General features: G+C 41.3%; 1 protein-coding gene across 7 annotated transcripts; it reads left to right on the top strand.

The window, feature by feature from the left end:
- The first annotated feature begins 24,207 nt into the window (after positions 1 to 24,207).
- Positions 24,208 to 68,919, top strand: zmiz2.L (zinc finger MIZ-type containing 2 L homeolog). 7 transcript variants are annotated; one of them, XM_041585167.1, is made up of 21 exons: positions 24,214 to 24,576; positions 45,039 to 45,167; positions 46,571 to 46,646; positions 46,879 to 46,993; positions 47,255 to 47,457; positions 47,615 to 47,801; positions 47,947 to 48,210; positions 51,424 to 51,597; positions 55,137 to 55,211; positions 55,367 to 55,538; positions 56,397 to 56,538; positions 56,727 to 56,937; positions 57,943 to 58,048; positions 58,181 to 58,338; positions 58,661 to 58,728; positions 59,706 to 59,774; positions 59,994 to 60,235; positions 60,408 to 60,586; positions 60,873 to 61,070; positions 62,500 to 62,564; positions 67,276 to 67,412. In XM_041585167.1, the coding sequence occupies exons 2-20, from the start codon at positions 45,098 to 45,100 to the stop codon at positions 62,551 to 62,553; spliced, it is 2,763 nt and encodes a 920-aa protein (XP_041441101.1). In that variant the 5' UTR covers positions 24,214 to 24,576; positions 45,039 to 45,097; the 3' UTR covers positions 62,554 to 62,564; positions 67,276 to 67,412.
- The last annotated feature ends 3,170 nt before the right edge of the window (positions 68,920 to 72,089 follow it).

Here is a 72,089-nt window from a genome sequence, read left to right as displayed (position 1 = left end):
CCATACTCTGCCTACCCTATACTCCCGGTGTGTGCCATACTCTGCCTGCCCTCTGCTCCCAGTGTGTCATACTCTGCCTGCCCTATGCTCCCTGTGTGTGCCATACTCTGCCTGCCCTATGCTCCCAGTGTGTGTCATACTCTGCCTGTCCTAGGTGTTTATTCATGTGCTGGGGATAGGGGGAGTGCTGTGTTATCCACAAAGGAGGCATATGGATTTAAGGGTATGTTTTAATATGACTTAAATTTATCACACATGAGTGATATCCCTGCAGTTAGCACCAACCAACTGTTTTTTTTGGTGTGCTACCACCATTCATGTGGACATGGTCTTAAAGGTTCTTGTGGTAACATGGGTGTGGTTTAAAGTGAGTGTGGTCAACACTCATTTCCATTATTGTCCCTCCACCACATAAATCAGAAAAAAATTCTGTATCACAGAAGTTGGACAGCACAGACATTATTATATAGAGCACTACTAATACAGTATATAGACATAGGAATCACTCCCATGCAGAACTGACATCATTATACAGAGCACTACTGATACAGTACAGATCTGGGACCTGTTATCCAGAATGCTCAGGACCTGGGCTTTTCTGGATAAGGGTTCTTTCCGTACTAAAAACAAGGGAAATATAAATAAACCCAATGGGCTGGTTCTGACTCCAATAAGGATTTATTATATCTTAGTTGGGGTCAAATACAAGCTACTGTTTTATTATTACAGAGAAAAATGATATTTAAAAAAAAAATTAGTTATATGATTAAAATTGAGTCTATGGAAGAAGGACTGCGTTCTTTTGGCTAATGGGTTTCTGGATAACTTATCCCATACCTGTATATAGAGACAGGAATGATGTATTTTCAGGGCATTCGTTATAATAAAGAGCCTGACAGAACAAACAAGGGACAGAGCATGTGTTTCCCAAGATAGTAAAATCTGTGGCACGTCTGAACATAAGTGATTTCCATAGTTAAAACCAGTAATGTGGAATGATGTGTTAGAGAAAGAGTGTGTGTGTGTTAAAGAAAGAGTGTGTGTGTGTTCCCCCAGCAATGAGGAGACACAATGTGACATTCCTGGAAGGGAGAGAGTTCAGGACAGGACACCCATTCTACTCACCCTGCAACATGAACTGCAAATGTCAGCTCTGGAGGAGGCAATGTACTGTTGTGTTTGATACCAGCAATAAAGATGTTAATTCTTGCATTCTCCTCTGCTGCATATGCCAGAACATTGAATGGGAACACAGGGTTCTGATTCCTGAACAGATTGTACATAGCCATTTAAAGACTGGCTAAATATACATTTTCCAGATTAAATAAACTGAGTAGAATGCAGTTAATTGTAGTTAAAGGAGAAGGAAAGGTTACAACTAAGTAAGCTTTATCAGAAAGATCTATATAAATACACCAGTAAAGCCTCAAAGTAATGCTGCTCTGAGTCCTATGTCAAAAGAAACACAGCATGTCTTTCCTTCTATTGTGTACTCATGGGCTTCTGTATCAGACTTCCTGTTTTCAGCTTAAACCTCCAGGGCTTGAGCATGCTCAGTTTGCTCCTCTCCCCCCTGTAATCTGAGCCCAGAGCTATAAGTGAGCAGGGAGAGACTCAGGCAGGAAGTAATGTAATATCAAGCTAATATAGCAGCTGCTATCCTAAACAAACAGAGACAGGGTCTATATCCCTGGAGTTATTGGAGGTTGAATGAATGTTATGAGAATGTTTTCATACACCGGTCACCTTTTTATGAGCTTATAGGGTGCAACCAAATATTTTGACCACAAAGCAAGTATGAAACCACTCGGCCTCTACAGACCAAATTGGCAGCTTATTCGCTTGTGTATGTCCCATGTGCTGCAGACATTAAAGGACAAGTAACATAAAACACTTTTTTTAAAAAATGTAAAAAAAAACACCAAGACAGTATTAACTTTTAAATTGCAAAGCTTTTATTAAGAAATTACTTACCGATTCTCTGCATGCACTCCTCTTCAGAAACGGCGACAGGGCAATGATCCATCGTGCGGCGCTCGATTTCTCCTCCTTGGCTATCTCCTATAGAAGGCAGGGAGGAGAAATTTAAGCGCCGCACATTGGATCAGCGCCCTGTCTCAGTTTCTGAAGAGGAGCGCATGCAGAGAATCGGTAAGTAATTTCTTAATAAAAGCTTTGCGATTTAAAAGTTAAACTGTCTTGGTGGGTTTTTTTTTCGTTACAAAGAATCAAATTTATTTTTTTTTTAAAAAAAAAAATTTATGTTACTGGTCCTTTAAGCTGGAGGTCTGTTTGGTGATCGTAGCCACTCAGAAACCAACATTTGGATTACACAGTGGTATCATGAGCAATGTTGGACTGGGGAGCTGGAGCCCAACAGACTTCCACATCAGGGGTCTCCACATAGGGTTGCCACCTGCCCGGTAATTTACCGGCCTGGCCAGTAAAAATGATGGCTGATCCCAATGTTATTAATAGGGAAAAAAGATAAATATTTTTTTTTCCAGAAAAGGTGGCAACCCCAGTCTCTACTCATCAGGCCCCCTGCCCCAGCCACCCTCCAGCACAAGATCGCCACCCCCCAAATATAATTTCTTTCCTTTCGCCCGAAATTTGGGCCGAGGGGGGTCAGTAGGCAGCAGTGTGTCTGGGTCAGCGGGACCTACCAAGTTTTTTTCCCGGTGTCCCGCTGGCCCAGTCCGACCCTGACTATGAGACCCACTGGGTGACGACTTCATCAAAGCGCCAATGAGGTTCTCACTCACTTGGATTTTCGACATCTGCCAGATATTAGGAAGAAAGACAATGCCCAGCCCCCAGTACATGGGCCAATAAGTTGCCGGGTATGGCCAGCGTTATGTCACCCAGGGAGAATAGTAGCTGCTTTTGAAGCCAGCTAAACATATGGGCAATTGTTTCTCTTGGACAAGAAGCCTATTATTTCCCTCAGGAAACAATAAACCTATTAGTAGCCAGATACAAGCAGCCTCTACTCTCCCTGTATGACATTAGCCTTAAGTTCCCTTTGATGCATTAATCCTGGGACAAGCAGATCCTCAATATAAGGTTTTTTGCTTTCTAGTGGCTACTGGCCGGTGGGTCGGGGGTGGGGTGGCAGAATGACACACAAGGGTGTCTGGGAGTGATGTTAAATAAACCCATTACCCTCCCATTGGTGGTATCCTGGACATAGTTAGTGAGGAGGTCACTTACTTACTGAAACCCCCACCCAGTCATATATTGAGTCACATTCTGAACTCACTGCCTCGTTCACCCACCCAGCAAGCTGCAAGCCTGGGGAAGAGGCTAATGAACTGTGACTGCCTCTGAGGAAATGCTGTGACGTCTGAGCTAACAGGAATTCTGACCCCATGCATCTAATGTTTCACTGCAGGCAAAGCCCAATGTCTACCTTGTGTGCTGCTGTAGCTCTTGATTCCATAGCAAGCAGTGTTTGGGAACAGACCGGCACCCCATTCTTATTGTCTCAAGCCACCTAGGCCATGCACTCTCCAACTGGCGAATCATTGCAGCCCTTGTATCGGCCCATAACATGTACCATAAACAAAACTGTATGTAAATCAGATACACACCTCCTAATGCACACCTGCATCTTCCTTGCATGCCGCATCTGTACAGGACACTTTGGGGCAAATTTACTTAGTTCGAGTGAAGGTATAGAATAAAAAAAACTTCGAATTTCGAATGATTTTTTTGGCTACTTCGACCATCGAATTGGCTAACTAAAAATCGTTTGACTATTCGATAGTCCAAGTACTGTCTCTTTAAAAAAAACTTCGACCCCCTACTTCGGCAAGTAAAACCTACCAAGGTGCAATGTTAGCCTAAGGGGAAGGTCCCCATAGGCTTCCTAACAATTTTCTGATCAAAGGAAAATCCTTCGATCGATGGATTCAAATCCTTCGAATCGTTCGATCGTAGGAAATGCGATAAATCCTTCGACTTCGATATTAGAAGGATTTTACTTAGACGGTCGAATATCGAGGTTTAATTAACCCTCGATATTCGACCCTAAGTAAATATGCCCCTTTGTGTAGAAAACCCTATTGCAAGGAATGTAGGAATAAAGGAATGTATTAAAGGGGTTGCTCAGCAGCAAGTAATCAGCACAACAAATTTCCAACTTCCGCCATAGTGCAGATTTCCCCAGTAGCCACTTTCACTGGTATATAAAGCATTTAATATAGAACAGCACTACTCAATCTATTAGAATTAAAAATGCCCTTATTGCATTATTTTCCAAGTATTACAGCTACCTTTTGGGCACTTCCTTGACCCTTTCTAAAGGGGTGGTTCATCTGTGAGTTAACTTTTAGGGGCAAATTTACTAAAGGGCGAAATGACTAACGCGGGCGAAAATTCGCCAGCGTGACGGCATTTTGGTACTTCCGAGGTTTACGGTCACTGGCGTAACTTCGCTAGCGAAGGAGATAGACTCTAGCGGTACTTAGCTCCCTAATGCCTGGCAAATTTGCGCTCTGCCGAATGGACGTAACTACACAAATTCACTAAGATGCTTATTTTACTTTACTTTACCTTCACCACCTCAGACCTGGCAAAGTGCAATAGAGTAGATAGGGCTTCCTCCAAAAATAGCTGAAAACATTTCTAAGTCCCAAAAAACGCTGGTGTCTTTTCCTTTTTCAGGGTGATAGGTTGAAAAAGAGCGTAATATTTTTTTGGGGTAACCGGCTTCCCCCCTACATTTCCTAACATATGGCACATAAACTATACACTGGGCTCATGTGTAGGGCAATATAACAACTCTATTTTATTTTATCAAGGTTTCCCAGGCTTGTGTAGTGTAATGTATTTGCTGCAACATATCTGTCCATTGTACTTTAACTTCCCGCTGTATGCAAATTAGGAAACGCTAGCGCAACTTCGATTCGCTTGACAGTAATGCTAGTGCAACTTCGCCAGCGTTCGGCGCCCTGGACGCAACTTTGGATTTTAGTGAATTAGCGTTGTCCTGGCGAATCTAAGCCTGGCGAAGTGTTGCGCTGTGAGCGAAGCCGTCGCTGGCAAATTTTCGGAGGTTAGTGAATCTGCCCCTTAGTATGATGTAAAGAGTGATATTCTGAGATCATTAGCAATTGGTTTTGATTTTTTGTTATTTGTGGTTTTTAGCTTTTTTTTCAGCAGATCTCCAGTTTGCAATTTCAGCAATCTGATTTCTAAGGTCAAAATGACCCTAACAACCATGCATTGATTTGAATAACAGACTGGAATACGAATAGGAAAGGCCCTGACTAGAAAGATGAGTAATAAAAAGTAGCAATAACAATACATTTGTAGCCTTACAGAGCATTTGTTTGTTTTTTTAAAAGGGGTCAGTGACCCCCATAAAGAGTCAGAAGAAAAAGGCAAATAATTTAAAAAAAACTATAAAAAATAAATAATGAAGACAGATTGAAAGGTTGCTTAGAATAATCCGTTCTATTCTAAACGTTAACATAATAAAACATACTAATAGTTAACTTAAAGGGGTTGTTCACCTTTGAGTAATGCTGGCCATAGCGCAAAGATTTGATTGTACGAATCTCCATTTCGTAGGATTTCCAGGGCCATGTGTGGAGAGTCCCATCATTTTTCGTGAGATGAGGATCAGTGATTCAGTCGATTGGACAGGTTAGAAAACTCCTGTCGGCTGCCGATAATATCGCTGCATATATTGCTGATCTGCCAATATCAGTAGGAGACTGTCATCAGCTTTTGTCGGACATAAACCTTTGTACGATTGCTGTCAGGGGCAGAACATCCGCTGATCTGTTCTTTTGTACTTTATTTGATCTGAATGGTTAGTGGCAGGTCGGGAGATGGCACAGAACGTTCGTCCGATATTAAGGTAAATCTACACGTCTATGGCCAGCTTAAATTTTAGTATGATGTAGTGAGTGATATTCTGAGACAATTTGCAATTGGTTTTCATTTTTTATTATTTGTGGTTTTTGAGTTATTTAGCTTTTTATTCAGCAGCTCTCCAGTTTGCGTTATAGTAGCCTGGTTGCCAGGGTCCAAATTTCCCTAGTAACCATGCACTGATTTGAGTAAGAGACTGGAATATGAATAGGAGAGGCCTGAATAGAAATACGAATAAAAAGTAGCAATAACAATAAATGTGTAGCTTTTCAGAACATTTGTACTTAGATGGGGTCAGTGACCCCCTTTTGCAAACTAAAAAGAGTCAGAAGAAAAAGGCAAATAATTAAAAAACTATAAAATATAAATAATGAAGACCAATTGAAAAGTGGCTTGGATTTGGGCATTCTATAAAATAATAAAAGTTTAATATAGCATAATTTAATAACATACTAAAATTTTAACTAATATTCCTGTTCTCAAACTGCTGATGGGATTCTGGGAGTTGTAAAAAGACTCAGGCTGGAGATTGCTACATAAAATCTACCTGAGGTCTGCCTAATATAAGGTAACACTGCAGCAGAGACCTATGTACAGAGATAACTGTTCCAAATAGATAATAGTAAATATAGGGGAGCATTTATTATGTGCAAGAGCCCTTAGCCTTCATGTATGTAGCAAGCAGTTCTACCTGGATGAATGGCTATGCTCTGCACCTCACTGCATATAAAATCCAGCGCAAGATGAGGAGCATTGGAGGTTATGGGGTAGAAGGGGGTATGCCCGTTGCTTACATCTTTCGCCTTGGTTCCATCCCTCTTGAACATAATCCTGCAGAATGGATCAGAAACCTGCGGCATTTCAGGCAGCGTGGAAAGCAGGTTGCCAGGGATTGTCCCCCTTTTTGCACTTTCACTCTGCCTTCCATGTTGTAAATGAGCCATGGGCGTAACCGTGACTACAGAGGAAGCAGATCCTGCGGCTACCGGGGCAGGGGGCAGGAGGTATAGGGGGACCCATGAGTCCCAAATAATGCGTAATTTCAACATCTATTAGTAAAATACGACAATCTCTGGAGATGTTGGGTGGCCCTAAAATTAATTTGCTGTAGGGCCCAGTAATATCTAGTTACACCACTGAAATGATATTATATATTATATAAAGACAGGAGGAAGCTTTGTGTTAGTGAAGCATATCTTGTATATGGTTATTGTAGTAACCAGCTTTTGTGGACATTTTGGTTAAGGGCATTCCTGCTGCTTTTGATTCATTTCCTGTTCCTGTTTTCCCTCTTCCTGTCTAAGAGGAGAGCAAGCGTGGAGCAGGGCTGTGTTACCTGCCATGTTCTAATAAATCTAATAAAGTTCCTGTGCTGGTCTGACTGCTTCACCTGAACTAACACAGCAGTATCATTTAACCCACTGCTAGCCGAGCAATTTATCACAGTTATATACCTACCTTACATTCAGCAATATTTCTTCAATAATAATGATGTACAGTCCCAGTCTGTCAAAAGACAAAATGACATTGAATACTGGATAATTGCATAATCTGGAAGCCTGAGAACAACCAGCCCACTGCTGCGATTCTATCCTTCCCACATACACTCTTTTACTCTACACTGTGTTGGTAAAACTGAAATTTGGTGCACTGCCGATTTTACCAATTCCGGATTTGTGGCAACCCTAATCCCAAGCAGATATGTAGCCCGTGTGAGAGTTCTCATTTCCTAAACAACTTCTGGCTTTTAGAATTAATTAGGGATCTACAGTTACTAACAGGTCCCAAGTTCCTTGTCATTTACTGGTTGTTCTTTCACATTCAGGGTAGTTAGTGAGACACAAGGCTATGGCCAGAGCTGGTTCAAAGAATGTCGGCTGAATGGTCGGCCCCCACACATTTTCACCTCACCAAATCTGGCCCTTGTTGCAAAAAGTTTGGGCACCCCTGGGTAAAAGCGATGTGTTTGCTTTAGAAATACTACTATAGCTTATATAAATAGGCTATTATGTAGCCATGGGGGCAGCCATACAAGCTAAAAAAGGAGAAACGGCACAGGCTACTTAATAGATAACAGATAAGCTCTGTAATAGAATACAGATGGATGCAGAAATCCACATATGGATTTCTGTAGAGTGCATCTGTTATCTTCTATGTAACCTGTGCTTTGAATGGCTGCCCCCGTGGCTACACAGCAGTTTGTTTATATAAACTATAGTAGTGTTTCTAAAGCAAACACACCAGTTGCACCAATGCAGGGAAACAATACATTATATTTTAAAAATTTAATTTTTTGGTATTACTGTTCCTTTAATTTCCATCCTTATTTGCCCAAATGTTCTCCCTTCCATCCACCTATTTCCCAATTGTTTCCTCCCTCTTAATCTCTCGGCTGTCCTGCATATCTCAGTAGAGCATCAGTATCTGTATCAACCCTCTCCGCCACTCTCTTTCTACCCACCTAACTTCCTCCCTCTCTCTTACTCCTTCCTGACATTTAACTGCTGCTGAGTCACAGTGAGTCACTCTCAGTCGCAGTTGTGTCTAACACACACACACACACACTCATGCTTGTGACAACATAGCACAAACAACTCACATGCAATAAAAGGTACCTGAAGTCCATGAGTGCATACCATTCATTGAGTCCGTGCCTAGATACATGGGGTCGAGGCTTATTGCCAGACAGATCAATGGCTTTCAGGGCCCATTGATTGCAAAAATCAGTTGCTAAGTGCAGCCCCTTGCAGCTCTTAAATGGTAACTGGATTTCACTATTGTGCCAGCAGCAAATTCATTTACTCCTGCTCCTGATTTGTCAATACCCGGTCTCTGTTTATTCTTTTCTGTTCCCTTGTCCTGACTCTTGAAACAATACAGCAGATGTCATGTCTGTCTGTCTGTCTGTCAGCTGCCTTCTGCTGAATGGTGTCAGGAGTCAGAATCAGCAGTGTTGAGTGTATAATCAGCCAGAGAGATACTGTTTCAGTTGCAATCATGGGCATTCACTGGAGGAGGAGGCCAGGAAAGGTATAATTCACCCCAACCTCTCCATTCTCCATGAGATATTAAATAGATTTCCAATGAGACTATCATTGCTATTAGCAAGTAGGGTTTCCACCTGGCTGGTGAAAGTTACAGGGAAGTTATATAAAATATAGGAAGGTTGGTGTTTTTGTGGGAATTCTCTTAGACAGGGGCTCACTAGGACTGGGACCAACAAGAAATCCTCTGTTCCTCTGGTAGGCCTTTTTGCTACCATTTATAACAAACGGGGGCTTCAATAATTTTCGAAGGGTGACATAATAAACTCAATGTGACCCTTATATGGACCAGCAAGCATTGCAGATTAACTAATGCATATTACTCCTCCCCTGCAGCAAAACAATAAAAGTGCAATGGACACTGTGACTATGGGAAGGGTTTTGTTTTGTGCCTATTACTTCTGCACAGATCAACAACAGAGTAAAACGGCAAAACAAAAATAGGATGCAATGGGCCTTCTGCATATCACTTCTAGACAGCCAGAAATATTGTGCATCTTACCTTCCTGAGATACCAGCAGTAACCCACAACTGGCCTTGTCCATATCTCCCCCAAACACGGGAACATGCAATACAATAGGCTGTGTGTAAATCATCCTGACACACACCAGCATTGGAATTGATTCACTCCCAATATTAAAGGAGTCGTTCACCTACTTTTAGTATGTTATAGAATGGCTAATTCGAAGCAACTTTTCAATGTGTCTTCATTATTTATTTTTTATAGGTTTTTAATTATTTGCCTTCTTCCTCTGACTCATTCCAGCTTTCAAATTCGGGGTCACTGACCCCATCTAAAAAACAAATGCTCTGAAAGGCTACACATGTATTGTTATTGCTACTTTTATTACTTGTCTTTCCATTCAAGTCCTCTCCTATTCATATTCCAGTCTCTTATTTAAATCAATGCATGGTTGCTTAGGTCATTTGCACCCTAGCAACTAGACTGCTGAAACTGCAAACTGGAGAGCAGCCGAATAAAAGCTAAATAACACAAAAAACGTAAATAATAAAAAATGAAAACCAATTGCAGATTGTCTCGGCATTCAAAAATTCAAAAATAAGCACCTACCTTGAAGCCACTAAGAGCAACATCCAAGGGGTTGGGGAGCAACATGTTGCTCAAGAGCCACTAGTTGGGGATCCATGCTCTCTACATCATACTAAAAGTTAATTTAATGGTGGACAACTCCTTTAAGGGTAAGGTCACACTGAGCGTTTTGGGGGAAAAATCACCGGCGCTAAGCACAAGTGGCGATCCGATGGAAAACAAATCACCATGTGTGCTTAGCGCCGGCGATTTTTCATTTTAGCCAGCGCAAGAGTGAGGGAAGGCGTTCGGGGAGATTGGTCACCGCAAAGACGAGGCAATTAGTCGCCAGGAGACTAAATCTCCCCGAAACGCTCAGCGTGAATTTACCAGCTTCCATACACTGCAAAATCCTGTATCTTATCTAAACGATCAGCCATTGCATGTGTAACATCATCTTGGGCAAGCAAATGAATGTTGAGTTCCGCAGTGAAAGGTGGTGATAGCAGAGACTCACTGGACACTGGATTGGCATGACTTGTATGTGGTACATTTCCACTGACCTCAATATGTGCAGTTGGGTCAGTGGTACCTACACACTGAATTACAATGCGACGGGGAACTAGTGTGATAATAGGGTCAGAATTGCCTCTTAATAGGAAAAGCACCCAGCAGTGACGTACAAGTGCCTAGTGCAGCTAAATGACAACAGGAATCTGCTTTACACACCCCCACAAGGCACATTCCAGGACACAGTATCTCGTTTCTGCTGGATAAGGAATACGTTTTATTGTTAAGAAACATGGAGAAAGCGACTATCACATTCATAACCCCAGGCAAGTACAGGGACAGGCTTGTGTAAAACTCATCAGGGCAGACAGGGCATTTGTACTGGAGTCCTGGCCCCTAGTGCCTGAGAGGGCCCCTTCTGGAGGCAATATTCACCTGCACAAACACAAACCTGATTGCAGATGTCCAGCAGCCATCTATTGTACAAAACTAAGAGGAACAAAACAGAGGGGAAAAAAAACTCAGTTTTAAGTAAATATACACCCTATTTATAAGTTTGGGTTCAGAAAAACTTACATAAAGGGTAAATGGAAAGTGCTCTGGGAAGGGTTGCACCAAATCAACTATTTTGGATTCAGCCGAACCCCCGAATCCTCTGCGAAAGATTTGGCCAAATACTGAACTGAAACCGAATCCTTATTTGCATATGTAAATTGGGGATGGGAAGGGTTTTTAAAAATTTTTTACTTTCTTGTTTTGTGACAAAAAGTCACGTGTGATTTAAAGGATTCAGATTCAGTTTCAGCCAGGGTCGGCCTGGGGAGCCCGGGTACCACCGAGGCTGCTGTCTCAGGGGCCCCCCTCCGACCCCCACCAATACTACAAAGCCCCATCTGGGCCTCTGGCACACATACAACCCCACCCTCGTACCTACCCTTATGTGGGCGCTCGTACCCCCCCGTATGTGTGATCCTACCTGCCCCCCGTGCATTTCTACCCACTCCTGTGCATGCGCATGCGCGATTGTAAACTTTGCAAAGTGCAACCAGGGCAGGAGGAGGTATTTTGGGGTAGCAGGGACAGGGAGCGGTGTCCCGCCGGCCCAGTCTGACCCTGGTTCTGCCAGGCATGAGGATTCAGACAAATCCTGCTGAAAAAGGCAGAATCCTGGATTTGGTGCATCCCAAACTCTGGAACAGGGAGGGCCCTATTAAAAGTCAGACAAGGATATACTCCTGCCCGACTGAGCCTGCAGAGATATCAACCAACCCCATGTCATAGGGTGATAATAATCCACTCCTGGGGTTTTCAAAACCTAATTCCTCTTCACTGTAAAACTTGGCAATAAAGTCTTAAAAATGAGGATCATTATAACCCTATTGACAAAGTGGATTCAAAGCCTATAACATGCAGAATATGTATGTATTTTTTTTATATAGCACCACAAATATATGCAATGCGTAAATACAAACAAAACTCTTTGGGCCACATTTCTCATTACACAGTTCATCTTCATTGTGACAATCCCAACTTTCCCTGAATCTGACCTTCGCCTTAAATGGCATAAACCAATTACAGTTCATTTTTATGAATTCCATTTTCAAGCCATTTGAGTAGTCAGGTGACCTTTCAGTTTTCAAGGTGAAAGTACCTGTGACTACCAACTTGCCAGAATTCAGATTGTTCTGACATCTGAGGTGACGAGATGAGAATTTGCAATTGTAGTGTTATAAACTCGAAAATGGTGAACACGTAAACAAAATGCGGTTGTGATTATCTGGCAGTAGCCAATAATATGTGACTTTTTCACAGGGTGAATTAGTTGTCCCTTGGTCTTCAGTGTTTGTCCCTAAACTGGATTTCCATGGGAATTTTTAGTTGTATCAGCTGACTAATTGTCACAGTTCACTTATTCACAAAAAAGTCTCTTTTAAAGGTTTTTTTTTAGCAATAATATTGGTATGTAGGCAGTCATCTCAGGTCATTGTGCCTGATCCTGTGCTTTCATAAAGGGCCAGCACTTCATGATGGAACTGCTTTCGGATAAGCTAATGTCTCTTCTAATCAATGTAACTGGAGGAGGCATGTACGGACTTGGGTGTTATAGTAATGAATGCGGTGACCCATGGGTTGACCGCTGGTTGGGAGGGTTTGTGTTGAAATTTGGCCAACCACTGCGGATTAGGGTTGGGTGTGGGTCAGACAGGGGAAGTACACTCTTCCACTGCTCCCAAAGATTCCATGTCTTGGAATCAGAGGAGTGCACAGAAGTAGTGTACAGAATGAGATATTGTGGATACAGTTCGGGTGTGGGTTCTACAACATTTTCCTAGTTAGGGTCTGGTGTGGGTTGAGTTTTTCCTGACCCGCGCATCACTACTTCCCATTGTTCTTCTGAAGAGCTGCTGGGGGAGAAAGGGATGGGGTGATGTCACTCCAACTTGCAGAGTGACTGAAATTTATCACAGCTCTAGTCACATGACTGAGGGTATCTGGGAAATTAACAATATGTCAGACATCAAAACTAAATATAAAAAAATCTGTTTGCTCTTTAGAAAAACGGATTGCAATGCAAAATTCTGCTGGAGCAGCGCAGTATCCCTTTAATCCGCTCACTCACATGGAAGAACATTTTATTATATTACACTTCCAACACTCTTTCCTCAAAAGCAGTTACACTTTTACAGTTCTTGTTAAGGAAAGCCTTTATCTTATTCACACCTGCTATCAGCTTTCACACCCACATTCCTTATTACTGGCTAGCATTAATGCAGTGCTAATATAAGCTGAGGTGCTGAAACTAGTAATAGGGGTTTACCATTGGATGACACTTATTGTTATAACCTGTGCAAAGGGAAAGTCTTGCTCATTAGGAAGTAAACAGGAGCTCTTGGGGCTCAGATATAGCAGAATGCATATCTATCTCTATGCTTTAGAAATTCCCTGCAACCCACAGTCAAAAAAAAGTCCTTGATAACGTTATGCCTCTTCTTTGGGCTACTAATCTCCCCTAAATGCCTTACCACTGGCTAGAACGTAAATCGCCAAGCGGGATGGCACTCGGAATACTTTGTTTTGGCACTCGGAATTCTTTGCCTCACGAGGAAACTTTGGGCGACTTTGGAAAACGAAGCACTCCGACTGCCATCCCACCGGCCATTTAGATTCTAGCCGGCAGGAAGGCTTTTCTGGGAAATTAGTCGCCCGAAGAAGAGGCGATTTGTCGCTGGGTGTCTAAATCTCTCCGAATCCTAGCGTGTGTCACCACCCTTAATGAAAATTGTTTTAGGACCAATTTACTGCAGGGAAGTACATGTTGCTCACTGCGCATGCCGACGTAGAAAATTTGCTCTCCTAATCTGTGCTGCTTCAAGTAAATTGTTTCCTGCTCTCAGGTGAATAATAGTCTGAGACAAGTAAGTCAGTGGGTCAGTGCTGCCCAGGATGCCTGTATTATGAACTGGGTTATATTTCAATGATGGTGGCCAAGATGCATACGGAGCCTTCACGCAGGTTGCAGCTTATAAACACCCTTGGAGGGCCTCACGGCAGAAAACCCTGACTTGGATCACATTTTCCCCTCAGAATAGGAGAATAATCCTGTCTGAGGTGATTTTTTTTCTACTTATTACAGAAAAATATTCAAGTTTACCCAGGCCTGGATTTACAAACAGGGCGCCCCTGGGCTGGCTCCACTCGCCACCCCCCTTCCCCTATCCCGCCCGCGTCCCCCTTCCCCATCTGCATCCCCCTTCCCTCCCCGTCCCCTTCTTGTGCATGCTCGTATGCATGCATGGGCACATCTTTAACTTTCAGGTCCGTACAGCTGCTGGGTGGGCGATATCGTGGTAATGTGATCATTTGGCAAGGCCGCCGTTAGAAATCACGGGGCCCCATACAACAAAATTTGCCCACATTGGCCCCGCCCCAGATCCCGCACACTCCACATCACAGTAAAAAGACCACACATCAGCGCTAAAAAGGTAACCCCCCCCACACACACAAGTTATAAAAAGCTATTGGGGACCAGGGCCCCCCTATAAGTTAAAAAAAATATTGGTGCCAGGGCCCCCCATAAAAGTTTTTTTTTTGAAAAAAATATTGGTGCCAGGGCCCCCCTTACAAGTTAAAAAAAAATTGGGGCCCCAAAGAATATTTGAAAAAAAAACATTGGCACCAGGGCCCGCTTACAAGTTAAAAAAAAAAATTTGGGCCCCAAAGAACATTTTTTAAAAAAAACATTGGCGGCAGGGGCCTATAGAGTATTAAAATAATACATTGGTGGCCAGGGGATTAAAACAAATAAAAAAACACACATTGGTGTTCAGAGGAATTGACCTCATGGCTTCTGGACTTCAACTTCGCTTCCTTTCATGACTTTGGGTCTTTTCGGTGCTTCAGGACTTCAATTTCGGCTGTTTTCATGACTTTGGGTCTTTTCGCTGCTCCGGGACTTTGGCTATTTTTGTGGCTTTGGGTCTTTTCGTCGATTCGGGACTTTGGCTGTTCGGCTTTTTCGGCACTTCCACATTTCTGGACTTCGAAAGGAGGCGGCATGGCTTCGGTGCTTCAGGCACAGGCCTGGTACACTTGTACCCCCTGTGCACCCTGATGGCGGCCCTAGAGCCAAACTATCGCATTACAATGAAGGGGATCTGAAAAGTCAGAGCATGGAACGCATCAATGAGCCGGTGCGGTCCTTGATCAGACAGAAAAATCAATGAATAGAGATCTGGTCAATTTTTGGCCAGATAAGGACCCGAATCAGCAGCTTAAATCTGCCGCCCCTGAAATTCTGCCGCCCTAGGCCCAGGCCTTTATGGCCTTCCCATAAATCCAGGCCTGAGTTTACCTTCTCTGTAATCACTGTTACAGATTTCTACTATTTATGTGATATCCAACCTGTCCAACCTATTCAGTTGCATACCAAGAAATAACTTGGCACCACCAAATAATCTTTTTAGGGCCCACAAATTAGGGGTGCACCAAATCCAGGATTTGGCTTTTTTCAGCAGGATTCAGCCAAATCCAATTGCCTGGCCAAACCAAATCCAAATCCTTAAAATCACATGACTTCTTGTCACACAAACAAGGATCTAATACAATTTTTAACCATGTGTTGTGCACATGGTGCTCTCTAACCCCTCCTATCCCTAATTTGCACATTCAGGATTCAACTGAACCTTTAATGAAGGATTCAGGATTCGGCTAAACCGTAAAATAGTGGATTTGGTGCATCACAAACACATGCAACTATAATGAAGCTGGGCATCAACCAAGACATTTCACCGGGCCCTCCAGACCATTTCAGCAGCTGTCAGTTCTGCTACCTCCCTACCCACAGACAACTGCACAGGAGTAGAAAGGATAAAATATACAAAATAAAACATAACATAGGTTTTTGAAGAACCTGGTGGGCTTCAGACCCACTTCCATTATAAATGGGGCTCAGGTAAATAACAAACAAATGATATGCAGTTGCACTGAAAGTTTTTTCTGTCTGTGGGAGAGTGACATGTCTTGAAAGCATGACAATTCAATTCAGATCTATTGAAGGAGAACTAAAGTTTAACAAAAAAGTAAGGTAGAAATGCTACACATATTTATTTTGGTTTCTGTACCAGCCTAAGGAAACCACGGCCCTTTAGCAGGGAAGATCTGTGCCTCTTAAGATGCCCCAGTAGCTCCCCTTCTTCTCTCTATGTGCTGCTGTCAAGTACCTGAGCTTAGGGACTGCTTATAGGGAGCAGGAAGTGAAACAAAAATAGCACAAAAAAAGCCATGGATATGATCTACTACTCACTGAAGCTAAAGAATGCAAATAAACCCTTTCTATTATTATGGTTTCACCACCACTTAGATACTTAGTATTATGCAGACTTTCCAAGTGACGGTGGGAAAACAGAAGAAATTATTTAATTAGACAGATGTCTAGAAAAGGAAATCACCATCTACTACTCATGGGAAATTCACAATGTGGCCTCTTATGGTGAGGGAAAAGCAGAGGCCACTATCAGTGTTGGACTGGCTTTCCTATGGCCCCTTGAGAACCTAACACCCTGGGTCCACTTTCCAAGCATTTAGATCTAGGTAGTGTTGAATGTTATTGAAGTACTGATATAATTAAGAAGGGGCAGATGGGAATTCTCCTAGGTTGGAGCCTGCCTGACTGGAAGACCAGTCCAACCATTGTTACTATCATTTTTTACTAGGCTAAATGTAATACAAAAGTGAGCTGGAGAATTGCCATGATATTTTGGGATGATCATTGCTGAAACAAGAAACCCATTTATCAGGGCCAACAAGTGACTCATTGCTACTACATTTGTACGTACTGAACGATTAAATATACAAGACACAGGGACATCCCATTCCATACCAAAAAACAAGCAACTGAGAAACAGTTACTCAGAACCAAAGGCATCATTCCTGAGCCAGCAGAACCACTAACCCAGATCAGAAATTCTTCTTTCTTTTATCAGGCCTCCTTTTCTCAAAACAAAAGTACAAATATATGAAAATACGGTGGAAATCCTTATTACAGCTACAGTAATCTCTCTGACTGCTTATAAGCATAGATTGGGAAATCTTGTGCTAATTCTGTGCCCCCTTGGAAAGTAGGGTCCCATGTCAGTGTAATATGGAACAGATTAGCAGTTAGGGGCTGTACCAAAATGTGTTTATTTTATAGCTAAACTCGTTTGCTTACTGCATGAGCGTGCCGTGACAGTGTTGAGTCATTATCTGCCAACGACATTGTCTTGTTATAATATCCAAAGACCAAGGAATAGCTATAAATAGCCATTATCCTTTGGCAATATGCCATAGAGATCATGTTGTAGGCAGTTGCTTTATTCCAAAAGGCCAGTTTGTGAGTAGCTTGAATGGTAACTGCTTTAACATAGCTAACACAGGTTCAAAGTCTCCACTCAGGTACACTCTAAACATAATAGGAGGAAATCAGCAAAAGACAGCCAACCCACTAGGGAGGAAAAGGTTAGAATAGAAGAATCGAAAGAAAAGTAAGAAGGTAGAGACAACTGCTAGAAGGGAAAGGAGTGCAAAGGGGAAGACAAGGGGAAAGGAGAAAAGAAAGTAGAAGGAGTAGAGGAATAGGCAAAATGATACCAATACAACAGAAGATTTATAGTAATGAGGAGAAAGAGGAGGGGATGGGGGGGCAAGGTCTACAAATAAATGTATAAATGTAAGTAAAGTAAATACTAAAGCTTGATATCTGACACCAGAAGAGCATGATTTAGACTCTATTCCTGCCTGTACAACTGCAAAATATGGTACATAGGGATGCACCGAATCCACTATTTTGGATTCGGCCGAACCCCCGAATCCTTTGCAAAAGATTCGTCCAAATACTGAACCAAATCCGAATTAGGGGTGGGAAGGGGAGACATTTTTTACTTCCTTGTTTTGTGACAAAAAGGCACGCAATTTCTCTCCCTGCCCCTAATTTGCATATGCAAATTAGGATTTGGATTTGGTTCAGGCTGGGCAGAATGATTCGGCCAAATCTAAATCCTGCTGAAAAAGGCCGAATCCTGAACTGAATCCTGGATTCGGTGCATCCCTAGTTCATACTCTCCTGTAGAAGATCCTATTTCTAGATCATTTCTACAGTATTGTGTGTTCCTCTTTAAAGTGAGGAATACCTATTAAATCCAGATGATTCAGTACTCATTGTTGGGTTACTGCAGGTGTACTGTGGTAGAAACCTGAACAAAAATGCCAGTTTATTAACAAAGTTATGAAATTCCAGACTCAAGAGAATTTAAAGAATGATTTCACCGTCACTAAACTTCCTGATGTAAAAAGCCACGGTCATTTCCAAAGCAGAAGGCTCGCAAAATTCCCAAAAACTCACATTTCCATAATATTCCAAAACACATTACATAACTTAAACATTATTCACATCTGTCAATACAAAGTAGGAAGCTAGGAAAGAACAGGAGAACTGTAGGTAAGGCTATGGCACATGGGGGGGGGGGGGGTAGGTTAGGCACGTGGGACTATTATGTCTGCCATTTCCATAAGGTGGAAAACAATAAGGGACAAACTAACCATCTCACCTGTCAGCACAACCAACTTATTGGACAGACCCTAACTCTTTACATACCCCTCGTTGCAGATTCAGCGCATCGGAGTTCACGGGGCGCCTTCTCCTCCTCGGTGGCTTTCAAGACATGCGCAGTTGTTAAAAACCGGCAGATTGATCCAACTGCGCATGCGCAGATACGGCACTTACTTCACTAAAGGGTAACACCTAGGCTGAGGGAGCAGGGGTCTATGTAGGGTAGGGGATTTTAATATAGAGGGTTTGGTTCTCTTTTAAGTCTTTTAATTCATTGGGGGTCAAGGAAATTTGCCCTAAGTTAAAACCTATATAGATCACACACTTTTTTTTGATAGTAGTCAGTATAAAAATCTCGGGTTTTAAGTAGAACTCACCAGTTGTGAAGGGAGGCCCAGGTGCACCGCCCTGAACCCTCAGCTTGGGGATTGGACCAACGTATAAAGCAAAAACTGAATGATTTGACAAGCCTGCCTAGAAGACTGGTCTCTGCTAGTGCCTGCCTTTTTGCTTTATTCTAAGTTAAAACCTACCCACCTGCCTGCCCCTGTCTAGCTGCTCTGTCCTCTCATTGCTTGATTCGTAATTTACATAAATGAGGTACGTTTTTGCATAAATTACATAAATTGTGTAAGTCTAGGGGGGCCCAATGATCTTGCTGTGGGGCCCAATAAGTAATAATTCCACAACTGAAAAGTTCATGTAGAAAACCCTCATATAGTTCAGAAAATAGATCCCAATATAAACAGCTGATGAGCAGTGGAATTTACTTTCAGTTTTTTAAAATCATTGATGGTCAGTGGATTTTGCCTCTGTTGTCCCATTAAGCTTCTCTACATCGCCATTGCTTGATAAATAACATCCACAAGCTTCTGTTTAAGTGAGGTTAATTTCCTAGGCAAGTTAGGGCAAAGTTTGGTAAACTATGTAACTTCATACGCAACTTATGCAATTTACGTAACTTTCGTGACACAGCTGGGGCCCTTTAAAATGTGGATTTTGGCAGGACAGCACCTTTTCTCCCCCCCCCCCCAGATGGAGGCCCTGTGGCCTTGTATATATTTGTACAGGTGGATCACAAGTTGTCTTGGCAACACATATGCTGCTAATTATAATCCTACTTTTCATTATACCCGTCGCCCCTGTATTTGACTTTTCATAGGACTTTCAGAAATGAAAGGTGTAAAGTTATACCTTTCTGTTATGAATTTTTATTGGCGACTGGTTTCTTGTTGTTGCAGTTGCTCTTTGTTGTTGTTTGGGTGCTTGCCAATATGAAATGCTTGCTGTTCTGCTCTATTTTATTATAGGCTATTGTGTACACATAATCACAGGTTAGCACGGGGTAGGGCAGGCAGAAAAAATGTGAGGGAACATTATTTATTGTACCCTCGTCCTTACAGTAAGGAGTTTACCTCATTTATATAATGTGATTGGAAGGATGATCTATGACATCTGGTCAAAGTCTAATATGAACCAAGATGCTAAGCCCCACTGGATTTAATAAACTCTGTTAATCTTGGGCTCACCTAAAATCTTTTACTATGGGATACAGTATCTTCTAGTTATTCCAGCTCAGGGGCAATAACAAAAACCCATATAGTAAATCAAGGAAATGTTCCATTGGGGCCCTGTCCAAAACAAGGTATGGTGTTGACAGTTGGACATCAGATTAGTTAAGGTAAAACAGGCAGTGTTGGCTTTATAAATGTATGTATTTCAGGATACTGTTTCACCAATAGGGTGTGGGTAGAACGAGTAGGCAGGATGTGGTGGGATTCTTCCCACTCAACTAAAACTTGTCTATAATATGATATTTGCTGATTGGAAAAAATCATTCAAAGCTGCATTTGACCCTTTTTATTCGTTTTTAACCTCCCACCAGCCCAATAAATAATGACTGTCTACGGCATCTTATAGCAGTCTCTATGGCATTTGCCAGAACCCACAGAGTTGCCACACTATTCTTTGCCAGAGCAACCAGTTAAATCTCAACCCCTATTTGCAAAACAGTATCATGAAGTAAATTGACTTCCTTTTTAAAGCCAACACTGCTTATTTTACACTATCTGGCATATGATGTACAACTGTCAACACCACACCTTGTTTCAGACAGGGCCCCAATGGAACATATATGGGTTTTTTGTTGTTGCCCCTGAGCTGGAATAACTAGAGAATATCATTTATTGTACCCTTGTCCTTACAGTAAGGAGTTTACCTCATTTGTATACTGCGATTGGAAGCATCTATAATGTCTGTCTCCAGAGAGGCTTCGATGCCCCCTTAGCAATTACCTTTGATGGTGGCACCTCTACATGGCAGTGCCTTCCTTTTACGTAGCAATGAATGCTATATAGAATATGCCATTTTTTCCTTAGAAATCCAAACTTATAATATTACTTTAATTGACTTTAGGCAATTGCAAAAGCTAATTATTAATCCCTACATGCCCTGTGATGTTTAGTGTTGAAGTCTTTATATATGGAAACTCAGTTACTGTTTACAATAACAAAACCATCACAACCGTAAGAGCTTCATTTACAAATTGCCCTCAAAGTGTTGTAAAATACTAACGTTTTGATTGCGGCCCTGGCTGTGCGCCACCTCACATGAGTTCTTCAGCACCAGCTCAGCCCTTGTTATTTGTCACAAATAAGACAAGCAGTGCCATAGCCATTTACAAGGTAAGCAAAGTAACTTCCCAGATGGCTGCTATTGGCAAGACTTGCCCACCATATACTACTGCTCTAATTCCATAGCCCCTTGCACATTTGGTTGAAGCTTTTGGGTCAGATGTTCCCAGGTAAGATGCAAGGATGGAATGGGATACTAGAGGAATGTGCAAATTCAAGGGATGCGCCAAATCCAGCATTCGGTTCACTATTTGGGCAGAATTCTGCCTTTTTAGCAAGATTCGGTCAAATCCACGTCTGGCCAAACTGAATCCATATGCGACTTTTCATCACACATACAAAGAAGTAAAAATAAAACATTCTCTTTCATCTTTCCTTGCTCTGATTTGCAAATGCAAATTATAATTCTGATTCGGTATTCGCCCACATCTTTCACAAAGGATTCGGAGGTTTGGCTGAATCTGAAAATAGTAGATTTGGTGCATTCCTAGTGCAAATATGACTTCCAAATGCACCTGATCCAATTTACAGCTAATGTGGGGACACTAAAAGGATCTGGGCATGGGACCTATGCAGAGGTACAGGTAGGGTTGCCACCTTTTCTGGAAATAAGTACGGGCCTTCCTATATATTTATCTTTTTTGCCTATTAATAACATTGGGATCAACCACCATTTTTACCGGCCAGGCCAGTAAAATATCGGTACGGGTGACACTATAGGATGATTTTCCATAAGGATTATTTCCCAGGCCCGGACTGGAAATCTATTGGTTCTGGCAGCTGTAAAATGCCATAGACAGTCGCTATTTAGTGGGCTAGTGGGGGAATGTTCGGGCCTCTGTATGCTTGGAATGCCAGGCCCCGTTTTAACTCACAATCCAGGCCTGTATTATAGTGAAGCGCAGAGACCAACACTCCAAGAGACTGACACCAGGCTCTGACTGGTAAATGCCAGAGGGGCTGCTGTAAGATTCCATAGACAGTCACTATTTATTAGGTTGGGGGGTAGGGTTGCCAGCTGGCCAGTATTTTACCAGCCTGGCCGGTAAAAATGATGCTTGACCCCAATGTTATTAATAGGGAAAAACTTGAAATATACAGGAAGGCCGGTATTTTTTTCCAAAAAAAGGTGGCAATCCTATTGGGAGTGCTGTGTGGGCCTCTGTGTACCAATTAGGGTTGCCACCTTTTCTGGAAAAAAATACTGGCCTTCCTATATATTTATCTTTTTCCCTATTAATAACATTGGAACCAACCATCATTTTACGGACCAGGCCGGTAAAATACTGGCCAGGAGGCAACCCTAGTACCAATTATGGTTGCCACCTGGCCAGTATTGTACCGGCCCGGTAAAAATGATACTTCATCATCATCATCATCATCATTTATTTATATAGCGCTGTCAAGATACGCAGTGCTCTACTGCAGTTATAGCAAACAGGGAATAAATGGTGGGTAATAAACAAGGATTACAGAATACAATAGGGTTAGAAGGACCTAGAGATTAGAGTTTACAAACTAAAAGGTTAGGATACAATTGAGACATTAGGATTATATAAACATTTTGTCATTTTTGATACAGCAATGATTAATTAAGGTACATCAAATAAGTCTCTTTAAACAGATGGGTCTTTATTAAGCGCTTGAAAGTTTGGAAAGAAGGAGAAAGTCTGACAGCTTGTGGCAGAGAGTTCCAGAGAAAAGTAGAAGCCCGAGAGAAGTCTTGTAGACGAGAATGGGCAGAAGTGATCAGAGGAGAAGTGAGGTGAAGATCAGAAGCAGAGCGTAGGTTTCGTGAAGGAGTGTATTTGGAGATTAGAGATGAAATATAGAGAGGGGTTTCATTATTAAGGGCCTTGAATGTGAGTGTAAGTAATTTGAATTTGATTCTAGAGGAGATTGGGTGAAGGGACATACATATGGGAGCAGCTGATGTTGAGTGGGGAGATGAATGAGTCTAGCGGCCGCGTTTAGAACAGATTGGAGTTGTGAAAGGCGACTTGTTGGAATACCTATGAGGAGTAGCAGTAATCAAGGCGGGAGATGATAGACTGAATCAGTGTTTTAGTTAATTCTGAACTGAGATAGGGTCATATTCGAGCAATGTTGCGCAGTTGAATACAACAAGATTTTGCAAGTGTTTGAATGTGTGGTGTAAAAGACAGATGAGAGTCTAAGATAACTCCTAAGCAGCGTGTCTGTGTGGTGGAATGAAAGGTGGTGTTGTTTACTGTGAGTGATATCTGAGGGATATGACCCCAATGTTATTAATAGGGAAAAAATTTAAACATACAGTAAGGCCAGTATTTTTTTTTCCAAAAAAGGTGGCAACCCTATTGGGAGGGCTGTGTGGGCCTCTGTGTAGCAATTAGGGTTGCCACCTGGCCAGTATTTTACAGGCCTGGCCGGTAAATATGATGGTTGACCCCAATGTTAATAATAGGGAAAAAAGATGAATATATAGGAAGGCCGGTATTTTCTTCCAGAAAAGGTGGCAACTCTAGTACCAATTAGGGTTGCCACCTGGCCAGTATTTTACCGGCCTAGCCAGTAAAAATGATACTTGACCAAAATATTATTAATAGGGAAAAAAATCGGAATATACAAGAAGGCCGGTATTTTTTTTTTGTGTGTGGGCCTCTGTGTAGTATTTAGTACCAATAATTCCAGGGCCTAGTTTGACTCTCAGTCCAGACCTGACTGACACAAATATTCAAACATACTTTAAGTGTATGATTAAGAAAGCAAGAACTAGTAAGGCAATCCCTGCCCCCAATGAAACGATAATGGATGGAGCTGAAGAAAACGATTTGCTAAAAGGTGCTGCTCCATATGTGTCTAGTGCCTGAGGGACAGAGAGGGGATTAATACACTCACAGCTCCTGGAACAGAGTCTCACCCCTCCCCCAGCGCGCACGTTCATCGCATCGGCAATGTATTGCTCTGGTCTGGCAGGTTCTGGGGTTAAGAGGCGGCGCTTGCAGAGGAGGGGGCGTGCCCAGGAGCTGTAAGAGAAGAAGGAAGCTGCTGAATATTAAAGAGAGCCCAGTATTGTGCAACCGGAGAGCGAGCGGAGAAGCTGGAAACGTGAGAAGAGAGCGAGGGCTTCAGGCTTGCAGCATGGATCTGAGGAGCTGAGAAGAGGAGAGGAGGTGTTTCCAATCTCTTAGCCCTTTATCCCTTCTTCTTTCACCGCGTCCATTGATCGCTGCACCCTCACTGCATGCAGGGCACCCATTAGCCCTATCGCTGCACCTTCCACCTCTTTCTCCTGCATGTGCTGCCCCTTTCCCTGCACCCAGCACCTCCGCTTGTATCTGAGCAGAGACTGTACAATGGGGAGCTGAGACTGTGTCCGGACAGACTGCCAGAGAATCCCTGCTGGGCAAGGTAAGTCTCTTATTGTATTGCTCCATTCAATGCTGTGCTCAGTTAGCAGATGGCTGATCTGGGAAGTCACCAGTACCCTGCCTGCTGCACATCTCTCTGTATTCCTTCCTACTCACTTACTCACTGCTGCCTACTAGCTTGCTCGGGTACATTGATGATATACTGTGCAGCCAGCAGACCAAAAAGCTCTTCTACTCATTGTTCCCAACAACCTGAGGCTGCCAGGGGATTCTGGGATTTGTAGTTCATCAACAACTGGAAGGGGTGCAGTGTGATTGTCCTTGGTATAGTCACTTGCACACTGTAGGATCTGCCATGATGCTCTGATCAGTAGTTATGCATGGAGGGGCTACTCAGTGTGGATCTATGCATTTGTATTTTCAATGGACGGAGTTGTATGGCTGGGACTGGGCCGATGGCCAGCTTTTATAATGGGGACTGTTTATGGGTGGCAATATTATGGCACGAGTTGCAATAATATTGCTTAATTCACGTGTATGTGTGTTTAACTCTTCTGAGGATAACATAGAAATGTTTGGGTAAAGCAAGGCAAAACCGACCACAATGACTGTGGAAAATGGGGCTGGTTGGGTGCTAGAGACTATTTCTGATTTACTGAGGGAGCAAGTTCAGTAGCAGTCTGGAGAGATCTAATTGTGTGCTGACAACAGGCATGATTTGTTGTGTAGGACTCTCGTTGTGTAATCCCAATGCTGACAGGCTCGGTTTAACGTTGGGCGGTCAACTGGTACTTTGGTATCAGGCTCACTAGTGCATCAGTGTTAGGTCCGGCTCACTGGAATGCCGGAGATTTGGCTCTGACGGTTGGTTTGTTTGCACTTCATGGTGCCTGGCTTTGAAATTCATGTTTTTTAGCTGAAAGTTAATAGTTCTGACAGTTGTGGTTGGGTGCGTAAGAGTCCATTGTGTCAGCAGGATGCACGGTGGCATATTTATGTATATTGTAGAGTTATACAGGTAAACTATATGTGCTGGTAAGCTAGCTCTGTCTTTATGTTGGGAGTCTGGATCAATGATAGTCTCAGTTGGATGTTGGTGCTTTTTATGTACTGATAAAATGGTGCCTGGTATATCATGTATATACATATGGTGTTCTCGGTCTGTTCTTGGTAATCTCAATGTGTCTTGACCTTATGCTGCTTTTTTGTCTGCACGGTGTAGATTGCTATGTATGCCTGGGTCATGCCTTGAGAACAGATGTGGCTTTGGTTGTATATCAAGTAAAATTTGGAGATGGATATATCGTCAACGGATCGGTAGCCAGTTAAATATTGATGAACAGCTTGTTTGCCCGCTGTAGAATCTTGTATCAAGATGTAGTTTCACAGTGGCAGTACTCGGAATTTCCATTGTGTGGCTGGGTTGATCACCTTGGTAAATTTGGGGTCTACTGGCTTAGCTCTATGTGCAAGGGCGTTTGATGGTTTATGGTAAGCATGCTGTGGGCTAATGATGACTGTGTATTGTGAAGTGTGCATTCTGATCATCAGTTGAATATTGTTGGAACTTTGTGATGCTAAGAGCTACAGGTCTGGATTATTTCTGTGTCAGAAGCAATCAATATACTGTATACTGATGGCGGAGTCATTTGGGCAATCAGGTTGGGTTGTGGAACGTTGCCAAGCTGAATTATGTCCCTTAGGGTGGTGGCACACAGGGAGACTTGCCGCCCCTGGTAGCCAAACAGACTGTCCATATCACAACATTAAGATCGCCGCAAGTAAAACCTATTACTCACTGCGATCTTATGCTATGGAATGTCTTTTTTGGGAGATTTGTTAACCTGGGGTGACATATCTCCCTGTGTGTCTTGGCCCTTAGCGTCGCCTTCTATATCCATAGGCTTAGTTGTATGTCATTTTAGGTTGGTTAATTTATGTTTCCAGAGTTATCATAGTGTGTCCATAGATATTACAGCGCTCTTATATGACTGATAAAAGGCTTTTCCTTTGGCTGAAGAATTTAGGCCCAGGTTTACATTGGCAGGCACTTTCATGGAAGTTGGGTAATCATTCTTCTGGATGATAACATTATGTCAGGCTTTTATGTTCTCATTAAGAAGCCTGGTGACACACTATATCCAAACATCTTAACTGTATTTTATGGTATTTGCTATTGTATTTATAACCAACTTAACAGTGTGTGTTAGTAGTGTTTTAAAGAAAGTTATGTATTTTACACAGGGCACATGCTCAGTACACAGGAGATCATTTGGTTATTTTTCTAACATGTACAATAAGGGTCTGTTTATCAACAGGTAGTTATGTATTTCTAATGCAGGGGTGCCCAAAAGGTAGATTGGGATCTACCAGTAGACCTTTACTGGTGATCAGTAGGTCTCAAGACACTGTCGACAAACAACTTGTCTAAATTCATTCTTTTCATTTGGATATTTAATATGTTAAGGTCACATAAGAAATAGTTGCTTGTTAAATATAGCAATATACATTTTCTCATAAATCTTAAATACATATTTAAGTAATATTTTCCATGGAACAGAATGCTAACACTCCAATGGATGTAGATCCTAATTGGAAAAAATCACTAAAAGTAGACCCCGCATTAATAAAGTATGGGCACTCCTGTTCTAATGTATGTGTAAAACACAGTTTATTAGGCTAATGGCACAAAGGGCATCCCATAGTAATTTATAGAAAGGGCGCTGACTCAAGTAGTGGTGACAGCTGAATCTTGGCTCAGAAATGCTTGCTTGAACCTTATAGTTGGCGCAGTAAAAATATCATGCATTCTGTACAGAGGGTTAAAAATGGCAGATGAGTGGTGATGTTTAGGGTGAAGACACACAGACCTACTAGTAGCAGCTACTTGTCACAGCTACAAAATGCCGGAAAATACCCTGCCATAGACAATGATGAGGATTGACTCTGCTAAAACACATGCAGCGACACATAGCAATAGATGATCAGCATTGTCTATTTTTGTAGCCATGACAAGTGGCTGCTACTGGTAGCTCTGTGGGTCTTCACCCTTAGGGTGGCAGTTATGACGACATGTGTGGGCACAGGCTAGTTTGGGTACAAGGGCATTGGTGTGTACTAATGGCACATTTGTTTAGATGTCCAGAAGTCTGATGTTCAGTTATGAATGACTGACTTTGTTTATGTTGTACTTTTGGAGTTGTGTTCACTATAGATAAGCAGATGGTTGTATTTCTGAAGCTGGCGTTGTTAAGCACTGATAACTATTCATACGGATGTTTTGAGCTAGTGCACAGACGGGCAACCAGCAGCCCTCCAATGGCCAACACCTCTTGTCAGCCTCTCATTTGGAGGCCATGGATTACTCATCATATTAGTTCTACTGTGCAATGTAGGTAGTGTGTTGTAGTGTGATACAGGGCTGTGCAGCCCACCAGCAAAGTGGGTCTCTGTTGTTGGGCCACTACATGGAAGACATTGGACAGCACACTATTAATGTATTACTGGGCGATTCATTGGGGTTTGAATTTACATATATACTAAGAACGGTTGTGCATATTTTAAGTGGTGGGGCCGCAGGCATTTGATGAGGGACCCCAGCCTGAAGGTCAGATATGGGTTGAGTGCTAATCTGCAGTCCTAAATATTCCAGTCTGAAGGGCAGTTGTGATGATGTGACTTTTGCGGTTCAGCGTAGTCGGTGGTTAGTGAGTCATGATGTAGGTAAAGCTGTGTGGAATGGGTAATAGGCCCACCTTATTCTCTAATCCTAATTGCAGATATACTGACTAGGAGCCACTACACTGAAAGTAATAGCTGAAAGTGGTGTGTGCACATGGCTTGCGAGAGATTTATAGAAACAGTAACACCAAAAAATTAAAATCTTTTAAAGTAATGAAAATATAATGTACTGTTGTGGTGCACTGGTAAAACTGATGTGTTTGCTTCAGATACTCTACAATAGTTTATATAAACAAGCTGCTTTGTAACCATGGGGGCAGCCATTTAATGCTGAAAAAGGAGAAAAAAAGCACAGGATACACAGCAGATAACAGATAAGTTCTGTAGTATACAATGGGATATTGTATGAAATGATCAACTGTGTATCCTGTGTTTGAATGGCTGCCCCCATGGCTACACCACAGCTTGTTTATATTAAATATGGTTGTGTTTCTGAAGCAAAACGCACCACTTTTAACAGTGCAGGGCAACACTACATTATAGTGTCATTCATTTAAAAGTTTTCATTTTTTGTGTTACTGTTCCTTTAATACCATGTCGACTTTAGTGGAGGGAGCTTTGTGTTTTTGGTCTGATACTATACTGATGATGGGTCTGTGTGGATCCTGCTTGGGTGGGTTTTGAATGTCCTGTGTAACTTTATGGGTCATTTGTCTCCGGTGAATGTGATATGTGTCAGTTTCCTTTTCAACCTCTAGTTATATGGCAGTCATAGGTTTAGGAGCTGCTTCCTGTGCTGATTGCATGAAGTTGTTTGGTTGTTCACTGGTTAATGGTGAGTGTGTGGACAAAGAACATGTTAATGGCTTTGTTGTAGGTGTCCTGTTACACAATTAGCTAGAGCTGTTGTGCAAGGATGCACAACATGGGGGGGGGAGGAAAGCTACTGGGAAAGATTTACTGACTTGTGATTCAATGGTACATTATACATTCTATATGTAGTCAGAAAATGACTTCCCTTTTGGTGGGTTCTGACTGATAAACTAGCCACATAACCACTGCTTCAGAACGGAGTGCATGTGAAGAACGTTGTTCATGTGCCATTGGCAATGTAGTGCATGTTTAGGCTTATCTCAGTTGAAAGTGACCCCCTCGTGCAAAGCCACTGCTTGTTTGTCCATGTGTACACATGGATAGTTTTTATTGTGCACAATAGTTGCCTAGTTAGTAGTTTTGCTTGTTGGAGCCGCTTTCTGAACACCAAGGGGGGTTATTTACTAAACCGCGATTTTTTTTTCTGGTCAAGGTTTTTTTGGGGCAAAACCTCACATTTTTAGAGGGAAAAAACTTGAATTTTTGTGAGATTTATTATACCCCTCCTGAAGCTGCAAAAAGTCAGAATCCGAAAAATCCTTCATCTCAAACCTGCCGAGGTCCTGTAGGGCACACATGCGTTTTTACCGTGTGGTCCGCGCTGACTGCTGTGTAAATACACTAGTGTAGTGTGCCGTTGCCTAAGCTTGAAACCGCGTAACATATTTACGCAGCGGTTGGCTTTTTTTGAAAAGAAACGTTTCCGTGCTGTAAAATCATGTGCGTCCGGGGCCTAGAAGTCAATGCCAGATGTCCCTTTTATCATAATCTGCGCTGGGTTTCATCTAATAAATCGGATAAATTGGGGGGTTTTGGGGGATGACCAGAAAAAATCGTGCAATTCGGGCATCAAATCTGAAACATTAGTACGATTCGGGTTTTTGCTAGATTTTATCAAGTTTTTCCCTGATTTTTTTTTGAGTTATTTTATTGATAAATAAGATAAAATTGTGGATGGGAGTTTGTTCGAGCTTGGTTTAATAAAAAATATTAAATAAATTTGTGTTGTATCAGTATCTAGGGGTGGGGGATTAGGTACACGCCTCATTTTTTTTAACACACACAACTTCTGCTTATGTGGGAGAAATTGTTCACTACATTCCTAAGGACATTGGCATGTGTGGCATTTTGTTACCTCCACTTTTTTGGAGAAAATTGCTCAACTCTCAACCAAAATGAACTGGCAAACATCTTTCCAGTTTCCTTTGCCATTGCCCTTGAGGTCGGTCCCTCCTGACAAAGTCAGCAACATATGAGCCAATGTATGGGCAGATATCCATCAGATCCTCTCTCAAAGGGTTATCATAGGCAAACCAAATGGACAGATCTTGAAGTATATACCGAGTTTTAGTATTTGGTTTACCAAATATTTTGTTTCTGTTGGCCATGCACCATGGGTACTTTTTATTCAATAGAGCTATACTGTGTTTCTTAGAAGAGGCAGTTGCTTTGTAATTAACTGAGTTTTTTGTGCATTGCTAGCATTAATAGGTCAGTTATATTCCATAGATCTGGTAACAGGCTTGGATATGAGGCTGCTGTTGTCTGATTGTTATATAATTCTGGTTTATTTGTAATGTTGATAGTCACAAGCCTATTAGTCCCATGGCATACCAGCTAATCAACCCCACTAACATTGGAGAAATGCTTGTCATTGCTTTCTCTGCCCATCATAGACTTATATGGCACCAAACACACATTTTCCGGCAGAAAAACACTGTCGGAATAAACGCTATGCAAGCTGTGAAGCCTGTTTTTATACGCAGGTAGTTTAGTGTCTCCCTGTATATGGAAATACTCTCATGTTTCCCTGCGTCACCGTCCCGTATGACTGAACCGTGCAAAAGGTTATGTAAAGATCCATTGTTGACTGGTCCTTGCACTATTCTCATTCACAAGAAATAATGTTGCTTTAGGGTAGGGCTGTATAGCCTTCAGCTGTTTCAGCAACTCCCAGAAAGTCCTCTGGAATGTGTAGTTTGAGAACAGCTGGAGGTCCTTATTTTGTGGTGCACGGAGGTGTAGAACTCTTGCTTTTCCACCCTGCATATCTCAAAGGAACACAACATTTTCAACAAAATTGAAAAGGCAAAAAATGTTTTTCTATAATGATGTCAGGAATTATGTGCAGTGGTGTTATTATCAGGTTACAGGGAGCAGTGGGATCCACCTCTGAGGAGCATGCCTGGTGTAGGGTCGAGCTACACATGGAGACCCCCAGCCTTGAAATGGGTGGATAGGAAAGCTGCAGTGCAAATTTAGCACCAGGGCTTGTAAGTCTCCAGTTACACTACTGGTTATATCATATTAGGTTTATATAATTGCACAAATGCACAAATAGTCCATAAATTCGTAGAAACACGTGTATGTAAAAATCTTTATTTTAACGGATCACATTGGTTCTAAATTTTTGCAGTCATTTCATATAGTTCTGTAAAAATGCATTTTAAGATGAAATTCTTGAATGTGACAGCTCTGCACGTAAGACAAGGGTTTCTGTTCTCCGGTAGTGATAGTGTCAGAGTGAAGGCGATTGGGTTAAACACTTTCTCAGTGTCGCAGATCTAAAGGAGGGTTGTTATGTTAATCACCTGCATCTCATACAGGCACTCGTTACCTACCCCAATAAACTGAGCTGAGCCTGAGGGGAAATATCAGTATACATGGGAACTCATCTCATTTCAGTTGGCTTAGCTTGAAATAAGTTGCTGTTGTTTGGTGTTTTATCCGGAGAGGAGGCTCGTGCCGGCTGAGGTTAAGCAAAGCAAGCTGTTGGGCATGTCTCGTCTCACAGAAATGCATGAGAATGTGAATTCATCCCTTTTAAAGAAAGGAAAGAACATTCACACATTACAGCCTTCGTTTTCCCTGTGAGAGCAGTAGAGATACAGAATGTTCTGATGGTAGAGGCTGTGACAGCAGATTCCATCACTGGACTCTGGACCTTGAGTTCAATTCCTAGTGATCGCTCGTTTGCCACTGCATTGTAACCTCAAGCAAATTATTTCATCTCCTTGTGCCTCGGGCACCAGATCCTTAGAACAGTGGTTTCCGCACTATGGGGGTGGACCCCTTAATGTGCCCCAGCCTGAAGGCCAGTTATTGAGAGATCTGGAGAGAATGCCAGTATGTGTCCTTGATGCTTGTGAAAGGTCAACTAAAAGGCCAGTTTGGTTGAGATGTAGGGTGAACACTTATTTTTTTTTTTGTCCTAGACTGTGACAGATACAGTAATATTTACATTTATCTGCAACCTTATTATGCATAAAGTGCATCCTGAAAAAATATTGAATGTCAAAAAGAGGCTTGACCCCCCCCCCCAAAAAAAAAAGGTCTGAAAATCACTGGTCTAGACTGTTCAGGGATAGGACCTATTTAGCCTGAATGTGAGGTTCTTAGGACAACTAGTTGTACTGCTTGGGATCTGTTACGCAGAACGTTCGAGACCATTGGTATTCTGGATAAGGAGTGTTTCCGTAATTTGGATCTCCATACAATAAGGGGGTTATTTATTACAGTACAAATGCCAAATACTCAAAAAATCCAAGTGTTTTTTACTGTAAAATCTGTAAAATCAAGATTTATTATTCCCAGAGGATGCAAAAAGTCTGAATTCGAAAATACACCATCTTCAATGTGTCAAGGTCCTGTAGATGTCAATGGCAGAGGTCCTATTTGCAATTTGAAGATATTATGGTCTGCGCTGGTTTTGGTGCAATAATCCAAAGAATCGTGGGTTCTAGTTTGGTCTGACTTTTTTAATTTAAAACATCAGAAAAATTCAGGTTTTGATAAATAACCCCCTAAATCTACTAAAAAAATTATTTAAACATGAATTTTAACCCAATAGGATTGTTTACCTCCAATAAGGATTAGTTATATACTAGTTGGGATCAAGTACAATGTAATATTCTGTTATAGAGGAAAATTTTTTTACAAATTTGAATTATTTGTTCTATAGAAGATGGCTTTCCCGTAATTTGGAGCTATTTTGGACAACGGGTTTCCGGATAATGGATCTCATACCCGTAATGCATTCTAAGATGCGTCGGTATCGTATTGACAAAGCCAAATTTCCAGGAGTAGAATGATTATTTATGAAGAGGTAATAGGTTGTTAAAGTGATACAAGAATACATCCAAATGCAAATTAGAATTTAAAAAAGACTGCCCCACCCCCTAGAGAACAATGGACAATTCTTTACCTTTCTTTGGTACACACTGAAGGGTTGAACTCGATGGATTTTATTTTCAATACATAATATCAATGAATTCTATATATTTTTTCAGTTCTGAATATAATTGTGTTTGACATTCATGTTTTTGTTTATTAATGTTGATCTGTGCACTCTACCAGACTGCTCAGCTAATAGCACTTAAACCCTTCATAGAAACAGCACAGCATCTGTGTTTTCCATATTCGGAGGCACGTAAACTGGTTTTGGCAGGTCTAGGAGTCCCTCTGAGACGGTGAGGAGGGGCAAGGCTGAAGGCACATGATTGCAGTCAGTGTTGCCTCTCCCAGCAGGTCCAGAAGCAGCACATCAGTCACTATTAGCAAACCTTTCTTAAAAAAAATATATATATATTCAAGAAAATATAATATTGTGCAACTCTGTTAGAAGGCGGCTGCTAACATGAGCATCAGATGCAACAATGATGGTTAAGACCTTCCCAAACAATTGATTCTTAATTTCCAGAACTGTTAAAAAAAGATAAATATGCACAATAGTCACAGATCTACTCATTTCAGTCTTCAGACAAATTAATGGCACCGTGTTAAAGAGAACCTGTTGGGTGAAAATATTTACCCAACCAAAGGAGCTGGCTAATAGAGCCTGCACTGTGGTTAGGGATAACTAGTTTTTTTTAATTGCCCCTGCCAGCACTAGGACACTCACACGAGGAGGGAGCTCCCTGTGCGAGTGGCCCTGTTGTGCCCTGCCTGTGATGTCACGCAAATGTGCATAATGAGCAAGTTGCCGCATTTGCTCATTATGCGTGTGCCTCAACATGACCGATCGAACCAGGAGCTCCCTCCTGGTGATGGTGTCCTAGCTCTGGCAGGGAGCAATTAAAAAAATAATAATTATGTTACCCTGAACCAGAGGGCTCTATTAGCCCACACCTTTGGTTGGGGAAATATTTTCGCCCCGCAGGTGCCCTTTAAGTCCAAATGGACACATACAAAGTATGGACACCTTTCTAATGTTCCAATAGACTCAACGATCATAATTGCAGGTGAAGAGGTGCTTATTCTCATTCTTACTTCCTCATCTGTCGACACACTTGCCCGATCAACAATTCAACCAACAGTCACGGTGCTAGGATATTGTCCGCCCAGCATGCACTTACCAAAAAAAGACGATGTTGGTATGATCCATTCACATGTTCTCTCTTCAAGAAGGTTTAGATACTATTAAGGTCACTGACTCCACTGCTTCGGTGTCGTTGGCTTTATATTTGCAGAGCACAGACTTCTGTGCTTGAATAATTGCTGAGTACAACATATCCTAGCAGCCAAGAACTTGTGACTTTTTTGGAAAGTTCATTGAATCACACCACAGTGTGAATTGTTTGTGCATCGTTAGAGACCTGGTTACAACTGGTTTCAGGCTGTAAGATATACAATGTAGAGTCCAGCACTGGGCTGGGTACTTGCGTAATACCCACAAAGTGTTCAGGTTTCAGGCAAAAATTCCTTGGCTTTGCGGGCAGTCCGCGGGTAACCTGATTTGGTATCCAGCAAAGGTGCTTCCCACCAGGATTTGCTGTGATATGATAGAAGTGAAAAGTGCATGATTCCCCCAATCTGGAATATCTGCAAGGAAAGACTTAAGTTTTCTTCTGTATCATTATCCATAAAGTGGCGCGGTTGCTTTTAGGGATGCACCAAATCCTATATTTTGGATTCGGCCAAAACCCCGAATCCATCTTGGAAGATTCAGCCGAATACCGAATCCTAAATTGCATATGCGAATTAGGGGCGGGAAAGGAAAAAGTGGAAAAAATTTGTTTACTTCGTTGTTTTGTAACAAAAAAAAAATCCCGCCCTCCCCACAATTTGCATTTGCAAATTAGGATTTGGATTCGGTTTGGCCAGGCACAGGGATTCGGCCGAATCCGAACCCTGCTGAAAAAGGCAGAATCTTGGCCGAACCCCAAACCGAATCCTGGATTCGGTGCATCCCTAGTTGCTTTCTATAAGATCTCTTTATGTCTTCAAAATGTCAACGGTTTCAGGCGATAATCACTCCTGTGGGCCCTAAGCCAATGATTCTGATTGATAGTAATCACAATTACAGGCAGTTTCATTGCTCTTTATAATGATCAGGGCGACCCCTGTGCATCACAAGTATAGCCATTAGAATAGAAACTTCAGCTTTCAACATTGCTATGCTTCAGTAAACCTATACTTATGGGAGTGCATGGGGGGATATATTTAATATAGCCCATTTAAATATTTAATAGCTACAGTACATGACTTGTTCAGTTTTAAAGAGTTTCTAAGGATTACGATGCAAATGTGTGTCATTCTTGAGTGACATGTTGTTATGAATAGTGAAAGTGATTCGAGTGACACAACATGTCTGTGTGTAGTAGAGTACAGGCTGTGGTGGTTCGGATGTGTGTGCGGGCTCTGCATTTACTCTGTAACACCGCTGTTTGTAGTGGTTTAGCAGTGTAATGGTGAGCGCTGCAGTGATTCTATGGCGTAGACATAGGTAGAACATATATTAGATTTCATACTATGGCCTTAGGTTAGGTTGCAGTTTGATAAATCACCTGATGTGCCGACAGGGTCCAGGTTATTACCATTCAGGTCAATTGAGTAACAATTGTAAGTTGTTTGCTGCCCTCCCACCAAGCTGGAAATTGCTCAGGGACAACACAGTAAAGCTCCCCATAGACGCGGCGATTCTTCTTGCCGAACGACCGATTTTAGCGAAGTCCGACCAATCCTTCGAAATTATCGCGCAATTAGTGGGATTCGAACGATCGTACATCTTATGATTTTTCGGCCGACATATGGTAGGAAATTGATCTGCCAGGTCAAAAAATCTTTGTCGGTCCCATTGCAATCTATCTATGTTTGCAGGGCCAAGCAGGCAGCTCCCCTTTGTTTTCCTGGCAAATTGGTCTTTTTAGTTGATGGTCAATTCGTACGATCGTTCCGAGAAAATCATGGTCTCACGATAAGGATCGGATCTTTTAAAAATCTCAACATCTATTGCCAGTTTAAGGGGTTATTTATTAAAGTCTGAATGGCAAAAACGTTTTTTTTTTGCTATAAAACCTGAATTTTTTTTTAAAAAAACGCAAATTTTTCGAGATTTATTATACCCTGTGGATGGAAAAAGTCAGAGACCGAACCCAACATCTCAGACCTGCTAAGGTTGTATATAAGTCAATGGGAGAGGCCCCTCTCCTATTTGGAAGTTTCTGTGGTCTGTGCTGGAATTAGCCCGAAAATCCTACTATTTCGGACTTTGCAAAAAATCTGAAAAAATCTGAAAAATTCTGGCTTTTTGGGAAAAAGCCAGAAAAATTATATGATTCGGGAAAAATCCAGAAAAAAATGTATGATTCAGGAAAAAGCCCCTGAATTAGTATGATTCGGGTTTTTGCTCTATTTTATTGAATTTGTCCCCGATCCAATTAAATCATGCGTTTTTGTTTTTTTTTTTTTATAATAAATAAGCTCCAATCGTGGATTCTAGTTTTGGTCTGACTTTTTTTATTTTAATACTCAGAAAAATTAGTTTTTTGATAAATAATGCCCTGAGTGTTCTCCAGTATTTTTGGGGTGCCACTATTTTGATTATTGTTCCCCAGGCTGATGTTCCTTCGAAGAAAAAAAGCGCAGTCCTGGGAAAAAGGTATGGCTTATGTTACACCAGGCTGTTTTTTCTGGGTATAAAGGCATGTGGAGAAAAAAGCTGGGCTGCTCCCATCAGCTCCGTGATATAAGTGCACTGCATTGGCCTGTGTGCCCATACGGAATTCATTTTGGTGTGAAAATACATACTTTCCCGTTTCCACCCTGAAATGTGCTCTGGGTATGTGAACAGAGGCCAATGCTGTGCCTGTCAGTGCACTTATACTACAGAGTGGATGGGAGCAGATTTCTCACTGTCTGATGTGGCATTAGCCTAAAGCAATGCACTTCTGTGCCACCATCTTGCTTACCTTACCGGGTGTCCCAAATACCACATATTGCCAGTCTGGGCCTGGGTGTCCTACATGTTGTAAATTGTGCTTTATTTAACTGTATTTGTCTTCCACTGTGCTACAGAAGTCTCTGCCTGGTTGCTAGGATGTCAGACCCTAGAAACCAGAGTTTAAATTTCAGTCTGGAGGGCTAAATAATTCAAACCTACAAAGTCAACGTTAACGCATGCTTTAAATATACTAGGAGAAATTTTATGAAGAGGACGTTTAACAGATAACTTTAAAACCAATGAATAATTGTAACTGATGCATATTGGAAGGGTATTTTCATACCTTAGGTCTACTAGAAATTAATGTAAGCATTAAATACACCCTATAGGTTGGTTTTGCTTCCAATAAGGATTAATTATATCTTAGTTTGGATCAAGTACAAGGTACTGTTTTATTATTACATAGAAAAAGGAAATCATTTCTAAAAATTTAGATTATTTGAATAAAATAGAGCCGACGGGAGACGCCAATTGTTTACTTCTGAGCTTTCTGGATAATGCGTTTACGGATAACGGATCCTATACCTGTATATGTTTTATTATACCTCCCTATTTTATCTGTATGTATAGGATGCCTGGCCAGCTTGGAGGTGCTAGAGTCGTTTAGCATTAAGTGATTGTGGGGCCACAAGAATTGTAGAAAGAGTACTGGTAGTTTGAGGTTTAAAGAGGAAAAGGAAACCACATTTCATTTGGGGAGGGGGGGGGGGTATAGGAGGAGCTGCATATAAGTCAAACAAATCCTACACAAATGTGGCACACACTACTGTTATATAAAAGCATGTGCCCAATAGATAGAGCCAAGCAGGCATGAGAATGGATGTAGAAGCAGCCTTGACAGGTTTCCATGTTATAGAGCTCCTTGCTGTCAGTTATGGTAATATATTGTGCTTAGATCAGACTTCATACTCGTCTTGTATTGCTCCCCTCTGACTCTTTAAATTAAACTGGTGTAGCATCATACTGCCTGGGTCAGAATGGCTGTTAAATGAACACTCCGCCGGGAATATCCACTAACCAGCCGCAGCACAGATTTCATGCTTAAAGGGATAGTTCTGCTATAATGTATACAGGTCTTCATTCACCAGCCATTTAGGAGCTCATTTATCAATCCTACTAACAGTAGCAGGTAAATCACGTGTAGTTTTCATTGCCGTGCACTCAAGGTTTTTTTGTCAGGTTTAACCCCGCCCTTGTTGTGCCCAGTGTAACGACCAGCGAGTATATTACAATGGTGAAGAATGAGATACAAAGTGCAGTTACAGAAGCAAAGCCCTGCTGTGCACACGTTACTCGACTCCTGCGTTAAGGCCCTGGGCAGTAGCACTTTGCACCCACACAGAGTAGCTTGTGCCTGCAGAATAGACAGAAACACAAGGAGTGTCCAAGATCACCCACGGAATGCCCATATAGACACCCATGCATTGTGCACACAGCCTTTACTGAGTCGCAGGCAGAGAGCATACATTGATGCATGTGATAGGCAGAAATGTGTGCATTATATGCGTTTTCAAACCTGCCTGATATTGAGTGGACAGCTGGCCTCATACCCAAGACATATACAGGACTCCTGGTGGGACGGCATAGGCTTCTATTATAATCCAGTCATTGACTCTGGGGCAAAATGATCAGATCACCCTGTTTTGGGCCACCGACTGGGCGGCCAAATCATGCAATTATTGGAGACATTATTAAATGAGTGGCTTGCTTTACCTTCACTCTGTTATTAAATATTTAGCAGCTCATGTAGTCACTGGCCCATCTCTTGTTTATTTGTATGTATTTGCATTAGTGGGAAACGCCATACTGCTTACTCAGATGCAGTCAGATAAAAATAGGAGAAGGAAAGTCTGTTTGCACTTGGGGGTGGCAAATGTTAGGCACACCCAAGTGATTATATTGACTTACATGAAACCCGGGGCAGGTGCCTCTATCAGCAGAAAACTGCACCATCCTGGGGTTATACCAATGAGCACCACATAGAGATCTTCTAACTAAAAAGTCGGCTATTTGGTTCTATTGCACATGCATTTCGCCCGGGAAATTTTAAGAAAGAAGAAGCCGGAAGAGGATCGCTCTGTGGTAGAAAAAACACAGGCTGGTGCAGTTTTCTGCCGATAGGAGCACTGGCCTGGGGTTTCAGGTAAGTCAATACAATCACTTGGGGTGCCTAACATTTGGCAACCCCAAGTGCAAACAGACTTTCCTTCTCTTTTAAGGCCCCCCCCCATACATGGGCAGATATAAACTTCAGATTTAGTTGGCAGCTTATTGGGCAGTGTATGGGGCCCTCACATGGGTTTTCGATATCTGGCTTAAAGTCGACCAGATGCTGATCCGGCAGGTTTAAAAATCTCGCGGATCGAGGACTGCATCGGTTGATAGGGGTGCCACCTTTTTGGAAAAAAATACCAGCTTTCCTATACTTTTCTGTTTTTTCCCTATTAATGACATTGGCATCAAGCACAATTTTTACCGGTAAAATACTGGCCATATGGCAATCCTAGTTGTTGATGCAGTCCTCAAATCCGACCGCCTTTATCCTCCTCGTTGTGATCTGATTGCTGGGCCCTAGGCCCACGATCGAATCAGCCCAACATCGCCCATCTCAAGGCGGGCATATCAGGGAGAGATCTGCTCATTTGGGACCATGGCAGCTTTAGACTCTTATGAAATAGTGCCCCCACTGGCTAAATTATTCACTGTTTTTCAATATAATTTGTTCCAGTGGTGTAAAGCTCATTGGCTGCATAGGGGTGCAGAGGAATGTATGGATTTACTTGTGCAGTTGACCATCATGGGTGTATGGAATCAGTCAGAGGTATTATTGCTCTAACTGCTAGTATTTAGTATTCTGTTGCGGATAGTGTTCCCAATTACTGACTGAATGGCAGAGAATGAATTGTAGATTGCAATTACACAGTCTTTTTCTGGAGATGGTCCTAAATATGTGATCCAGAAAGCAGCCATAGTGTGGACAGGACCAAGTGCCTCTTGGTATGACTGTATCACATGACTGGGCAAGTTGCATGGGGGTGACTCACCGTGTGTCACACAGGGACTGGGGGTGGAGTGACATTTAGCCCCAGGCATTACACGGCAGGTTGGACAAGGGGCAGTTAGTTGCAATAATTGGGAGGGCTTGTCTTTTGTCTCCTTATCTAAGATCAGATTTAGGCATTGGGTGGAGACTGACACAGAGGCGGCAGGGAATAGATGTGTGAGAGGCAGAAATTGGACAAGGTGAGTGGAGGAAAGAGGTGAGGGGAACGCGAGTGAAATCAGGGATGACCAATGTGCAGATATTTATGATTGGGTGCTGGGAGGTGTAGTTCAGTAGAATCTGGATAGCATTACAGTTTCTGTTGCTGGGTTTATTGTGATTTTCAGAGTGTAAAACAAAAGGAGGCAGCAGGTAATGGAGGAGAACAGCGTGGCTGGTGGTGGTTCGTGTTGGAAGTTGTAGACGTGTGGCATAGTGTGTGGTGTAGTTAGGGTTAGCCGGTAAAAATGATTCTTGGTGCCTATGTTATTAATAGGAAAAAATGGCAAAAATATAGAAAGGCCGATATTTTTTTCTAGAAAAGGTGGCATGTGTGGCATAGTGTGTGGTATAGTAGTGTGTGGCAGTGGCACCGCTGCTTGCCCACTGTGCTCTGTATGGACTCATCGGCTCTTTTGGTTGCTAAAGGTATATACAGTATATATACATTCACAAACTGTTCTTTTGGCTAGAATGCAACAAAACAACATTCTGGGGAGTTCACATGTTTATGGATCACATGGGCATTGATGCTGTGATGCCATGTGGTTGTGGGCACTGCTGTGAAGAGCAGGGTATCACTGGAGAGCACATGAGAGAAGACCCTTGCTTTTCCTTCTGGAAGAGGCAGGGGAAGGCTTGCATTCCTGTATGAGTTTAGAAAGTGCAAGAAGTGTGTTTGGGTTGATATTGGCTAAGAGACTGTATGGTGCTGGGGGAGGGTGTGTGCAATGTATAGAGAAGAGAGGAGGAGGAGGCTGCAGGGTGTGGGGTAGAAAGAAGGGGCTGTAGTGTGTGGTGCAGGGGGGAAGGGCCTTGGCTATATGGAGCAGAGAGGAAGGGGTTTCAGTGTATAGTGCAAGGAGGAGGGATATGGGCTGCATGGGATGAGGGGAATCATGCAGTGTGTGTGTTTAATAGCATGCCAGGTGCTAACGGGCAGTATGCGGGCACAGCACACTCTGGGTACATCACTAAGCTGTGGCATTGGAGGGCATATTAAAGGAGCTCTTGGGTGCTGCTTTCTTCCATCATAGGATTCTCTGTATTTACTGCCGGCCATAGAACCCTTACTTGTTACAATCCCTATGCAAATTAGGCTAATTGTGCCACTGTTACCAACTTGACACACTTATTAGTAAACAGAACACAGTGGCATGGTAATGAGCCCCTCACAGTGCCGGGGGCACATGCAGAAAGGGTTACTGTGTAGAAAAGGGGAAACCCTGGTGACCAAGTCATTGTACCTCACTGTGTCACAGGTCTAATTATTTTTCACTGGGGCCGATATACACAGATTTTGTATCCTGGATCACATTTTTGAAATGATTCAATGCAAACACTGTACCTTGTGATTAAATCAATGTGAATGATGGGGATTTGCTGGTGAATCACAGGACCCATCATCAAGTGGCCCATCATTCTGAACGTGCGTCATTGCTCCGATGTGCCTGGGTAATTTGGTTAGTGCGCAGTGTAAGGATACAGCTGGTGCCGTGGGGTTGCTGGGCTGCCTCTGGGGTGTGCTTGGTGCGCAGGGTCAGGATTTCAGTTTGGGAAGGTTATTCATTTCATACAGAGAAGACGGGGGGCCCTGTGCAGCCATGTGTAGATCATGTGGGTTGAGGAGCTGCCGGGTGCAGGAGGGAAGTCTGTATGTATTGCAAATCAGGTGGGTGCACCATGTACTATGTAAAGGGCACGCGAGTAATGAGAGTAATGCAAAGAGATTTCCCTTATGCAGTTGTAGAAGATGATATTCTGTGTGGCAGGGGGAATTAAGCTGGCCATAGACGCAAAGATCCGATCGTACGAATCAACGTACGATCAGACTTTCCCATCTCCCGACCCTCCACTAACCATTCAGATCAAAGTCTTTACCATTCCGATCAAATAAGAACAGATCACCCAATGTTCTGCCCCTGACAGCAATCGTACGATACTTATGTCTGACAACAGTGGAATGGATAACTTTATTATTATTAATAGTAATAAATATATATAGTGAATAAAGTACCCCCTCTTGTAAAATATAAGGATATTATAAGTTACCGAGGAGTTTCATGACCATATAAAAACACGAGGCCGAAGGCCGAGTGTTTTTATACAGGTCATGGAACTCCGAGGTTACTTCTAATATCCTCATATTTTACAACTGGGGGTACTTTATTTATTATAATACACAAATTTTAGTGAGTGATGTGACAGAAATGACATCAGAACTCACCGTTTATAACTGATGACATCAGAACTCACCGTTTATAAGGATATAATTTACAAGATATTCATAGCTTTTGTGTATTATATATATATAATACACAAAAGCCATGAATATCTTGTAAATTATATCCTTATAAACGGTGAGTTCTGATGTCATCAGTTATAAACGGTGAGTTCTGATGTCATGTCTGTCACATGACTCACTGAAACTTGTGTATTATAATAAATAAAGTACCCCCTGTTGCAAAATATGAGGATATTAGAAGTTACCTCGGAGTTCCATGACCTGTATAAAAACACTCGCCTTTGGCCTCGTGTTTTTTTTATGGTCATGAAACTCCTCGGTTACTTATAATATCCTTATATTTTACAAAAGGGCGTACTTTATTCACTATAAGCGGCACTCACAGAGTTTTGAGTCAAAAATGAATAAATATTTATTTAAACTCAACGTTTCGATCTCCCACGGGGATCTTCGTCAGGAGTATACTGTCTCCCCACTGGGATCTTTGTGAGGAGTATACAGTCTGTATACTCCTGACGAAGATCCCTATGGGGGATCGAAACGTTGAGTTTAAATAAATATTTCTTCATTTTTGACTCAAAACCCTGTGAGTGCCACTTATCTGTATATACATATTTATCATTTTTTCGCAGGCACCCAGGTACGTACCTGAGTAAACGGTGTGCACCTTTTGGACTGTGTATATATACAGTATATTTATTTATAAAGTGCCAATCTGTTGCGCAGCACTGTGCAATAAATAGGTTAGAGGGCTACTACGTTTGTGCCAAAGAATATAGTGGGCAGATATATTTAAAGGGCCCCACCGTAAACTACCCTAAAACATCAGTTTTTTATGAAATTCAGACGGGACTCCCAACTAGACCCTATATACTACTATGGCCCCCAGTCGGCAAAGGGTCTTACGTGCAGTTATGAGATGAGATACCATATAGAAAGGCGTGCAGTCAGGAGATTAGATGCTATATAGCAAGGAGTGCAGTCAGGAGATGAGATGCTATATAGAAGGGATGCAGTGAGGAGATGAGATGCCATAAAGCAAGGATTGCAGTCAGGAGATTAGATGCTTAATATCAAGGTGTGCAGTGAGGAGATGAAATGCTACACAGCAAGGAGTGCAGTCAGGAGATTAGATGCTATATAGCAAGGAGTGCAGTCAGGAGATGAGATGCTTGATCTCAAGGTGTGCAGTGAGGAGATGAGATGCTACACAGCAAGGAGTGCAGTCAGGAGATTAGATGCTATATTTCAAGAATTGTAGTCAGAAGATGAAATGCTATATTGCAAGGAGTACAGTCAGGCGATAAGATGCTAAATATCAAGGAGTGCAGTCTGGAGATGAGATTCTGTATTGCAAGAAGTGCAGTCCGGAAATTAGATGCTATATAGAAGGATCCCAGGCAGGAAATGAGATGCCAAATAGCTAGTGCAGTCCACTATGTTTGTGCCAAAGAAGATACTGGACAGATATATTTAGAGGGCCTCACAGTAAACTCTTTATAGAGCCCCTTTCCCTAAAACATTGCCAGCCGTTTATATGAAATTCCGACGGGACTCCCAACTAGACCCTCTATACTACTATGGTCCCCAGTCGGCAAAGGGTCTTACGTGCAGTTAGGAGATGAGATATCATATAGCAAGGAGTGCAGTCAGGAGATGAGATGCTATATAGCAAGGTGTGCAGGCAGGAGATGAGATGGTATATAGAAGGAGTGCAGACAGGAGGCATGTTGCTACTTAATGGGCGTTTTATGGCTGTTTCTCATTAAATAATGGTATAAGAAGTAATATAGAATAGGGAAGGTGGATTCTGTAAGGGATAAGAGCTATATTTGGAATGCAGGGAGTGGGGTAGTGCTGTGTAGTGCATGGTGTTGTTGCTGTGTGCTGGAGTGAGACCTGTGCAGTACAGAGGGGAGCTGTGATGTGAGGGAGGGGGCTATGCATTCTTGTTTGTTTGGGTTGGACAGACTGATCCTGTTGAGCAAGAACAAGACAGAACCCGATGTTCCAGGGACATGTTGGGAGAGAGAGAGGTGGAGGGAGCAGCATGATGAGGAGCAGAGGATTTGTCTATTAATGCCAGCCCTACTCACTGCGCCATGCTCATTAACCCTACTCAGTAAACTCATTCTTTCTTCCAGGAATTATATGCCTGCCCTTGCGTCCTTTTGTGTCTGTGTACTATTGACTTTTCTGTGTCTCCCCTTGCAATTTTAGCTATTTATTACTTTGGATCGCTACAAGCACAGACATAACCAACTCAAGGCCATAGAGTTATGCAAACTGCAACTCCCAGCATCTTTGGCCAACATGCACAGTGGCGGATTCTGGGAATTGTAGCTGGAGGTACGCCAATTAGACCTTCTCACGTGGCCTATTGAAATCGGGTAATTAATGAATGCCTGTTTCTGTTCTGTAGCTAACTTGTGGCAGCTTCTGACCAAAGCCACCGTTTATTCCTGGTTCCCCTTAAACATGCCACTCTGACGCCATTTATTATCTTGAGTTCTGCCATTACATACAATAGACTAGGATAGAAGTAGAGATTGTTCAGCCCCTCCCACACTTTCCTCACATATTTTCCCCACATTTGCCCTTTTCTCGATACCTGCCCCCCTTTCTTCTGCCCCCTCACAAAGACGTTTTCCCCTTCCCCTGCTGCACTTGTTCACTTCTGTCTCCCATTTACTGCTCTGCCTTTTCCGTTCCTGCCGCTGTTCGTTTCCTTCCTGTCCCCCAATGACGAGTCCCTTTGCTGCGCCTGGCTTCCTGCGCACACCCTATCCTACCCCCTGCTAGTGTGCTGCTCATTGGTTCTCCTCTACATACCCCGGTGACCCTTGCCTTCTGGGCAGCAGCAGCTGACTCCACCTGTCATGTATATGTAGACTGTGGTATATATATATATATATATATATATATATATATATATATATATATATATATATATATATATATATATATATATATATATATATATATATATATATTTGTGTGTGTGTGTGCTTATAGCCTCCATTTTATGACGTGACTTTATGCTGCTGCTCAAGCCAAGTTTGTGGACGTCATGTGTTGATTTTGAGATACAGTTTCTGCGGTGGCTGGGGGTGAAATTCCCTGCTCCCTTGGGGAGTTTTTCTGTGTACAAATGCCCAGGAATGGGCAGTATCAGTGAAGAATTTGTTTAACCGTGTACTTTGGAGCATGAGAGAGGGCGGTCGCTGTTTGTGTGTGTGGGGGCTGTTCATTGGTGCCTTCCCTGCTGGGCAGTTACAGTGTCTCCTGACAGACACAGGGTTAATCATGGGGTGTCTAACTAGTGCCAGATGCGGGCAACTTGCCAACTTCCACGTCCTGTGTACAGAATGTGTGGTCATGTGACAAGAGGAAGGGAGAGGGGCAGATGAGCAAAGTGTTAACCCCTGACGTGCACTGAAAGCTGTAAAATAGAGCACGGCTGTCGAACCTGAGGTGAACCAGCAGATGAACTACAACTTCCATCATCCGTAGCCAGCGTGGGTATGGTTTTAGTTTAGCCACGCACCTCATGCGGGCTATGTCATTGGCGGGTACAAATAGGCGTTCAGTAAGATGGCAGCGGTGTGCTGCTGACCCTGTATAGGATACTGCTGGGTGGGGAGTGGAGGGATGTGTGCGAGAGCTGTGGCGTCACATAATTGCTAGGGAGGGTACTGAGCAGCTCTGATGTAGGGAATGGTGAGGTGATACTGTATATCATTGTTCCTCAGCCCCTCACAAAGAGAGTTGCCTGCAAATGAACTCCATGAACCCCATGAAACCATCGCACCCCAGCACAGGGCACAGGTGAGACACCTCTATACCCCCTATTTCTGTGACACCCCTGCCTGCCGTTCCTGCATGCACACTTGCATTTTCCCTCTGTACATACATGCTGACTTCTGTCTGTCTACCTACATCTGCTCTTTTGCATGTACGCACACACCACACGCACACGCCACACTCACACACACACACACACACACTGTACTTGCTACCATTTCTAAGCGCGCAACTATATTCCTCCTCTGTCTGACAGTGATGGTTCATTTCCATACGAGTCTGTTTCCTGGCAACCAAACACCAATCAGGCGGCAGGATCCCTCTCCGTGGTAACCACCGTCTGGGGTCTGAGCAACACATCGCAGAGCCAGGTAATTTGATGTCATTGGGGGAGGTGCCTGTTGAACTGCTCAGCCTTAACCTTTCGCCTGCCAGTGTCTTACAGAGCACTGATGCATTAAAACCTTACAGCGGACCTGTAATATATTATATTGTCCCCACCTGCATTGCACTTGTCGTTTACTTGTCCTCTAACAAACATACTGCACACACATATAGATTATATACACCTTAGCCTGACCACTACAAAGAACCTACTAAATTTGTTTTCTTTAATTCTTCCTTTTCCTCAGGTCTTTGGTAATCCCATGGTGCCCAGCGGTGGCCCCAGTGGGGGCGGAGTTATGCCAGGTCTAACAAGCAATGCTGGGGGGATGGGGAGCCCTCAGTATATGGGCCAGCAGACGTTCCCTGAAGGTGGAGCAGGAAAGAGTTACCTACAGCAAAACGTATATGGGCGAGGCGGATACCCTGGGGGCAATGCATATGCCAATAGGTATTGTAACTTGCTGTTTAGGTGGGTGAGGGGTGGCAGCAGGGCAGGTTGATTTATATTTCCATTCATAAATATTTTTGTCTGCGTTTGTGTATAAAACGTGTGTATATTTGTGTCTCTAGTATGTCATTGGTTGTGTGCGCTTCTCTTTCTGCAGTTACCCCGGGGGCCCCACATCTGCAGGTGGCATGGGGATGCCACAACATACTGGTCGTGGCCCAGCAGATTTCACACAGGCGGCAGCTGCAGCAGCAGTAGCAGCGGCCACAGCAACTGCCACGGCAACAGCAACTGTGGCTGCCCTACAGGAGAAACAGAGCCAGGAGTTAAACCCATATGGAGCGGTGAGTAGGAGTATCCTACTTTCTTGTTTGTGTCGTCTTTTTTCGCTTTTCCTTCCCTCACACCTGCCACCTGCTATTCCCATGTGCTAAACCCCCCTCAGGGTTGTTGCTGCCTTTGTTCACTTCTCTTCTTTCTTTTCTGCAGGTGGGGCCTTCTCACAATTTTGGAGGTCAGTTCATGCCACATTCTGGGCCCCGGGGACCATCTATGCAAGGTGGAATGGCATCTGGAGGTCTAGGGTCAGTGATGGGTAACACTGGCATGTCCCAAATGGGTATGGGCTCTGCAAGAGCCCCTGGCATGAACCCTGTATATACCGGGCAACGAATACCACCCCATGGCTACCCTGGCCAGCTCCAGAGCCAGCAGATACCCAGGCAAGCAGTAAAGAGGACGTACTCCAATGATGTAAGTCTGACCAAGGGCAAAACCTGCTATATATTTACCCTGTGTATACTTTGCAGCTTTGTGGACTGGTAGCTTTGCTATTTAAACTTGTGTATAAGAATGTAGTCCAAATACAATTAACATATTGAATCCCTATGGGTGACTAGATACTATAAGGATCTGGGGTGTCCAATAAACTTTTTCAAACAACACCAAAATACATTAAGGACTTAAACCCACAGACGCTTGGAAATAATCATACATATTTATTGTTAAAGAAAAAGTAATATTTATTAATCGATTATACCTTTAGTCATGATTAAAAACACCCTAATTTATACAAATAAAGACAATGCAGTTTAGATCAAGGGGCCCTTTGTATAAATATAATCCCATAGTAAATTGCACACTCCCATGTAGTAATAAAGGCGGTTTTATTACTACATGGGAGTGCTGCAATTTACTCTGGATCTCGTCTAAAAGATGTGAAGGTGAACACATTGCCTGACTTGCAGCCCTGAAAAGTAAGCTCCTATCTGTATGACTGTCTGTATGATATATATAATCCCATTCAGATATAAGTCCCTATATATCAGGTATATATATATATATATACTATATAACTATAGTCCATATTTAGTTATAAGATGCCAGCACTCGCAAAAAAAACAAATAATGGTCTTACAGGTCTTACAAACTTTTTTTTTTATTGTTTTAAGTTCTGAGAAAGGCCTTAGGGAGGCCGAAACGTGAGTCTGTAGCTTTTATTAACAATAAAAAAAAGTTTGTAAGACCTGAGATTGCATACTCTGTTCGAAGTTTATATATATATATATATATATATATATATATATATATATATATATATATATATATATATATATATATATATATATATATATATATATATATATATATATATATATATATATATGGTTCTGGGTAAAATAAACCTGCCTGCGGCCCCATGTGGTCTCATTTTGCTGGTAACTTAATCATTTTATTGGAGGTATTGGACTTTGGAAGTATGATCTACTGTGAATTTCCATGATGTATTTTAGATGCAATATTATTTTTTTATTTGAAAGGGGATAGTTAATATGGGAATGGAAGACAAAGATTAAAAAGATGAAAAAAATGAGTGCAATAAAGGTGAAGTCTAATTACAGTTTCAGTAATGAAGATCATATAGAAAAAAAACTGCTTGAAATCATTCTATGTAGAATGTACTATATGTTCATTTAAAAAGTGAACATTCCCTTTAAATCTGTACCAGATTGAGTGGCCTCGTAATCAGATATGATAATATCATGATGCTTCTGGCTGGATCTGATTTTTACACAATCTCACAGATGCAAACATATCTACAGCGTGCAAGAGGCTTAGGTTTAGGGTTGCTTTAATGTGACAATGACACTATTGGGCATCTGTGCTGGCATCTGACATTTCTTTCTCTTCAATACTAAGTTCTAAACCTCATCATAGCCACTGAAATTCCCCTGTGGTGCAGACCAGCAGCAGAGCACTACCAGATCTCCACCCAAAATGATGAAAGAAAATTGAATTCTAAGCAACTTTCCAATCTTCATCTACTCTGAATAATCTTAATTGTTATTAAAAGTTATTTGTAAATATAATTGCTGTTGGGAGCAGTGTCTGTTCACTGTTTACATTCTGGTTCTGACTTCTCAAACAATGTAGCTACCTTGTTCCAAGAGCCAGAATTAGGAAACAGGAAGAGATAAACAAATACCGCTTTCAACTGCAATTCCGTTTACACATAGGGGTAGATTTATTAAGGTTCGAGTTGTGTTTTCCACGAAAATTTGAGTTGATGTTTTTGGTCAAACTTACATTTTCGGGTAAAAAACAAACAAAAATCTTTCGATTTTTTTGTATTGAAAAACGAATTTTTTTCGATATTTATTATACCGCGACCATAAAAATATCTTGAATCTGAAAATACAGGTATGGGACCTGTTATCCAGAATGCGCGGACCTGGGGTTTTTCCAGATAATGGATCTTTCCGTAATTTAGATTACCTTAAGGGGTAGATTTATCAAGGGTTGAATTTCGAGGTGATGCCAATTTTTTTAAACTCCCGTCAACTCGAAATTATGATAAAAAAAGACCAACCTGAAATTGATTTTTAAAAAAAAAATCAAATTTTTTAGATTTGAGTGGATAGGCTGTATTCAATCGTTCAAATCGTATTCGATCTAAGTCAATTTGAAGCATTTTCAAAAAAAAAACTTAGATTTTTCAAAGTCCACTAAATGACTCCAAATGGGTTCTAGGAGGTCCCCCATAGGCTAAAACAGCAATTCGGCATGTTTTAGATGGCAAATAGTCAAAGTCGAATTTTGACAGTACATGATACATTTTGATAATCGCATTTTTGAATTTGAACTATTCCCTAGTAGAAGTACACTAAAATTAGCTCAAAATTCGAATTTAAAAATTAGATTTTTCAATTCTACCCTTGATAAATCTGCCCCTAGGTCTACTAGAAAATCATGTAAACATTAAATAAACCCAATAGGCTGGTTTTGCTTCCAATAAGGATGAATTATATCTTAGTTTGGATCAAGTACAAGCGACTGTTTTATTATTACAGAGAAAAAGAAACCATTTTTAAAAAATTTGGATAATTTGATTATAATGGAGTTAATGGGAGGCAGCTTTTCCGTAATTCAGAGCTTTCTGGATAATGATCCCACACCTGTTGAGGTCATGTAGGAGTCAGTGGTAGTGGTCCCTTAAACCATTGGAAGATTTTTATATCCTTCATGATGTTTGAGTTGATCAATTCGAGTTTTTTTTCTCGCAGAAAACTCAATTAATTCAAGCTTTTGGGTTGTTAACCCCAAACTTGTTGATTGGAGTTTTTGCCATTTGAGGTTTTTGTTTTTTTTTTTTAGAAACCAATCAAGTTGTAATCGAGGTATTTAAAACTCTAAAATTTTAATTTTGATAAATATGCCCCATAATATAACCTAAATCCACTGAATATTTTTAATGAATGTATATTGGAAAGTTGTAAAGAATTACATTTTCTTTTTATTGGGCTAAAACTGTTTTGGGGTGTAGCTAACGTTCAAAGAGGAGTGATACCACATTTGAGGACTTTGAACCAAAAGATGCATACTTTTTGTTTGTCAGGATGGCTGTAATTGTGCCGTGTATGATAGCACATTGTAAGTAATAAATGTTGTTTTCTTATTCTAATATAGGGTTACAGTTCTCAGCAGTATATTCAGAGTGGCCAGTATCCTCCCCATGGGGGACAATATGCACCAACCACTCCGCAGCAATCTGCCCCATCCCCCTCTTACACCGGGCACCGCATGCAGCCAAACATGTCACAGTACCTGCCCCAGGCAGGCCCTGGGGGGCATTTTTACAAGGTAGGTTATTATTTACTCACTTATATATGACATGTTATTTGTGTTTCTTCCCAGAAGACAGACGGTTTTTATGAACAGGTACTTTTAATACATCACTGACTTTTACAAGCATTTTATAGGTGGTGGGCTTTATTTATTAAAGGGGACCTGTCACCCAGAAACAAAAAGCTGTAAAATAAAAGTCCTTTTCAAATTAAACAAGAAATCCAATGTCTATTTATTATTAAAGCATTCATAGCTGTTGTAAAGTTATTTAAAAATCTTAGCTGTCATTCAAATATTGTCTGCCCCTCCTCTATGCCAGTGGCATAGATGTAGGGCAGACAATTACTTTCACTTTCCATTCGGTACTTCCTAGATGTCACTGCTCTCCCCACATTCCCCGTTCTCTTCAACGTTTAGTTGTGTAGCCAGGGCATGGGGATGGACATCAGGTCCCCTATTTTGGTGAACAAACAAGATTCTGAGATGATGCAAGGCTTGCCTTAAAGGGGAACTCCAAACCAAAATTTGATAGAGGCCCACATAACACAGAAACCCCTAATATACGCATCACAGTTACCTGTTTCTTCAAAAAGTATGAATAAATGTCATTTTCTATGCTCATGCTCAAATCCAGCTAGTTCACAGTTTTTCTCTTTCTGCATCATTTAAAATCCTGGCAGGGAAGGAGGGACTAAACACTGATGTTACAAATTGTAACAACTTCTCCACAGCTTACAGACAGCATGCAGGAACTACATAACCCACAATGCATTGCTCTGTGATGTTACTTTCCTTATTGAAATCACGTGTGCAGGGAATTGTGGGTTATGGAGGATGCAGGCTGAGGACAGATGGCTGCTGATACAAAGTAACAGTAGTCAGCCAGCTCAGCAAAGTAGTCAAAGAGATCAGCAGAAGAGCAGGGGGCTAGCCTCACTGTCAGAAACCATTAAAAATCATGAAAAGTCTGCATATTTTTTAAATGATGTATATTGCAAAGTTGCTTGAAATTATGTTTACTTTTCAAAAAGCTCGTCATGTTTTTGTGGAGTTCCCCTTTAATAACAGTGTCCACAAAATGGCTCCTGCCTGCTTGCTACAATTATGAATTCCCAGACTCGAAGGAAACAGGATTCAAATAATTTAAATAGCGTAATTAAAGTTAATTTTGCTTGACTTACGTGATTAAATAGGATTTTGAATAATTTTAAAGGAAAACTTTACTTCCAAAATGAATATTTAAGCAACAGATAGTTTATAGTATATTAAGTGGCATATGAAAGAATCTTACAAACTGGTATATATATTTAATTAAATATTGCCCTTCTACATCTCTTGCCTTGAGCCACCATTTTGTGATGGTCTGTGTGCTGCCTCAGAGATCACCTGACCAGAAATACTGCAGCTCTAACTGTAACAGGAAGAAGTGTGGAAGCAAAAGACAGAACTCTGTCTTTTAATTGGCTCATGTGACCTAACATGTATGGTTTGTTTGTGTGCACTGTGAATCCTACGATCCCAGCGGGTGGCCCTTATTTTTCAAAATGGCAATTTTCTATTTATTTATTTTATTCTATTTATTTATTTTATATATTTTATATATAAATATATTTAATATATTTTATATATTTATATATTTTATATATTTTATCTATTTATTTATTTATTCTATTTATTATTTATTTTCTATTTTATTATGAAAATGGTTTATTTACATGAAGCAGGGTTTTATATATGAGCTGTTTTTTGCAATATCTTTTTATAGAGACCTACATTGTTCGGGGGCATAGTTTTCCTTTAAATTAGCTGTCTGACGCACCATAAAGAGAATCATCACAGAAGAGCGGCGGTGTTAAAAGCTGTTCGTGTGGTTAAACATTATTTGCTTAAATCAACTCTGTAGTGGGTCATGTCCCTGCAAATATTTATATAGAAATAATGCAGTTGTGCTTTCAGAGAGCTTGGAAGTCGTTATAAATAATATACGTGTTGAAGGTCATGTTTTGATCTATGTTTTTCTTTTTTAATGTAATTTACATAAACTCCCTTACCCAGTAACAACAGAAGTGATTTGATGATAGAGAAAGAAATAGATGTAGTTTGGCAAGAACAGGAAGGGACATCCATTGTTTTATTAGAACAAAACTTTAAAAAAAAGTGTTTTTCTCTGCAGTTAGGTTAATGGGGTTGTTCACCTTCAAACACTTTTTTTCAGTTCAGTTTGTTTCAGATAGTTTACCAGAAATAAAGACTTTTTCCAATTACTATCTGTTTTCTATGCGTGACCTTTTATCTAATATTGAAGTGTTAAGTGGAATTTTTTTACCTTCTAAAGCAGCTCTGGGAGCCCCCCCTCCCAGAGCTGCTTTAGAAGGTGAAAAATTACACTTAACACTTCAATATTAGATTAAAGGTCACGCATAGACCATCACAGGCCATCACAAAATGGTGGCTCAGGGATTCTGCAGGGACAAGGGTAAGAAATGTATCAACTAAATGTATCAATGTAGAACAGCTTACAGGGTCGACGACCCCCCCCCCGGTTGTCGACCCTGTAAGCTGTTCTACATTAATACATTTAGTTGATACATTTCTTATCTTTGTCCCTGCAGAATCCCTGAGTTTCATTAAAGGATAAGTAAACCTTAAAAATAAATGAATGTAAAACTGGTGAGGGTGCTATTCTAGTTACTTTTGTAATTTATATGCATTATTTATTTTTCTTTAATTCTAAGATATTAAAGGATACATGCACTGTTAATATAAATTAATTTTGTTACAACATCGCCACCTGCTGGTCATTTTCTCACCAGTCTGACCACCAAGGAAGTTGTCAGGAAATCTTAGGAAAGATTTGAGAAAGGTTTCTGGTTTTATTCCTAAGCAGAAGAACATCAGAGCAGCCTCTTTCTTTCTCCTGACAACTTCTTTGACTACGTGGTGGTCAGACTGGTGGGAAAATAACCAGCAGGTGGCGCTGTTGAAACAAAATTCATTCATATTAACAGTACATGTATCCCTTAACATCTTGGAATAAAAAGAAAAGAAATTATGAATGTAAATTGCAAAAGTTCTTAGAATAGCACTCTCATCAATTTTACATTCACTTATTTTAAAGGTTTACTTATTTAAAGGCAAGAATTGATAGAATATTTGCTAATACTCCAGAGATGCTGCTGAGAAATGTATCAAGTTAATGTTGCAAAATTGTAACCATTTATAGAGTCTGCACCTGAATTACTGAGCAGACTAAAACCTGAGGAATGAACATTCAAGTTTAAACTTAGATTTTGGAAAAACGGTAAAAAATAAAACATGGAAAGTAATTGAAAAAAAGTCTTTAGTTCTGGGGAACAATCTGAAAACAATTAAACTGAATAAAGTGCTTGGTCTTCTAGCAGGGTCCACTAACTTCCTTTCTGAAGACCTAAAATGGATCATTCTATAGAATTACGGGGACCTGTATAGATCTTATATTAACCGCCTCTCTTGCTCCCTTTTATCTCCTACAGTTCATCTTCCCTCCTAATCGAGCCCTGTTATTTCTTCCTTAGCTAACAGATCAATACAACGGACAGAGCAATAACTTCAATGGAGGAAATTTTGGCTACAGTCAAACTATGACTGGGGTGAGGATCAAGTTGTTTGATTGGAAGAACAGATTGAAGATGTTGCTATAGTTGGGGTGGGATTCCATAAACTGGGATGTAGAATGGGGCTTGAGAAGGGTAGCAAGTTGATAGACGTAATCCCTTCATTCTGATGTTCTCTTCATCTCCCACAGCCGGGCCGATCCATGCCAGGATATCCCAGCTCTCCCTTGCCAGGAAACCCTACTCCACCAATGACACCAGGCAGCAGTGCTACCCCCTATATGTCTCCAGGTCAGGATGTGAAGTCTCCTTTTCTGCCTGATGTTAAACCTCCACACAGCAGCTTGCACCAGTCACCCACCGGTAGGTTGGCTACAGAACTGTAAATCTATGAACATAAAAACATTTAAAGGACATGTAAACCCTCCCTACAAAAATGTAATCAGTGGACAGCCTCTTTGGAATCTTTAGATACCCACCACTCTGGTTGTTAAAAGGTTAACAGTATGGCTGCAGCATCCCCTCAATCACTTAGAATCCCCTTTCCTCCTCTAACCCACTCTGTCCCCTCCCTCAGGAATTTATTTTGGCTGTTGACTAATGAGCATGCTCAGTTCTTCTCAGCTCAGATTACTAAACATGCCCTCCAATCTAACAGCTAATGAAGAGAAAGCATTGCTGGTTCCCATAGAGACTCTGCTCTAGCTGTCTGATCCTAATTCTTTGTCTTAAACACCTCTCCTGAACTCAGCTTTGCAGTGTTACTGATGATGTGTCACAGGGAAGATGGCCGCCTAGTGAAAGCTGCTATTTGTTTTAGTATGATATACAAATGATGTGGCTTGGGTGGGGAAGATATGCCCAACTTATATACATGGTAGGAAAATGTAGGCTCTACATGTCTTTTAACCATGGATAGATTTTGGCTATTGAGGCTTATTCTAGCATTTATTTCAGTGCAGTAACCAATCAGCAATGACGTTTCAGGATTAATTAATGCATGGAAATCAGGTTTACGAGCAGGGCTGCCAGTACTATGCCTTTAGCTTTATCAAAGCACATATGTCATAATTTGCCTATTAAACAATCTTAGTGCACTTTCTTTTTCTACCAAAAAGACAGTGAAATGCAATAAAATTCTGTATGACTGAAGTGGCAAAATGTAGGCAGACCTGCATAATAAAATTTGAATTTGGATTAACACTGGTTCTTATACACCAGGTACCGGCAATGATGAGTTACGTCTGACATTCCCTGTGCGTGATGGAATTGTGCTGGAACCATTCCGACTCCAACATAACCTGGCTGTCAGTAACCACGTGTTCCACCTGCGGGAGTCCGTGTACAAGACGCTCATGATGAGGTTTGTATTTACTCCTATGTATATGAATGGTCAGCAGCAGTATATATTTATATATTTACAATCCTCAGACACTTTTCACAACATTTACTTCTCTTTGCCATGTATTTATGTGTTGTGGTGCTCTGTTGATGATGTGATGGTATAATATAAGTAGGTTGCTACAACTACTAATACCACTCCCTCCTCAGGCCTGACCTAGAACTGCAGTTTAAGTGCTATCACCATGAGGATCGTCAGATGAACACTAACTGGCCCTGCTCAGTGCAAGTTAGCGTGAACTCTACTCCACTGAGCATTGAGCGAGGGGACAACAAGACTTCACACAAAGCCCTGTACCTGAAACAGGTTTGCCAGCCTGGCAGAAACAGCATCCAGATCACCGTCAGTGCCTGCTGCTGTGTGAGTACCATGTTCCTAGCATTTGACTTCAAAGTGAGACGCTCTGTGTTATAACAAGCATTGGCAGCCTTTTTCAAACAGTTGCAGCTACTGGAATTAACCTGCAGTGAGACTTTGTAGTTTGGCAGCAGCTTGGGATCTGATGGTTGTCCGTTCACTAATAATAAGGAACGGGGCATGTGCTTTTAGCTGGGGCATGAAAAGCAGTGAGCGACATCATAAGAGAAATAGAAAATAGGTGACACTATGGGTGTTATTTATCAAAATCTTATTTATCAATACATTTTCCCTAAAATTTCCTGTGCAGGAAAAAACCCAGAACATTCGGACCGTACAAATTTTGTAGATTTTCCACCAGAAAACTCCCAATTTTTTCGGATATTTTGCCCGAAAACCACAAAATCTTCGGATTATTGCATGAAACCCAGCGCAGATCAGGATATCTTTGGGACTTCGCCCATTGACTTATATACAACCTGGACTGAGATGCCAGATTTTGAGATTTCGACTTTTTCCATCCTCTGGGTATAATATATCACGAAAAATTCGCGGTTTTTTTTTCCACTAAAAATTCAAATTTTATATTCTAAAAAAACTAAAATTTTTCAAGTTTTTGGCATTCAGACTTTAATAAATAACCCCCTATGGGTGAAAATGACACTTAAGGGAGAAAATGTCTAAACAGTCCATGGTATACAGTGGACCTTGACATAACAAAAAACAGGGCTGATTTAATGTGACAGTACTTACAGGAAACAGGACAGAGAACATATTTTTCAGTGTTCTATTTTCAGGAACCCTGAAGAAGACAGTTCCTGTATCTTAGTATGATACACCTGTACCAACCAACAAGCAAAACATTGGTCTTATAAGTTTAAGTTTTCGTTTTAAGCAAGAGAAAAAGGGGTTAGCTGGATGTAGCAGGGTGCAGAGCAGTATGAGCAACAAGGTAAGGAAGCTAAACACGATGATGGTTATCATTATTTTTGTTGTGTTTCCTTTTAGTCTCACCTGTTTGTGCTACAGTTAGTCCACCGGCCATCGGTTCGATCTGTCCTACAGGGTTTAATAAAGAAGAGACTGCTTCCAGCTGAACACTGCATCACAAAGAGTAAGACTTGCTCTCCCCTTCTGTTGATTTACCTGCCCTATGCTACCCCAGTCCGTCCCCATTCATTTAATTTAATTCTATATGTGGCCACGTTTTCTGTCTGACATGGGCTATTTTTTATTTCTCTTCCAGTTAAAAGGAATTTCAACAGTGGCAGTATTCCAGGGACTCCAGGCCCTAATGGGGAGGATGGAGTGGAACAAACAGCCATAAAAGTTTCTCTGAAATGTCCAATAACCTTCCGGAGAATCCAGCTTCCTGCAAGGGGACATGACTGCCGGCATATCCAGGTGAGGGGAAGATTTAGTCCTTGCTTTAGATTCCTCTAGGTTACTTTTTCCTGATTTCTTCCCCTTTGTTTCCCTTTAAGACACCATTCATTTCCTTTCTAGCCCTTGCATTGTTTCTTGCTTTCACTTTAATGCTCTATTAAAGCTCTATTAAACTTGATTTTTCTGTCTGCTTTCCTGGCCTGTTTACCTCTTTACAATTAACTTTTGCTGTTTATTATCATTTTCTCTCTTCCAACATTCTCCTGTGCCACTTTTCCTGAACATTTCTTCTTTTGCATTCTTTCAGCTCTTTTGTAATTGTTCTTTCTGTTTTCCTTAGTGCTTTGACCTGGAGTCTTACCTTCAGTTGAACTGTGAACGAGGGACATGGCGATGTCCAGTGTGCAAGTAAGTGAACTAAATATTCTGGTAGCTTCAAGCACAGGCAGGTTATTTGGGATGCAGCAACTACCCACCACTCATATCACCCATGCAGGCACCCTTTCTAGGAATGCTCTGCAAGTTTCTGCAAATACAAGTATATACTTTAAAGACATTAAACTATGGACAAGTTGCTCATATCCCTAAATCTTTTTTTTTTAACATTTCCATTTGATTTAAAGGACCAGTAACAGCAAAAATTTTCTAAAAAAAATTGTTAGTATGCTACGAAAAAAAGACGACAACACATTAAACTTTAAAATCCCTAAGTCTTTATTATGAAATTGCTAAAAATAACTCATCAGAAACGGCGACAGGGCGACGAGCCATCTTGCGGCGCTCAATTTCTCCTCCCTGGCTATGTCCTATATTAAAGGCAGGGAGGAGAAATGGAGTGCCGCACAATGAATCGCCTTTTCTGAAGAGGAGCACAAGTGGAGTTTCGGTAAGTTATTTCTTAATAAAAGACTTAGCAACTTTAAAGTTTAATATGTGTTGTTGTCTTTTTTTCGTAGCATACTAACAAATTTTTTTTGGCTATTACTGGTCCTTTAATACTACTTACTTACTAACCATAACCAGAGTATGGCAGGACTGCAGTTTTGGAAGGCTTGCTTGTTTCAGGTTATATATTTTCTATAGAATAACAGTAGATTTTTTATTAGTAACATGTGCAGATAAGTATTACACAGATCATCATATTTGAAAATGCTTATGAGGCTACAAGGGGGTGGGTGGTGGTTCCGATTAGATTACATACAGTAACTCTGTTTTTCATTTCACATCTGCTATAACTAGGCACATGATGGCTGAAGTTCATTATAAAGGGGGTCAACATCTCCCTATTTTATTCCTATACAAGACATATTATTCTATATACTTCCGATATGTAATTTGTAGCATGAAAGGGTATAATGTTTTGATGGTGTTTTTTTTCCCTGTAGTAAAACAGCCCTCCTGGAAGGGTTAGAAGTTGACCAGTATATGCTGGGAACCCTACTGTATATTCAGAAGTAAGTAAATGGGACAGAGGCAACATTTGTGTGTGTATATATATATATATATATATATATATATATATATATATATATATATATATATATATATATATATATATATATATATATATATATATATATATATATATATATATGTGTGTGTGTTTTGTCTTTATTTGTGGGATTATTTGTAATTACTGGCAGACTCCTCATTACTGACTGTTGCTCCCACAGCTCTGATTATGAAGAGATCACAATTGACCCAACCTGCAGCTGGAAACCAGTCCCTGTAAAGCCAGACACCCATATAAAAGAGGAGACAGATGGGCCAGTTCTAAAACGATGCCGGAGTCTGAGTCCTGCCCACATGGTAATGCCGAATGTCATGGAGTTGATAGCAGCTCTGGGACCAAGTTCTTCCCCTTTCAACAACATCCAATCAGTCGGAGGTGTGAGCTCTGACTATACCAACCAGGGTATGTAATATCTCTTAGAGACAAACTTTGGATTTGTTCTGGGAAGTAGCAATTGCTGTCTCTTCAAATACCCTAGTTGTGTCTTTACCAATATTCCTTCTTTCACGTTACACATTAAGCAGTTCATTGTTTGTTTTGCATCAGTTTCTCATATATTTTTTACTTCTTCCAGGTCCTGGTTTTCAGAACCCAGGCGGGTTTTCAGATGGTGGCTACACATCCTCCAATCCTGGCACACCAACTATGAATGACTTTAACCCCACAGCACCACCACCTATCTCCTATCAGTCAGACATTCCCAGTTCCTTACTGGTTCCTGAGAAGGCTGGAGGCCCACCACTGCCTGGGCAGGTTAGTATCATGCTTTGGCTTCATGTTTTGTTAAGGATGCATACAAATTCTGTAAATTTATGTTGTTTGCAAGACAGGTATGGACTCGTTAAGAATTTGGAGCTGATACATTTAATTAGATATAGATTAGAGCATGAGGCTGGTGCCTTGAGCCAATATCGGCATTTGCCTTTTTAGAGAGCTTATTGTGAAGTGTTTGTTCCAGTTACTTCTTCCTACTGTTTGCTGTACAGAACTTTTTTTAAATCACTCTCATTAGACTGTCTTCTGACCCATTTCTTTGCAGGTACCTCCCTCTGGGCGGATGGAACCTACGCACAATCCCAGTCAGTCACCTCACACCTCCAGCATTGTTAGCCAATCAGCACATCAGCTCCACCACCGAAACACACCTCGTCAGCTAATGGCACAACCTGGTGGTGATTTGGCATTTAATCCTAATGTGGCCATGGCAGGCACAGAGGTTCCGGAGCCTTCACTGGATGTAAGAGTTGTTTTTTTTTTCATCCTCTCTTTTTTATGTAATCCTTTAGCTAGGCCACTTCTGTATCACTACCCCACCCACACACACACCATTTCTTTTTCCCCACTTTTTGTCTCTCCACTTTGATAGCCTTTTCCCAAATTACTAATATACCACTGTTGCTTTTCAGCTTCTCTCTTCTAATCACTGTTTGGCAGCCTTTTCTGTATATTTTGTACCACCTTCGAGACTTTTTGCCCCATGGACTTTTCCACATTTTCTTTATTCATTCATTAATTCAATTGGAATTTCACCATTTCACCTACACAAAGAGCCCATCACCAAAATTTAAATCAGTAGGCATTTTACAATTTATACAATATATTTCAAAGGGCCCTTCACCAAAAATATCTTTCGCACAATGAAAGAAAACGCTATTCTAGGCAACATTTCAGAATACATGATTCAAGGAATGTCAGTGATAAACATACGTGTAATTTAGGTTGTAGATGAAAGCAGAGTCTGTCTGAACCTTTGCGTCCTCTGGGTCTGACTCGGTTGCAAAAGTCAAGGCTATTCACCTTTTTCCTAAACTACTCCATTCTTAAGATGGCCATAGACGTTACAATTACGATCTTTTCTGGAAAAGATCTGTCCAAGAAGATCATTCATTTCAATACACACGTGTAGAGCTATATTGTCAGATATACAGATAGAAACAATAAAATTCTACCTGTATCTGACAATTTAGCACTAAGAATGGCCGATGTTCGGGTGCCTTCAAAAGAACCTGATCAAAATTTTCCAGTCAGCTTGATCGATGAGCGGACGGCCGATATCCAAGTCTTCTGCCGATATGGGTCGGCTCATCTCCCACCATACACGCACCGAATATCATACACTTATTTGTTTTCTCCGATATTATCAGTACATCTATGTCCACCTTAACATTGGCCTTGGGTTTGGGCTCAATATACTGCAGAACAATAATCGTTCTCCAAACATCCAGTGTTTTAACAGACTGAAACATGTCCTTTTTTCAGTAATTTTGCATATATCCTTCTTATTTAACAAGATGCTTAGACCAAAAATATTAAAATCAGCCCCATACTACTGCATTTCTGAAGGTATTGTGTTTTATGGGGTGTTAGTGACTTGCAAAGGTGCCGTGGCATTGTAATAATGGCTTCATCTGTGCCACCCTACTTTACAGGCCATGGTTATAAGTTTGATTCATACCTAGAGAACGAAGGTTGAGACAACATCATACTGCAGAGAAGCTTTTCATCAACAGCCTCTGTGCATTTAGCTACAACAGGAGGAACAATGTCTGTTTTTGTTTTGAGTCACAGAACATAACATTATTTCCATGGAGAAATGTGGTTGAATACGTATAAAACTGCAAGCTATGTACATGTGATGTTACTTAAATTCTCCCTTGTTGCCCCAGGTGTCAGGTCCAGTCCTTAACAGGAATAGATGGAAGGTACCTGTGTGTGACTGAAAGTGGCTTAGGTGTGAGACAAACTGAAAGCAAGTATTGTGGAAATATAGCTAAAATAGCAACAGCTTCTTTATGAAGTGCATGACTTCTTACTTAAAGGGCATGTAAAGTCTAAAATAGAGTAAGGCTAGAAATGCTGTATTTTGTATACAAAACATAAACATGAACTTACTGCACCACAAGCCTAATCAAACAAATGATTTATGCTTTCAAAGATGGCCACAGGGGGTCACCATCTTGTAACTTTGTTAAACATCTTTGCAAGACCAAGACTGTGCACATGCTCAGTGTGGTCTACTTAGGGATCATCATAAATTATCAAAACAGCACAAGTCAAATAATATCTGCCAGAAGCTGATTCAACAAGACTGATTAATAATCAGAATATACAGACTGCACTGGGTCCTGTGTTGTCATCTAATGTGGATTTTATAGTTTTTGTATTTTTTAATACAAACTTTCTCCAACTCTACAGAACCAGTGGCTGCAGCAAAATAATCCTCCAAATAGAATCCCAGTTTACCTGTTCAAATCTGGCTCCATGATCTTTGTCCCTGCAGCTGGAGTTGGAAACAGTAAAGGGGATGTAAAGGCAAAAATAAAATCCAATTCAAATCTCTACACAGTTGCTGACTACTCTACAGGGAAACAAACAAAGCTTCTTGAGTTCTGCATGGCTGGGAAGTAAGGCGGGGGCTCCCCCTGCTGTTCATAAGTATGATTGTTTCCCTGCTCAGCAGTTAGGGACCATCTGACAATTCCTATCCACAGCAGTAAATGAAGGGAGAATTTCACTGCATACAGTCAGGTTTCTTATAAAAACAGTACACATTTTTTAATTAAAGTATATTGGAGATAGGTTTCTTTTTCATTAAAGAAAATAAAAATGGGATTTTATTTTTTTGCTTTAAGCTGGCCATAGACATGCAGATTTCATTCTTTGTACAACGAAAGGTCATTTGTTTCAATGTAACGATCAACAACTAACCATTTAGATTAAATAAAGTAGGAAAAATAAATCGCACAATGTTCTATCCATTAATTGACAGACAGCAAAAGTACAAAAGTTATGTCTGAGAAATAGTAGAGACAGTCACCCATTGATGTCATCAGATAGGCAATATATGCAGAGATATTATCGGTAGCCAACAGAAATCTTCTAACCTGTCAACTAAACGACTGATGTCGTGGTAAAATCTCAGAACAGTTTTTCTGCCTCCCCACACGGTCTGAAAATGTATTTGTACGACTATGTCTTTGCATCTATGGGCAGCTTTAGATAGTAATAACAAGCACATAGATATCATCTTCTTTGCACTATACATGCGATAAAACTCTCCTTCAAATAGTATGTTTTTTTTACAGTCAAGTTTTTTTTGGGATTTAAAAAGAGTGAAATAAGATGTGGACGTAAGAGTTCACTAAGCGCCTACAAAATCCTGTACATGTGAACAGAGAGCTTTGAAATATCTGTGACAAGCTGTATTTTCTCCTTCTGACAAATATGCCCCATAGCTTTGCTCGAATCCTATTTCAAAGATTTAGGTCAGTGACAGACAAGGTAATTTCCTCTTCTGCTGACGGACACCAAAATGCTGTAAACCCCCGCGAAATGGCAGCTGCTTGCAGACACAATCACAGGTCAGATGACTGTCACTCAGAACTGCAGTAACCAGGGTTTTTGAGTGACAGTGATGCACCTGTGGGTCAGGCGACTGAGTCCTGCTGTTTGCCATTGAAATTAATGAGGTATGATTTTAGACCTCAAATCACTGTTTGCCATTGCCCCTGAATAGAAACAAAATTTACAAGAATAGCACTACAGACAAAAACCACCAGGGGGCACATGGAAACCCCTGACTATACTTGCTGTCTTCCCCCACAATGTACAAACAGCATACACCACCCATAAAATAAAGAATGTTTGCATGCAAGGCTCGCTGCACAGTCTTGACGCATGCACTTGACATTTAGCAGGTTCCCTTTAAACCAGGAAATGATTTGTAATACACTTTTCCATCCTCAATTGCTGCAGTGTTTTTTTTTCTCTTTTTTTGTATTTGTCCTTGGTATTTCCTGATTTGGCTAATCTCTTCCTTGACTCTTGTTTCTATTTCCTTCCTGTTACTCTCACTGAGTAACCTCCACCCCTCACTCTTTGAGTTTTGTCATTTCCTCAGATTAGATCTCTTTAAAGGGATACACCGTCATGGGAAAAAATGCATCAGTTAATAGTGCTGCTCCAGCAGAATTCTGCACTGAAATCCATTTCTCAAAAGAGCAAACAGATTTTTTTATATTCAATTTTGAAATCTGACATGGGGCTAGACATATTGTCAATTTCCCAGCTGCCCCTGGTCTCTTTAGGAGAGAAATGCTTTCTGGCAGGCTGCTGTTTTTCCTTCTCAATGTAACTGAATGTGTCTCAGTGAGACATGGGTTTTTACTATTGAGTGTTGTTCTTAGATCTACCAGGCAGCTGTTATCTTGTGTTAGGGAGCTGTTATCTGGTTACCTTCCCATTGTTCTTTTGTTTGGCTGCTGCGGGGGAAAAGGGAGGGGGGTGATATCACTCCAACTTGCAGTAAAGAGTGATTGAAGTTTATCAGAGCACACGTCACATGACTTGAGGCAGCTGGGAAATGACAATATGGCTAGCCCCATGTCAGATTTCAAAATTGAATATAAAAAAATCTGTTTGCTCTTTTGAGAAATTGAGTTCAGTGCAGAATTCTGCTGGAGCAGCACTATTAACTGATTCATTTTGAAAAAAAAAAAAAAAAATCCCATGACAGTATCCCTTTAAAATAACCCAGTTGTCTCCTCTGACTTTGTTGTAGTCTCTTATACTTTACATCATTCCCTGCAGTCAATCATTTAAAGGGGAACTAAAGCTTAATTAAAGAAGTACGCTATAAATGTTGTACATTATGTTTTGTGCTTCTGTAACAGCCCAAGGCAACCACAGCCCTTTAGCAGTGAAGATCTGTGTCTCCAAAGATGCCCCAGTAGCTCCCCATCTTCTTTTCTGCCGATTCACTGCACATGCTCTCTGCTGCTGTCACTTACTGAGCTTAAGGATTCACTCACAATATACAGTACACATAGAATAGAAATGTCACAATATAAGGCTGATTAGTAATTAATACAGATAATTACTACATGGCAGCACAGAAACCATTGCAACTAGCATCAGAATTTAATAATCAGCCCTGTAGCATCAGCTTATATTACAGACCAACCTCATTTTCTGCTGGATAATTAGTGACGAGCCCTAAGCTTAGCTTCTCAACAGCTGCTCAGAGCCCACTGAGCATGTGAGTGTCACAGACACTTTCCAAGATGGTGACCCCCTGTGACAAGTTTGAAGTCCTGGATCATTACTGCTATTGACAAGCTGAAACTTTAGGCTGGTGCAATAAGTTCAGTAAATGAAATATGGAATTTTAAGCCATATTTTTAGGGTTTAGTTCACCTTCAACCCATATAATACCTTCTTTTATCTACGGCAGCCCACTGTTTTCTCTACTCAGACTCTCTTCTCCTGATCTCTGAGAATAAATGCTAATCCTATTCCATTCTGGATCCTGAGCATGGCTAACTAGCATTTCTGCCTCTTTAAAGTAATACAGAAAATGCCATCCTGACCTTGGCATTGTACCACTCCAAGGCAGGAAGTTTAAGAGAACTGCACGAGACACCATATATGTTGCAGGTGGGGAGCTTACCCCTTTTATTTAAGTGACCACCTGTGCATCAACGTTTTGGGGGGATTAACCCTCCCTTCGTCAGGATACAAACATTAGTGCTACAAACATATTTAAAGCCTAGGGATACACAGAGTCCTGCCCAATTACCCATAGTCCACCAGTGTGTTCCAAAGTGAGGCTTGACACTCAAAGTCCATGTTTTGGTGTAAATGTCCAAAGTCCAGTTACATATTAACAGATCAAACATGATTGTATATTGTCCATTTTAAACAAACTTGATTTATTGCATATTTCACACACCTGATTATCAAATATAACAAAGTAAAGTAAATGAAACTACTCACAACCAGCGGGAGTTTTACCATTAGCTCTATTTTTCATTAATCCCACTGGCCAAGATCATCTGTGGAAAGGAAACAAAGTGTCAATAACAAGTGGTAGGATTATTTACAAAAAGCAAGTCAAGCTAAAATGCTCATTAGTAGTAGTATAATTTACTTCACTTTGTTATATTTGATAATCATGTGTGTGAAATATGCATTAAATCAAGTTTGTTTAAAATGGACAATATACAATCATGTTTGATCTGTAATATGTAACTGGACTTTGGACATTTGTACCAAAACATGGACTTTGAGTGTCAAGCCTCACTTTGGAACACCCTGGTGGACTATGGGTAATTGGGCGGGACTCTATGTATCCCTAGGCAATTCTCTTAAACTTCCTACTTTGTACTGACGTGTGCCGACCGTCTAGAGAGAGCTGCACAACCAGGGCAGGAATATCATAGGAAAGGTGAGAGGTGCGGCTCATCTACATACACCACTCCAAGGCAGCCATTGTTACCCCAGAGCATTGAGCTCCTGTAGCCATTACATTCATCCAGTTCTTTCTCAGCAACTACTAGTCTCATGCTCTGCTCCGCATTATTTCCTGTTCCGCTGTTACATGTTTTGTTTTGCTTCAGTCGTTGCTTTCCTCCCTAGTGACATGCAAATCTGTTTTCTTCCAGCTTCTCCCCGAACTGACAAACACAGAGGAACTTCTCTCCTATCTCGGACCTGCAGACCTACCCAATAGTGGTAATGACGACCTCTTGTCTCTCTTCGAGAGCAACTGAAGCTCCTTCCACTATAAGGCTGAGTCTTTCTACTCCCAGCTTTTTTTTTCATCACCCAGCCTTCCAGAATCGTGCTAAAGGTGAAACATAAGCAGCACCCTGAGGTGCTAGAGACCTGCAGAGGGTTGCACCTATCTGGCAGATGTTGCTGGCGTGCATTATTCTGCTAAATGTATATGAAGAACATCACGCCAGAGCCTTGCATATAACTGCTCTGGTTTGCAGATTATTGCACTATTTAACTCGACCTGTTACAGAGAAAAAAATAAAAAGGAAAAAAAAACAACTTGTTGCACCGTGGGACTGGGAGGCATTCCTAATCATTGTCCCATTATCCCATTCATGCAAACAGGGTCTGTGACTAGACAGCAGCTGAGACCTGAAAAATATTGAAAACTGGTTTCCCTTTCTTGACTGAAGCGACTGGATCGAGTGCATGACTCTCTAGGCCTTGGCCAGTCTTCAGTTGCAACCAGGCATTGAAACTCTCTCTATACCCGTTTTCCTTTCAAGAGCCAGCTTGTGCCAACTGTCAGAAATGTGGGGCCACAGGGTTGATTTTATCCCATGAGCCTGGCCGGTGGTGCAACATTTAGAGCACAAGGTGGATCTGTGTAATCTGTGTGCACACACTGTTCGGGAAGCAATCACTGTAAAGTCCTAAAATATTGTATATAACTTATACTGACGTCGGCCTAACATATTCCATGTATTCCACATTTTTCTTTGAGGGGGGAGGGGATGAAGATTGGGACCACAGGACACCCGAATGCTCCTCTTGATTCTGCCCTACGAACTGCAAATTGGGCCCAGGAGCTCGGCCCTGTAGTGACGTGCAAGCGTCCTGCACCAGTGCAAATACAGAACATGCAATAAAGCAAGAGCCTTCCGCCATGCAACACTTCTTGTTTATTCATTGATAGTAGTTGAATTATTCGCTCTGCAGCAGAGCGGGGAGAATATGTATATTTATATATGTATATGTATGTGTGATAATATCACAGGACAGTTCTACGGAGGCCGTGCTGGTTCCAGTATCAGTTGACACGGCCGAATCTCAAGATGAAGGTAGCGGCCATCTTTAGCTGGTCCCAATGATTATTGTTATTTTTTTTTTTTTATTTCACAGCAATAGAACATACATTTGTTGTTTGCACAGAGTTGCAGAGATTTCCCGATGGGTCGCCTGACCTGATTTTATTTATGTTTTTATTTGATGTTTGCACAGAATATGAATTTTTGGAAATAATTTATCCCCGGGCAAAAAAACATAAAAGTGGAGAATGCAGGGACCATTCCTAAACTCCCTCCTATATAACCATTATCCATCTGTTACTTCAGAGCAAATACCACTCATGAAATCGGGACTGTGAAAATGCCAAAAATGAACTTTACCTTTCTCCATACATAAACCAGTGGGGTCACGGATTATAAAACCGGTGTGGGGCTTGACATTGGGTTTCTATTTAAGTATCTCGGGTTTGTGCTCTGTGCTGGAAGATGTGCATTTTACAGAAATAAAAGAATAATAATGAAGTCTTGATTTCCATTTTTATCCTCTTGCTGGACCAGAGGGAGAGCAAGACTTAGGGTGGCCATAGACGCACAGATAATATTGTACAAAACAAAATTTCGTACGATATTCAGTGCGTGTATGGTGGGAAAAGAGCCGACCGATAATGGGAGAAGACTTGGATATCGGTCTGTTTGTTGATTGGGCTGGATGGAAAATTTTGATCGGGTGCTTTTGAAGGCTCCCAAACATTGCTCATTGTTAGTGCTGAATCGTCAGATACAGGTAGAATTCTATTGTTTCTATCTGTATATCTACTAGGGATGCACTGAATCCACTATTTTGGAATCGGCCAAAGCCCCGAATCCTTCGAGAACGATTCAGCAGAAGAGGTAGCTTCCCAGCGCCCCTCAATCGTTGCGCCCTAGGCAGCTGCCTCTTTTGCCTACCCCTAGTTCCGGCCCTGGTTTAGATTACTTCTGTAGTTAATTTGGCCAGATCAGTAGCACTTCCACTGTATTTTAGTATATAGCCATGGAATGCTCGCACAACCTTTTGCATTTTGTATTGTAGCAGATCTATTCTGTTCGGAAGTTCAGCAGTTATGCTGCAGGCCAGGCTTACATGTGCTTGTAGCACCCCCTCACCCGTCCCTTTAAATGGTGGAACAATGCCTTTGGAAATGGGTGGTGGTCTGGGCAGTCTCTCTCTCTCTCTTAAAAGCCGCAAGCGGGGGAGGATTAATCTCATGGAACCAATGCTGGGGTCTAGTTTATCTCTCTCCTATGAAAGCTAATGGTGTGGGAAGACTAAGCCCTATGATTGAAACCAATGCCCAGGTCAGGTAATGCTCTTATGCTGGAGGCTTTAGCAATTGAGTATTATGACCAGAGGTAAATAGTTAGGGACCGCCATATGGGTTTTACCTTGACGTGGTATGGTGGCTTATCAATCTTATGATCATAATTTTGTAACTAAAAACCCCTGTCTTTGTAAATACATGCATCTGTATAGATTACTTCTGTGACGGGACCAGGGAATGTGCATTGATCAACGTCTCTTCTCTATGTCTGTAGTTAATTTGGCAAGATCAGTAGCACTTCCATTGTATTTTAGTATTTAGCCATGGAATGCTCCAACAACCTTTTCCTTTTAACTATATTAGAAACATTTTTCATTTTGAACAGCCTATATATTTACCCAGTTTTATACTGAACAATTCCTATAAACTAATCACTTGCATATTATAGTGACCAACCTAGTTGTCCCTCCGCTATCAACTGCACAAACACATCTAGGGTTGCCACCTGGCCAGTATTTTACCAGCCTGGCAGGTAAAAATCATGCTTGATGCCAATGTGGCAAAAAGGTGGCATCCTTAAACACATCCCATAATCTGATACGCCTCAACAGATTCAACACCACACACACTCCTCTCTCAATCAATCTCTATGTATATACAGTGTACACGCAGAAGTTTGTTGTTAAAGGGATCCTGTCATCGGAAAACATGTTTTTTTCAAAATGCATCAGTTAATAGTGCTACTCCAGCAGAATTCTGCACTGAAATCCATTTCTCAAAAGAGCAAACAGATTTTTTTATATTCAATTTTGAAATCTGACAGCTGCCCCATGTCATGTGACCTGCACTTTAGGAGAGAAATGCTTTCTGGCAGGCTGCTGTTTTTCCTTCTCAATGTAACTGAATGTGTCTCAGTGGGACATGGGTTTTTACTATTGAGTGTTGTTCTTAGAGCTACCAGTGAGCTGTTATCTTGTGTTAGGGAGCTGCTATCTGGTTACCTTCCCATTGTTCTTTTGTTTGGCTGCTGGGGGGGAAAAGGGTGGGGGTGATATCACTCTAATTTGCAGTACAGCAGTAAAGAGTGATTGAAGTTTATCAGAGCACAAGTCACATGACTTGGGGCAGCTGGGAAATTGACAATATTTCTAGCCCCATGTCAGATTTCAAAATTGAATATAAATCTGGAGCAAACACAAACAAACACACAGACCCCTCCATCACCCCACCGGTAATAAAGGCTTAATTTGGTGCCTAAAGCTGTTTCTAGGCAACCATAGTGGCATAAAATAATAAAGTGTTTTAAACATTGCCCAAAATGCAGGACGATAGAAAGTAATTATAGGGGAGACGGAGTAGGACAGAAAGAAGCAGGAGATAAAGTCATGCAGCGATAAAGAGCAGAACACCGTTCTAGTCCTGACTCCTCCGGTAACTGTCAGGGAATGTTACAGACAGGCTGCCCGACCTATTGCAGTACATTGGGGGGTATGCACAATAGCGCACCGGATCTCCATAGACGCACACGTATACTGCCACTGGTTCTTATCTGGAAGCCGCCTATACTTGTGAGGCACCACAATTTCGGCCGCTATAGCAGCGTTCCCTAGCAACACACATTTATTATTACCTTCTATGGACGGCCTGCCTCACATTGTCCGGTCATCATACCAAAATATTTATAAGCACAGTGCAGAGCCCTCATACTGGAGGAGGATAAACCTCCAGGCGGAAATCTGTCATGGAGTAAATAAATATACATTAGTGCAGGCTATTTGGATATCAACCCACATGTCACTGTTTTTTTGGGGCCCGTCATGTTTAAATGAAAGACCGAAGTCTGGTGGCATCCGCTCTAGTGGGTGTCTGCAGAGATAAGAAAAAGATACGAGCAGAAATAGCAACATAAAAACAAAGGGAGCAACAGAGGGAAGATACATTTGCAACTATTAAACTATTACAATGTAGTTTTGTGGATGTGTGCACATGTAACAATCAGCAAAGCTATAAAGTAGCTAATTGATGCAACAAATGGTCAACATTAATACCAATCAAGTGAGAGTAGGGTTAAAGATATATAGAGTTAATAAGTCAGTTCATATTGAGGTATCCCAACTACACTCAATATCGATCATATAAAGCAGCCCAAAGGTAGAGTTTCATTTAGTCCTCGGGGGGCTATAGTATCCAGGCGATGTATCCATCTGGATTCCCATCTAAGCAGGGCCAGGTCCCTATTACCACCCCTAGGGAGTTGTGCTTGAAAGTCAATTGCCACGCACCGAAACGTGGGTAAACTGTGGCCCATCTTTAATAAATGTCTGGCAACCGGTTGTTTCGAGTGTTTTTCTTTCAAAGCTTTACTTATGGCTGATCTGTGATTGGCAATTC

The sequence above is a fragment of the Xenopus laevis genome, chromosome 3L, assembly GCF_017654675.1.
Source record: "Xenopus laevis strain J_2021 chromosome 3L, Xenopus_laevis_v10.1, whole genome shotgun sequence".
Classification (NCBI taxonomy): Eukaryota; Metazoa; Chordata; class Amphibia; order Anura; family Pipidae; genus Xenopus; species Xenopus laevis.
This window is presented reverse-complemented; position numbering and strand designations above follow the sequence as displayed.

Excerpts from the sequence above, each read along its gene's own strand:
- zmiz2.L (XM_041585166.1), top strand. The coding sequence starts at position 45,098 with ATGCAAACTGCAACTCCCAGCATCTTTGGCCAACATGCACAGTGGCGG. Across the intron at positions 48,211-51,423 it reads AGAGGACGTACTCCAATGAT|GGTTACAGTTCTCAGCAGTA; the intron begins GTAAGTCTGACC and ends ATTCTAATATAG. Across the intron at positions 58,049-58,180 it reads TGAACACTGCATCACAAAGA|TTAAAAGGAATTTCAACAGT; the intron begins GTAAGACTTGCT and ends TTTCTCTTCCAG.